General features: G+C 37.2%; 1 protein-coding gene across 1 annotated transcript; it reads right to left on the bottom strand.

Moving 5' to 3' along the window:
- Positions 1 to 25,253: 25,253 nt before the first annotated feature.
- On the bottom strand, positions 25,254 to 59,866 carry angpt2b (angiopoietin 2b). The gene is made up of 10 exons (XM_028461372.1): positions 59,578 to 59,866; positions 58,916 to 59,450; positions 50,856 to 51,011; positions 48,132 to 48,253; positions 41,646 to 41,878; positions 39,781 to 39,905; positions 34,229 to 34,330; positions 32,029 to 32,195; positions 26,878 to 27,008; positions 25,254 to 25,753 (listed from the first exon to the last, which is right to left on the bottom strand). The coding sequence occupies exons 2-10, from the start codon at positions 59,225 to 59,227 to the stop codon at positions 25,593 to 25,595; spliced, it is 1,509 nt and encodes a 502-aa protein (XP_028317173.1). The 5' UTR covers positions 59,228 to 59,450; positions 59,578 to 59,866; the 3' UTR covers positions 25,254 to 25,592.
- Positions 59,867 to 72,089: the final 12,223 nt, after the last annotated feature.

Here is a 72,089-nt window from a genome sequence, read left to right as displayed (position 1 = left end):
TTAAAACATAAACTGAACTCATTTTAACTGACCTAAATAATGACACAGGGTAAGGGTTTATATACAGTATGTACCAGCCAGCATATGAATAATAAAAGGGGGAAAAAGAAACAAAATAATTTCTTAACTCACAGCTAAACTAATGAAACTAGTTATTTAGATGAAAACACATAACTATTCAAACATTTAAATATAAGGTGAACAACAATTTCTAATCTATTCCAAAGAATCTACTAAACTATAAAGAACAGGCTGCAGCTTAGTCTCCCCCAGTGGCTCCATGAGGTGGTTGATCCCACTTTAGGCCCGCTATAAAGGGGCCATCTTGGGCGGTGCCACTTTCTGTAGGAGCAGGGGAGAGATTCTTACCAAAACATCATGGTAAGTTTCAACTTAAACAAAGCAAATATCATCAAACCGCTAATACAATAGTGTTCACTAAACTTAATTAACTCTCAATACGTGTTTGTAAAGCAAAAATATGTTTATAATCTTCATAAAAAATGAATAAACTAAACTCTAGCCAGACACGGCTCCAGGATTTTTTCTCACCTGGTGCTAAGGGGGTTGCGAGATTGATATGTGGGGATGCTGATAATTAAAAAAAAAAAAATATATATATATATATATATATATATATATTACTTTTATAAGGAGTTTCTCATTTTTTCTTCAATAAAAGAAATTGTGAAACACAGAATGTTAGATATAAATGTAGTTTTAACTGAATTTGGTCAAAGAATATTTAGCAAATTAGTGACCACAAGACAATGGCAACAAAAAAATAATGAGCAAAAGTGACCAATTCAACACCAGACAGCCACTCTTTCGCCTGCCAATAATCAGACAGTAAATCTGAAATGCAAAACGTCAGGGAAGAACTTACTCACCCTAGTTGTTTTATAGGAGAACGATGTGTTTGTTGTTGTTTCTGCGTGTTTGGACAGGAGGGCAAGATTGCTGAGTCTAGGGTTTGCCTTTCGGTTTTTCAGGTATGTTTTAACGCACAGCAAGCAGGAAAAACTGCGCTCACATGAAGCGGTGGTGACAGGTAGCGTGACAGAAATCCGTAAAAGTTTCTAGAGGCTCCCTTCTACTGGAACTCTTTTTTTCTTAATAATCCATTGCATTTGACTGAACGCTAAAATGTGTGAAAATGACTCTCCCGCCCCTCCCATCCCCTATCTCACACACACACACACACATTGTAGTATATGTTAATCAATGGGCCCCATTGAATGGGGTAAAAGCAGGGATTTGATTGGAACTGAAGGGCTACTCTGGAACTTTTTAATGTTTTTGAACTCAATAAATTAATAATACAAATATTTCAAAATATTAAATACGAGGCTCAAGGAGCTTAACTGCGGCAACACAAATTCCGGACGGGGCTTTAGCGCCCCCGAGCCCCGGTAGCGCCGTCCCTGCTCAAGAGCACTATCGATAAATTAGTAACGCCATCACTAACGCGAGGTGATTTTTACCCAATACCCAATAAAAAGTAATTATCATCAAAATATATCAAAATATGGCAATACATGACAAATTGCTGGGTGAAAATCTCCCAAACGTGTGGCTGTAGGGAAAAAGTGGGCTTTGAGGTTTTAGAAGGTGTGGATGTTCACCTACTTCAGAGAAGATGCTGAAACTACTCCAGAACCCAAGACACTCTGACAAACACAACTTCATGAAAATAATGTCAATGCGTTTACTCGTGTGAAAATCACCCCGCCGATAGTATTCTAGGGTTAAGTGAAGCAATGAAGTGGTCCACCACAGGGTTGCATTTATTTGAACCCTAATCATGAGTATATTTTATAATTGAATAAAGTAGATTGCAAGACCCTAGAAATAACCTCAATAAATCCAGTTCATGGATTGAGGTGCTGGACCGGGGTTTGAAATGGACTGCCTGTGTTCAAGATTGCAGATGCCAAACGATATAATAAATTTTATTGTATTAATTTTCTTTGCTGATATCAAACCAATATCTGATATCAATTTTGGGAGACACTCAATAGTTGGCATTGAGGTCCTCATTCCTTAAAGGCCTGTTATAGATGTAGCGTAGTATTTACGACTTTGCAAAACCCTGAAAAGCTTTGAAGAAAACGTTTTCTTTGACATAAAACCTTCCACAACAACTGGCCTTTGGCTTACATTCACTGTCTTTGACAAACGTTGGACCTTTCTTGGAGTCTCTGCTGGCTCCGGGGACAGATGTCCTTACTCGTCACTCACAACAGCTCAAGCATGGGTTCAAAAAGCTTGAGGAAAAGCAAGTGAAGGGTGTAAAGCTGTCCCTCTGGGGGGATCACCTGTTCCTCACGGAATAGCAGGGACCTAATAAGAAAGGAAGTGAAATGAAGAGTGAGGAGCATGAAATGAAGCAAAGGAGGAGTTTTTTGGTGAACATGTGTCATGCACAGCTGCTGTTGTTGGTAGCTGGTGGCCCAGCTTTCGCCTGTAGGCTTTAACTGTGGATGCAAAGGCAAGAAAGGGGGAGCGGGAGACATGCATAGTAAGCATGTGAATCTCTGTCACTGACTATTCAATAAGCATCTGGGTACACTACCAGCGATACGATACATGGAGTCCCCTGGCGATACGATTTACCCCTGTGTCCGATTCGATACGGTTTGATATTGACCGGATACAATGCGATTTATTGCGATACGATGCAATTTAAAATGATGCAAATAAATTATACCAAAAATTTAAATGGTAAATAAGTAGCTGCAATTCAGTATTTATTATTATTACATTTTCTGTTTATTGTGTTCCTTATAAGCAGCAAATTTAACAAAAAAGTGCTTTTACTTGTAATCTCTATTAGAAATATGCATCACTTTATGCAACTTCTTTTTGGTCTCTTAAAAAGCACAACCAAAGACACAGGCTTTTTCACCAGTCGCGTTGGGATTTGAAACCAGATTTAACATTAAGGACCAGGAATGGGTTCCTCACATTTGGAACCTGTTTTATCACACTGTCACAACTTTAACAGTAAGACAACATCACTCTCAATGAGTCACTTAAAGTGACACTTTCAATAGTACAAAGTCCATATTCTTGTCTGCCACACATACTAATATGAACTCTTCAGCAGTTATTAGGCTAATACAGTAGCTTTGACATTTATAATATAAATAATACAAATAAAAAACCTTTCACTATTAGTTTTTTTCACAACTGCTTCTGCAAAGAAAAATGCAAATTATTATTAGTCATCATTGACAGCTGCTCGAAACAGACCCTAACTGAGTCATACTCAATGTCAATAAGACAAATTAAAAAATAAAATGAAATAAAATTTACACTTTAAAAAAAAAAAAAAGAGGTCTGGCGATTTCACCCATAAATTGTAGTGATGAACACTGAACGAATTGATACACTAGCATCGTGCACATTTGTATCACCACCTTACGTTTGTTCAGCAGCGATCGTGTCCGTATTTTGACTCTGTCTGGACTCAACGTTATTGCTCCAAAGGTTGATGGTGCACGGGAGCGAAGGGAGCTCTGTTTCAGTCGGCTTCCAGTAAAAAGTGACCATAAAAAGCTGTAAATGGACTGATATGCAGACACAAGGCAGTGAGGAGACTTAATGTGGAGTGATAGCAGTGTTCCTACCTGTCTGTTCTGAGGGGTGGATTCACTAAAGGTTTAGTGGTATTAAAACGTGTGTAAACGTCACTCAATGCGATAAGCCGTACACGTGCAAACCCTACGGAGTCGAGTGCGCTGCTGCTGCATGTCGCAATGCGCCCTCAATCCATTTAGCATGTTTCCCTCTGAATATGTATAATAGCTGGAGCAAAAATCTGGGAGGAGGACATGCAAATACATTAATGCAATGGGCACAATCCAGATGGGGTGATTGTTTTATGCGCTGAAAATAGTACGACTGACAAGCAGGCGTAGACACACAAGCAGAGATCATAGCTGTAGTAAATGTTGACACAAAACACAGGGAAGATAAAAAAAAAAAAAACGCTCCAATTAACCTTTCTAGTATAATGAAATAATTCATATAAAACAATAGTCAATATTAACAGCTACTGAATGAGAAAATAAAGAGTGAGTAAAGTGTGTGTGTGTAGGAGGGAGAGAAAAAGCTTCACACCTGCGATGGTGCGTTTGGAGTCTGGTGACACTGCGGTGGGGAGAGGATGCTGCTGTGCACGGAGCTCTGTCGCTATGAACGCACCGCTCCAATGATGTTTTGACCGTCAAACTCTCGTGGTGCGTTGATGGAAGGAGCATCAGGCCAGAATCAGCTGATCAGATGCGTAATTTGCGCAGTGATGGCATATGAGATTGTGGTGACACAGCGCTACTCAGGAGGTCAAACCTGCTGGATGAGGGTCAATAGATCATCTTAAAATGGTGCTTAATATTAGTTTATTTAGTTTTTCAACATTACTAAATGTTTGTGCAGCAGACAGAGAAACCATCTGCCTCTATTTTAACTTCCTCAAATGTCTGCGCACACTGACGTCTCCACATTGAACGAATGGGGCGGTCTGCACCACTTCTGCACGAACGCTAGTCATTGCTGCAATCTTAGTGAATTCCTCGCAGCAGGTGAGGAATCTGCGTCACCAAAGGATTTAGGGAAGCAACTGGTTTACCACCCTTCATTTCAAATCTTAGTGAATCCGCCCCTGAGTCATTTGTAGAGCACCCTCATCAGCCAATAGGGTGTGGCCTACGTCACGGAGCGGCCTTTACGTGGGTTTTTCTTGGAAAATTGCTAAATTATTGGAATGCGGTCAATACAGCAAAATAGTCCGGAAAATACAGTAGATACCGATTCGTATGAATTAATCTGCACATATACATTGAGTGTTAAAGGAAAGTAAAGAAAATTGTTGCTTAAGTGGCTTGAAATACATCATAGACCCTAAATGTAACAGCCTTTGCACCCAAACAGTCAGTAGCACTTTCTTTAATCATGCGTATCTTCAATTCTTTCCAGCAGACTATTAGTCTATAATAACTTTTACTCTTTTATGTCTGTCAGCAGTATAGGACCATGGGGACCGAGCCAGCAAATTTATGAGGCCAGGTTAGTGAGAGGTAAAGGAGATGACTCAGGGAATGAATGGAAGACTGTTTGGGTGAAGCTTCAGTTGCCCTCCCTGAGGTCCTCTTGATCATAACAGTTGCTCCCAGGAGACCATGACTCAGTTCAGTGCTCTCCAGCCCGTGTCACATGCTCATCATCTCACCAAGAGCAACGCGGGCGTGAGGAATACACACTCATTGACGCACTCACACACACATGCACAGCCATCCTGGTTGAATGGGATTTTCCTTGACATCTGGATCTGTTCTCATCACTCTCGCGTTCGTGTCGTGTTAGTATATGGCTTCAATGTTTGTGTGTGGGCCTCGTGCACGTGTGAGTAGTTAAGTGTTTATGTGCCATGTGTCTTACAATGTTGGTAAATGTCGCCAGCAAATCCCTAGGGTCTGATTTCACCACGACAGAAAAACGACCATCATGACCGTGAGGGTAAACCAATAGTCCCTCACAGATGGATGTGTGCACTTATGGTGATGGAAGGGCTTCATGACCTACATTACAAGTGAAACTCTGGGGTTGAGGAGTCAGCACTGCATGATGGAGGTTTTTGTCCCTGTAACACATCAGTGACACCTGCATTACACATGCACCTTCAACTCACACACACAGAGTCTTGGCTTGTATGCACTTTAGATTTTGGTTTAAGCACAAATTCCTTTGAAGTAGTTATTGTCAAGCAGTCCTACTAGGGTTGAAGCCAACCATTTTTATTTCTTATAAAGCCATTAAACTTTGATTGGCAACATTTGATAGATCATCACATTTCTGTACAATATGGATACCCTTTTATATAAAAAATATATCATTATTTCACTTGTTCAGCTTATTAAGATAAGCACCGCAAAATGTGCCTAAACAATAATGGTGATGAACCTAAAAATAAAAATCTGTTTACATATATACTTTTTTTTTTATTATTCATTTTTTTTTTTTTTTTCAATTATTTTGAACTTATAAGCATTTGGCACTCATGGCCATTGTTGCACCGTATCAGTCATTATAATCAGTCATTTGCTTATCATTCAGTTTATCTTACAGCCACTTTGTGTAGTCTTGCCCCTTGTTTTCTGTATGTGTGTGTAATTATTGTAAGTGCTTATATATATATATATATATATATATATATATGTATGTATGTGTATATGTGTATGTGTATATATGTATATATATATCTATATATATATATATATGTGTTGCTCTTTGCCTTTCTAATTGCCCCTCAGGGATACAGTTCTTTAATATTTATTTATTCTTTGAACATTTCAACTTAAACATTTAAGATCTTAATAGTAAAAATAAACTTAAAGTGTACCTGTGCTACTCTTGTATGTAACAAAAATGTGCTCAGCTTTAATGTATTAACAAATAGGAAAAAAATGAAAAGAAAATTTAAGTGTTTTTTGCACTACTTTATATCCATGAAGACATGTAAAGTATGTTTATTTAATTGGTGCGTTAGTCCCCATACTGTATGGAGTTATATACTTTGGTAATTATATTTCACCATGGACTTTCAATATATACTGTATATATATATATATATATGTGTTTTCCAAACGTTTTTGCCCCATGTACCCCCTTAGCCTATATTTCTTATTGTAAGTACCCCTTAGCTCATGTTATACATTATTTATTTGTTTCTGCAGGCTCGTCTAATTTCCTGAGTCTCGTCTGTTTTCTCTACACATTTTGGTGTATTGTAAAGAGTTGTGCCACAAATTATTGATTGATGAGAAAAAGTCTGTGTGAATTTTAAAAGAAAATCTAATGTAAAAATAAATAAACTGACTAATGTATCTGTGTACTCCCTGAGAGGTGTTCAAGTACCCCAGTTTGGAAACTTCTGATTTACAGTAAATATCAAAAACACACCATTAGACCTATCATCTAAAGTGTATTAATGTGATGGGTTTTGTATCTTTAAATTAAGTTCCGTAACTGTCAGAAAAGCCTAATGACAGAGACGTGTGCATGTATCTGTGTAGATGATTCCAAAGTTTGGTATCAGAGGTTTTACTGTTTTCGAAAAACATCTCGAATTTTGCTTCCCGACTCATTTTCGAGTGCCCTCTGAGAATAGCACACACACACACACACACACACACACCCTCATCAAGTCCTTGATCCCAGCACACAGTAATATAGCACTCAGCAGTTTGGACGATGACTGGTAGTGTCTTTGCTTCGTGGACCCACTTTTTAAACCATGAGTGAGTTGGAAAGAAGTTTCTCTGCTCTACCTCGTCTCACTCTGTACCTTGGCACCGGAGGGATCTCAGCAGTGTCTATGGCAACGCTGCTTTCATGAGTAAGAAGATTGCTTCCCTTTTTCATTTTCTCTCTTTTTTTTGTTTGTTCTATTCAAGACAATACTATACAAATTCTATCTATATAAATGTCTGTTAGAAATAGTATCTGGCGATTTATTTACGAGCTCTGCACTGGAATTATAGGCAACAATTAGCTTCTGAATTAATCCCATAATGGATCATATCAATAAAGACTGTACAAGTACTGTTACCTGATTAAAATTGTACTCAAGTACAAATACAAGTAAATCATAGATGAAATGCTTAAGTACAAGTACAAAATACCTCATTTAAATAGTACTCAAAGTAAAACTTACTAGTTACTTTCACCCCCCTGTATTTACTCTGGGTAATAAATCTTGCCAAGGTTCCCTTGCATATAGTTAACATCTCATGTAAAAACATAGAAATGAAGAAACCAAATCTTGCACAAAGACATCTGTATGAAATAAAGAGTTTGTCAAATGTACTGTTTTTTTTTTTTTTTTTTTTTTAAATTAAAAGAACACCAAATAATTTATTTCAAAATAAAACGATTCTAAGGCTCTTAGTATAGAAACATTTATGAACTCTAAAACTGAGAAAATATCCTCCTTTTAATGCTGTTTTGGTAACGTGCATTACGTTTAATCTGGTTGGTCATCTATGATGTGATGCATTTGATTGTTGTCTGGTGATTTAATTACTTTTAAAATGTACTTAAGTACAAGTAAAATTTCTGATTTAGAAATATACTCAAATAAGTACAAGTACCCATTAAAACAACTCAATTACAGTAACATGAGTACTTATAATGCATTACTTTCACCTCTGCTGGCACCTTATATTCACATTCAAGGCTTAAGTGGAGTACTTTTTTGTCAGGATCTCTTGTTTGGTTATTTACTCTCATCTTCTTCTTCTTTACCTGCTCCTGATTCCTGGATAACACCTGATTTCTTCACTGATGTCCATCCCTTCACCTCCTGTGTGCGCCTGCCTGCCGTCTCATCTGGCACACTCACACCACCCCTGCCAAGTATTTTGAAGCCAAGGACTCCTGGCAAAGACAGGAGGGCTTTTGGGACCCACTGCCGTATGAATTTTTCATTCACTTCCTCGGCCGCCTCTCTTCCCCTCCTCTTCCTTTTCGGTCTTTTTTATCTCCCACTCTCACTGGTCCTCTCCCCGTCTCACTGACAAGCATTGTGTCTTTGCTTGGTCTGCAATAGTACACCTTGTTAATGTACAAGCAGAAGGAGCCGACACTAGAGCAAGCACTTCCAGACACACATGCATGTCAACACACTCAGGACATCCACACGTTTCAAAACAGCGTCCATAGCATACGGACAGAGTGAACAACTGCTTGTTATTCTTCTGGATTTTTGTCTTTCTTTAACCTTTCCTTTCAGCCCAAAATGTAAAAAAGTGAAAGTAGAGGACTCATAACATTAGAAAAAAAAGTAAGAAAAATATGAGCAACCTCAGAGATGCAGTGAGTACACTTACTGTTCAGTGTTAATTTCAACAGCAAATGTCAGGTATAGTCTAGTTTTAGTTTAAAGACTTTTATTTTGTAAAGGCTCAATTATATGGTGCACATTTTAGTTCATCCTCAGAGTGAGGTATCAGCAAAACCTCTGTCATTTGTCAGACCAAATGGACTAATTTGTCAAAACAAACCACGTCACTAGTCAAACCTAAAGCTGTCATATGACACAGCCTCAGGCTTCAAAATAAGTCATCAGAATGTATTTAGAAGAAACGGGAAATACACATGACTTCATCAATATGTGCTGCTGTGCATAGGAGAGTCAGTCGAAGGTATTTTTTCCATTTATTGTTCATAGTTAAGATATATCAACGTTTCATTTCACTATGTGATTATGAATCAAACAATATGTTGTTCTATCTTAACTTTGTTTTAAAAAAAGGAACTGCCTTTCAAGTTGTCATGTGTACTTGCGGTTCCTTAAAAATGAAACGCCATGTTGTGTTTTATGGGCTGAGACCGTTGAGTCTGATTGCTTTTATTTTGAAGCCTGAGGCCGTGTCGGAGTTAGGTTTGACAAGTGACGCCATGTCATTTGACAGCATCTGGTTTGAAAAGTGACATCTTTGCATCTGACGGAGGTTTTGCTGAGACATAAGTGAGTTTGGTCTGATAAATGACAAAGGTTTTCCTTATACCTGATACATCACTCTGATACCTTACAATGTTCTCAAATGTACACCGTATAATAAGCATTTATCAACCCGATGTGGGATGGTGTTAATGTTTGTAAATACAATACATGTGATCATAGGAGTTCTCATTTGACCAAATTCATTTTTATTTGTTAACAAAAACATCAATATATTTTGACATAAATATCATCCATGTTTTTTATTTTCATTTTTTTCATTAGTCATAGCTTAGTTGTAATCGCTTCAAAAATGAAGTCTGGAAAAAAAAAAAAAAGAAAAATTAGTTGTCAAACTATGGCATAATTCTTTTGTCAACAATATTAATAGGTAGGCAAGGTAGGCAGTCCCTAGGTAGGCAGTTCCTACCCAAGGGTGAATTGATATTTTGATTATTTGTTTTAATTATAATATAATTATAAATTATTTATTTTTTAATTTCCGACAGCCTACAGTGCCCATAAGTTTGAAAGTGTCAGCATTTTGTACTTTTCATAACCCAAATGACTAAACATCGCTATTTCCAAGTACGGCAGAGTCTCACTCCACTGTAAGGCTGGAGGAGGCCACACCCTCTCCTAAAATGACATTGCTGCTCTGCCTCTGTTTCCATAGCGTGGTCGCTTCCGCTACGTTCTCTAGCGAGTGGGTAGGATAACACTACAGGTAGGATGACAGCGCTAGAGACGATAAAGAAACTTTCTTTTGAGGAAAAATGACAGCTTTTAAAAGATGGGAGACCAACACCTGAGCTACCAGACTTTCAGCAAAGGTCATAAAATTGTTCAAATTTTACAGAGTGAATGGTACAAAAGGAAGGATTGGCTTTGTTGGTGCGCCTCACTGAACCGGCTGTTCAGAGTTGTTGTTGTTGGCATTTTCTCCATGTTTCTGTGTTTCCAACACAAACAACGAATACGCTGCTGTGTCATGAGATATATCTTGTTGGGAGAGTATGGAGGCTGCTATTGATTAATTGTTTGTTTCTTTAATGGTGTTTTACGACGTTGATTTTTGTTAGATTAACACTTGCCAGCAGGAACATATGAAACTGTCATTGGTGTCAACATTGGTGGTCTCGATTTGCAACACCCTGCCTCCCCAGCCCTAGTGCTGACGGCACGTCACTGACTTGACATATACTAAAGAAAAACAAAAAGAACAAGACAGAGAATCTGCATCAGTTGAAATCCATCCACGCTAACTCATGCAGATAAGATGACAGATATGTGAGTAAACAAGAAGTCAACCATTCACAAGGATTTCTCCTCTCTGTCATCCACATCACAGATGGCTTACCCATCCGTAGGCACCCAGCAGACAAAATAATAACTGTGCAAGACAACTTGACATGTCCTCCTCATTGGTAGAAAGTTTAGCATTCAAGTGGCTGTTGTAAGAGCGAGGCTATTTGGGAAAGCAGTTAGCAGCACAGCTAAGCCTTTTCCTATACAGGTTCTCTGAGGCTAGCACATTAGCATAACTTGCTACATGAGCTCAAAGTCCTGGTAGTTGACAAAGTTTTTGATATCACCAGAAGCATTGTGATGCTTTGTTTAAAACGCATTGTGCCCACAGGGAATGCTTTGCCTGACCAGGTTGCTCTTTTGGGATATATCTTAGGAGGAAATATAACACAAGTAAAAAAACAGTCGCCACCACATTCTCCTTACACTCTTTGAACAGTGAGAAGACTCCCTTGATCAATTATTGATCAAAGCGATTACAAAGCATCAGAAAGTCACAAGTGTGTAGTGCGATTGCCTGCTTGTGTTATCGAGAAAAGGAACGGTGGAAACTGAGGAGCATACCAATGGGATGACAAACAGGATCAAGGAACAAAGGTATAAATAAAAAAAGAAGGAAGGGCATATCTCACTTGGTTTTTCCTTTTTTTTTTCAAAGGGAAACAGGATCACATAGGTTCTTTGGGAATAATGCAATGAATTTGTTGGAGACTCTGGTGTAAAGCTATATTTTAGAAGGATGCATTAAAAATAGTCTCATGTCTGTATCCCAGTAAATCACAGAGGATGCTGTTGTAATGTAATACAAGATTTGTTCTATTATTAAGTGACTGGGGAATAGCTCCAGCACTTTTAAATCACTAGGTGCAGAGAAGAGCTGAAATAATCCACTTTTTTTTTTAAAAGTACAAGTAACAAAATATGTCATCTCTTGTAAATATAGCATAAGCAGCACATAATTTGTACTTAGCAAGAAAACAACCAAATCCACTGTGCTGCATAGTAGTCTGGGCTCTGTTTATTTGTTAGGAACACTGCCTTGAATAGTGGCTTCACAGTGACATGTGACAAACTGGTTCCTTTGCCTAAACTAGTGGGTATGTTTAGAAGTAACAGGAAAAAATCCCAATGCACAAAAATCCCAGCCCATTATTAGAAAAAGTGATGGAATTGCAGTCTCATGTATACAGATTAGTGGTGGGACTCGATTAAAACAATTAATAAAATTAATTTCAGACTTTGAAAGTAATGAATCTCGATTAATCTAGATTAATCGCATAACAATATTTGACACGAGAAGCAATGTTTTTCCAGTTTAAATGGATTTTGGTATATGACTGAATCAATGAAAACAATAAATAGCTTAAACAACAACAATGTGTTTATTATTTGTATCACTGAGTGCTAAAATATAATTATAATGGAATATTATGATTGCATTGCTTACAAAGCACACACTTAAATTTATGCAAGCTCCAGTGTTTTCATTCTTTTCTGGATTTTTATGTATTAAAATAATAAGCAGCACTTAGTTCAGAATATTCCAGAGAAGTCGAAACTGAACAGTGCACAATAGTTAAAATATCTTTGGCATGAAATAAGCAGACCAACTGATTAAGCTGATGAATTTTGTTAATGAGAGAGGTTCCGCACTGTTTGGAGTGTAAGCGATTAACTGTTATTTTTTTGTTGTGTGTTATATTTCTGTGATTAATTCTTCGCAATCAATGCGTTAAAGTCCCAGCCCTAATACACATTCATTAATAAAACATTTGAACATATGTAGTTTCTGCTAGTTTTAGACTTTAGGCCCCCAAATGGCTCATTGGGTTGCTATGCATTTGCATAGTCCACACATACCCAGAAATGGCTTTGGTGGTTAAGATTATGGTCAGGCATTTCATAAAGTGTGATTTACTTTTTTATTTTTTTAATGGATCTATGTTTAGTCCTACTTAAGGAGACACAAATTTAGTTAAAAGTTCCTTGACAACACCATGTGCTTTGACAAGATTTGGAGTTTGCTTAAAGGCACACTGTGTAACTTTTGGCCAATAGGGGCGCAAGACCTGAAACTTTCCTGTCAAGTGCCCCCTAGTGGCCACAAGCGCCGCAGCACTGTCGCAAAGATCAACAGTCAGTCAGTCAGGCCCGCTCTAAGGGCTGGGTCAGTCGAGCTGGGGTGCGAAGCGGGGCTGGGTCTCAGAGGTGTTATTTTAGCCTCCTCAGAAGCAGTTTTAAACGTTTTGCTTGCCTCTGCCATGACCACGAGTTGAACAGGTGGAAAAATAGTAGCAAAAGCCTTAGCCCAATGAGTACATCGGAGCCTGTGGTCACGTGACCGCCGTAAAGTGATACGTTCTCCAGGCATTCTCCAGGTCACATGACCTGGCCAAAGACGGTCCCTCTCTCCAAACTTACATAGTCGGTATTTCAAGAGGGAAGCCCCACTCAAAGCATTGATACTGTCAAGCGCTGTATATTGGTCTGAGGAATCGTTTAAAATAACAAATATGGGCCAATTCTTTAGGTCACAAAGTCCGTGGTGTGCCTTTAATATAGTATGAACATGCTCCTATTTGCAAAAACGCACCAGGGTTTGGACATTAAAACTAAACTGGCGCCTGAACCAGAACCATTGGATTGAAAGCACCGTGTGTTGGGTTCACAATTTATTAGTTTACGAGTAATCCTTTTAATGACATAGTAAAAATAGTCAAACAACGGTAAAACTGGCGGATGGTGTGATGGATAAGGATCAGGTTAAAGAGTTGTTCAATAAAATAGCCATCAATTTTCCCTTTGCTCTGTGCAGTAGGCTACACAGCTTTTATTTGATCACAGGCCTCCAAAGGATCTACAGGAGCCTCTGTGCAAATTATCAAGCTAACTTGCAATATCGGTGATGCATGTGTGTAAATGCTGTGTCTGATCAACACCATTGGTTAATTATGAAATGCCTGCAATAGATCTGATTGGCGCTGACCTGTCGATCATGGCTGACTCTTTAAATACTGGTGAATTGCACTTACTGTTTTGTAAGTCTATGCTGTGCATGCGATAAACTAGTTATAAGCTACTTTTGTCACAGAGGGGGCCACAAAAATGTGATTGGGCCATATTGTTACCATTCATTTAGAATAATGGCCATAATACCCGTCCGTCTGTAATACCGGTCCGTCGGAAACACTTCCGTTGTGGCCGGTTTGCATTCGTGTTGTGACCTGTTTGCAGTTGTGTTCATTTCTGTAAATGCATTCACCTGACACTTCCCAGCCACCGTACCAATTAGATTATTGTTACAGGAAAAAACAAAAAAAACAAAAATAAACAAATGACATCTGTTTTTGAGTCATGTTGTTGTATTTGTTTGTACTTTTCTCATATTTTGTTTTTTTAAGTCATTTTGTGCATTTTTTGGGAAAACCTCACAAAGTTGGCTCTCGGGCCACAAGTTGCCCTTGTCTGCTATAAACTAACATTATCTAATCCTATGATTTCTATTTATTTATGTTTATTACGGATTTCACAGTGCACATGCAATTGAGGTCTGCTCAGGGGACCTTTAATCAAATTAGCATCTGAATTTGTCATCTAGAACCTTATGGAGGGAAAATGAGTTCATCTGACAGGGTTGTTTTCCAGCCCTATTGTTGATTGGTTTAGTGAAATGATTGGCTAAACTTCCATTTAAACTGTTATTGCTATTTTAGAAGATAATAAAACACATTCATGGAAAATAATGTTTTTCTATGGTTTTGTCAGGGATCCAGTCAGAGAGAAAGAAATGTAGTCTAAGAATAATTGGTTAAATCTTCCAGTGACAATAAGAATTGTTTATTATAAAGAATGGTAAGAGGCTCATAATAAAAACTGGCAATGAATATGAATGAAATCGGTGACAGAGATGCTAGTGATAAAATGCTTAAAAAAAAAGTGCATTAGTTAAATATAGCCAATTTTGCCAATCAGGGCTCTGTAATGATTGCTGCAAATGGCTCAGGTAAGAAATTGTTCCTGGCTGACCAGAAGAAAACTAAAAAGAAAAAGGATTTTATTTGTTTTTGTGGAATCATTTGTGCTTCAGCAAACTTTTTTTTAAATAACGAAAAAAAAAATAGAACATTATAATTTCTTGTCTGCAAAGTCATTGCCAGAGGAAAGCTTTATTTTCCGTCTATTTTCCTGAAATACTTATTGTCTTGTTGTGTTCCTGGTGGCTGAAGAAAGTAACATCCTACCTTTTGTCCCTTACATAGAAGCCAGGAACACAATGTACAGAGAAAATGAGGCGCCCATTGATGTGTGTTTGTAGAAAATGGTTCAGATGATGCTGTCAATTTGCTTCCGAGTGCTTTGTTTACACCTCAGTCTTGTTCTTTTTGATATTCATATATCATGTTTTATAAGTCTTTGTAAATAAATCAAAAGTGCAAAGTTTCATGATGACCCATTTAAGTGAATCGTGGGCCACATACTGAGTTGGTGTCGAGGAAAACACACTGTGACTAATGCATACTTAGCCTGAAGATCGCTAACCTGACAATTAATTATTAATGGCCAGGCAGACAGACTGAACAGTAAATAAAACGATTCAGTTTGGTGCAATGTTTTCAAATTAAAAAAAAAAAAGTACCTTAAAGAATAAATATTTTGTAGGTGTTTCTTAGTTTGCTTCCAGTAATACTATTAACGTTCTTGTAAACTGACTAAATGACATTGAGAGTCACAATCTGAGGATAGGTGTGTTTTGTACCCATTTTTCAAGTGTAGTTTTAGTTGATTCTTTAATAAACCATAAGAAGTTCCAATGCTCTAGTTCTCAAACATTTTTTAATCTTATTTCTTATTCCTTTTGTCCGACTACAACATTTTGCGAAGAATACTATGAAAAAACAACTATAGAGTGATAAAACGTGTTCAAAAATCTTATTTTGTAAATGAGTAAAGTGAAACTGTATTTAGTACCACCTGAATAGATATATTTCTATAGTTTTTATAATTTCCAGTCATCTACCACCTGGTATACAAGGCTGACCCTTGTATTTTACATTAGATTAGATTATATCTTATTTTATCCCACTGTTAGGAAATTTACATGTTACAACAGCCAAAGACACAAAGCTAGCAAGAAAACAAATTCTAAGTTATTGTTTAAGATAATTTCGCTCATCATTATGATTATCATTTTTAATTAACATTACACATTATAAAACCCCATGTTTTTAATGCTTTCATTTTGGAAATTATTTAGTCTTTCTCTCAAGTACCCCCTGTAGTGCCATTGCGTACCCCTAGGGGTGCACATACCCCCATTTGAGAATCACTGCTCTAAATCAAAGGGTGTCAAACTCATTTTAGTTAAAGGGCCAAAAATGGTCCAGTTTGATCTTAATTTGGCCGCAGATTATACACATGGAAATGAATCATTGAAATAATATGAAAGTATGTAAGGCACCGACAATATTCAAGCAATAAGTAATAGATCTTGGCCCCTGTCAGATCTTCACCTAAATTTCCTTAATTTTGTCGCCAACTTTTATTTAATTTTGTGGGAAAGTTCTGGAATAATTTGAGGATTGATCGAGCAGGATTTGGGAAAAATGCAGTTCTTTCAACTAGTTGCGATTAAAACCAACTGCTATCATATGATACAGTATAGGCATCGAAAAAGTGTGAGCTCTGCAAATATTGTAGAGTTTCATTGAATTTTGACTGACTGGGATATCTACAACTGAATTAGTTGGTAATTTACATAATGATTAATGTTTTCTGTTATTTTCACCTTCTCCCGTGGGCCACATTGGATGCTCTAAATCAGGGGTCCCCAATCCTGGTCCTCAAGGGCCACTATCCAGCATGTTTTAGATGTTTCCCTCTTCCAACACACCTGATTCAAATGATTAACTCATCATCAAGCTCTGCAGAAGCCTGATAACAATCCTGTTCATTTCAATCAGGTGTGTTGGAAGAGGGAAACATCTAAAACATGCTGGATAGTGGCCCTTGAGGACCAGGATTGGGGACCCCTGCTCTAAATCTAATGGTTGAGAGTCAAACCCTGGTGGGGGCTTCTTAAGTTAGTCTTGTATTGTTGTGTCAGTTGATATGACATTTAAATTGATTTTGCCATATATCCCTATACACAAAAAACTGTGACACACATTAGCCCTCATTTATCAACCTTGCATAAAAACGGGTGCAAATCCAAGAGTACAATTGGTCGTACGACAGGACCAATGTGTGATTTATGAAACATTTGTATCTGACCAATCCCAGCATACAATAAATGGGGTGTTGATAAATGCGGTAGCTGAATTTGATCGTCATTAACTTATTCAGTGCCAGCCATTTTCAGATTTTCTAGCCCCCTCAGTGCCAGCCATTTTTGAGCATTTTGACTGATTTTTAAAGACCCCACAGAATATTTTTTACTATGACAATCTGGAATCTGAAAGATTAAAGTCTCTCCTTTCATCAGAAATGTTTCCTTTGTTTCTAGCTTGTTTCGTTCTTCTGTAATCAGCAGTTGAATAGAGATAAGTTTTATACAAATCGCCAATTTGTGACAAAAAGCTGAGAAACGGCTTTTTCTGAAAAAATCTATGAGTGACTTTAAAGCATTACTTTTTTTTTTTTTTTTGCTTTATTGACACCTCAACCTTAGTTTCCTTCTATCAAACAACACTGAGACCGAGCTTTTGATGGAAAAATTATAATTTTGTTATCTGGGTCAGAGTTGAATGGATTTCTTACTGTATTTAGGCCATTCTCCGAGTCTCTCCCCGTCAATCACACACAAGTAAGCAGAGATTACCCGTTTGGCCCGGTTAGTTGATGGTTTTATCTCACAATCACAACATTATCAATAATCCACTCAGGTCCACACATGTTCTGTGTTAGTATGTGGTGCTGTGAGCTGCTGGATACACAATGTCACTCCATAGCGCAATAATCTCACTCGTCCCTGCTTCTTCCACCTAAACTTATGGTAGCATCAGTGGCTAATCTATCATTCAAAGGTGTGCAGTTGGTCACTACATCACACTACAGCTTAGATATTGATGAGGGACCTTCGCCAGGGTGTATTCTAGTAATCTCAGTGAAAAAACGTAAATGATGTAATATTACGTCAATGGCACTGAATGAGTTAACTTGTTACACCCTCCTGTTTCAGAGGCACTGCCCACTGTGGGTCAAACAAGAAAAGAAACATTTGCAAGATGAAAATCGGCATCTTCACATCTGAGGTGGAGCAAAACATAGATGTGAAAATTGCACTTAGGAGCTCATTTAAACGCTCTGTGGAAGAGAATCAGCCGCAGAGCAGATGAAGTCCGCCACCTGTGTGCGCTGCGTACAACTTCACAGCGGAGATCCTGGAGAGACACACGGAAATATTCTGTTTATATCAGCCTCCATTGTCCACACGCGTTTGGCAATATGTCACAGTAAAACAAATTAATGATCAAAACCCCTTTTTAAAAAAAAGCCTTAAAAATGACTAAATGTTGTCCCTTGAGTTATTATGGCTTCAGTCAATTTCACCTATACTTCATCATAGTACTGGTTAAATACTGCAGCGCATTTGCAGATGTTTAAGGTATACTATACATTTGAATAATAGGCTCTTGCTCGGATGGTTGCGGTATATGGTATTTTGTGGAAGGAAAACCAAAAAAGTGGTATCGGTGACGCTTGGAAAGGCTTTGAAATTCAATGTATATTGGTTTCTGTATTGAAATATTGCTCTGAAAATTATGCCACCAAATAAATCCAAACTAGCTCATTATTAGTACACCTACTTCCTCTAGCCATTTTAACATTTTCTATTGACCTTTAGATCTGATGTGACACGGTTATTCTGCATTTATTAAATCATCCTTCACAATTTCCCTGTCACACAAAACGACTCGACATTTGTGCCTTGTCAGCTGACATAAGCCTATCTTCACGTTTTTGTCTATTTTTGCATATTTTTTCCACAGGAATAGCCTATGCTGTCAGTGTTTGTTGCATGCTGCCCTAAAAAAACAAAAAACAAACATTGATGCGTGGAAAGGCTGTTGTGATGGCTAATTGTCAGATACTGGAACTGGCGTGTGTGTAAAAATCTGACCATCTTCAAATCTCTCTTCCTTCTCATTCTGACATTCAGCTGAACAGCAGCTGAACCTCTGAACCCTGTCTGCCTTCCTTTTGTCTTGTTGGCACATCACGCAGTATGAGATGACAAGTTGTTTAAAAAAAAAAAAAATTCAATGCTATGTTATGAATGTAAAGATGACAACATTGTTTTCAGAGAAAGAAAGAAAATTACGGTAGCAAAAGAAGTAATTTAGCATCTTATTCCATCATGGCTATGACCAGGGTTGGGGTCAATTACATTTTTCAGTTACAATTGTTTTTAATTACCTATTTTCAATTCCAATTACAGTGACCAGCATTTTTTCAATTACAATTCCATTTCAAATTTTTTTCATCCTCAGGTAGTCAATTACAATTATGTTTTCAGTTACTAAAGTTCAATTAATCACATTTGAGCCTGAAATAAAAGTTAAACTTCCTCTTGTGTTTAGCTTTCTGTTAGCATTTCTTATAATAACAGGTCTTAAATCAGCTGTAAAATACACACACACACCAAAAACATATATAATTTCTTTCCTATAATTACATACTTTGTTTGGCTTTATAATCAATGAAAATATAGGTTTTAATATTTTTGGTGTGGGTATCTGAGCCTTTTTTGTCAGTGGGAAAGCTTGATATGAAACACATTTTAATAATTAACTACATATGTCTAAAACTGTACATAGAACTGCAACATGGTTCTCCCACTTTTGTGTTAAAGGTAATATATCATGCAAATCAACTTTTTTGAGCCTTTAACCTTGTTACAATGTTAATTCCTTATCAAAAACACCCCAAAAGACTCATTTACATGCCTATAATTTGCAGCCAAATTAAGATTTGCATGAATATGCAGAAGCAGGCAGCAAATCAGAGGCAAAAACTCTGGAAAACAGGCAAGTTTGGGAAAATAAACCTCCAATACTATGTTTTTGGGGTTCTTAAAACAAATGGAGTTGGTTAAAAATAGCATGATATGGAACCTTTAAATTATCATTGTCAATTTTTATAGAATTTTCATGGCAATTACAATTACAAAGTCAATGATTTAAACTCAGTTACAATTTAATTACGATTACGACAGCAACAGATTTTTAAAACTACAATTATAAGTATGCCATAATTGTAATTAATTATCAATTACACAATCACAACTATAATTGACCCCAACTCTGGCTATGACTTTGATAAGCACGTGTAACAAAGTAGCATTACACTGTTCAAAGTCACCAGTTGATTAAATTAGTTTTGTTTGTTTTGTTTTTCTTCCGAGACCTTTTAATGTGATTTTCCTTTCCGTAGCATATCCACCTTTCCTTCTTTTCTCCTCTTTCCTTAATGCCCTGTGTAGCCTTCAGTTAACCATCTGCTGGGGAGGGAGCACATGGCAGAAGATGTGTTAATGGATGCATAGTTATATAATCCAGACCTGTGGCGAATGGAAAAAAAAAATAACAGAAACAACCACATCCCAACATCAGTTGAATCTAAGCAGTTTAAAAAAAAAAAAGTCTAAAAATGTATCCTTTGTGATTCTAGTGCCCCCAAGTGGTCAACGCTGGTAGATACTTTATATATGCATTTAACGCTCATGATAGCTGCTTATTTGTCTTTTCCCCCCTCTTCATAAAAAGCAAACCAACAGAGACTACTGAGTGATGTATCACACATGAAAATTTGATATACCGATGCTATTGCTTTTTTTGATGACCACTGTTATCCAGACTACATGCTGACACAGTAAAGCAGACGGCAAGGACGGATACAAATTAGCCTGGTCCTGTCAAAATGCCATGTTCAGCCCTGGCCAACTATCATATATCCCACTATGAATCAAAAGTAGTGAGAAAGAGTGACTTACGAGCACACGGCCTTGCCTCTCCTTATCCCTTTTTTTTTTACTCTGAACGTTTTTTTTTCCCTTCCTTCCTTTTCTGCATCGAGCTGTCGAGCTGGGTTAGGAGATAAATCCTCTGCTGAGTTTTAATGCTTCAGTGGAGCACAAACTGCCAGGGTTATGCTCACTTCACATAGGTTAATATACACAATAGGTCAACAGAGACCACCGTATACATGCCTACCCAGCTTGTTCCTCGGCGCTTTCACCCACACACACATACGTTTTTTTCTCAACCAATTTGAAATACTACTTTTGCACAGGGGCTAACCACAATGAATGCTTGTTAGCAATAGCATACAAAATAAGCATAGTATTAGTTATTATTGGTATTCTGGTCCTTTATTTATTTCAACCGTTTCAACCTTATTGCTAATATATCAGTGGTTAGGTAATGCTTATTTTTGGTCATGTTGTTCATGTAATGTGTTTGTGGATGATTTTAAATGATTTTACTGATGATTTTAAATGTTTTATTTTTTTTTGCCGACTTTATTGTCCTTATAGATTTTAAGATGTTGAATGTTTTCTGTTGCACTTTTTGATCATGTTATTGAGTTGCCTTGTGTATGAAATCCGCTATACAAATAAATGTGCCGTGTCTTTCCTTAGGTAATGCTATTGCTAATGCTACAGAAGGGTTGGGGGTTCGAATCCCGCTCTAGCCAAGTCATGGTTGTTGTGTCCTTGGGCAAGGCACTTTACCCTCATTGCCTCGTATGAATATGGTGAATGTGTGAGTGAGTGTTGGTGGTGGTCGGAGGGACCGATGGCACCCTCGCCTCTGTCAGTTTGCCCCAGGGCAGCTGTGGCTACAATAGTAGCTTCCCAACACCATGTTTGAAGTGAAAGAATAATGCACATCAATGTTAAGCGCTTTGAGTGTGTATGATAAAGTGCTATATGAAATCTATTGCATTATTATTGTGTTTGGCTATTGAAAATTGCCAAATACGTTGTTCTCGTTGGAGTTCTTATTATTTTTGTTCCGCAACTCCTTTGTCGTGGAAATCCTCCTAGGCTATCAATGCAGCACTAATTACACGTACTGTATGTCATCTCATAGAGGCAATGTCAAGGATGTGCAGTCAACCTTTTTTAGAGCCAAAATGTCAAGGTCACGTCAAGTGTCAAAAACTAACATTTCCCATATCGCTACAAATATTTATCGTACAAGTTTGCAAATTAACCTGTTTATGAACTGCTTATTGTTGCAAATGCAACTAATTGCCTTTCAATTATTTCTTAATAATACAGAAAACGACAACTTTCCAAGAAAAAGATCATTTCTATCACATTTTTAAGGTTTTCACAGCAGAGAACATTAAACATTTTGTAGTTGTCGACAGCTTTTAAGAATCTAATGAGGTATTCTGAAGTTAAAGTAATGTTAATCAATTTAACCATTTAACTTTTGTTTTATTTATTAATAACTTGAAGTAAAGTTTAAAGAAGACTAGGACCAACTGTTAAAGAACGCTCTCCTCAAAACGAAAAAAAAAGTCCAACACTTTAATTAAAGCTTTAACTTCTGAGTTCCGAAATGCAAGAGAGATGCAAATAGATGTGAAATATGCCAGAGGCTAAGCAGAGTGTTTTGCCCTACAAATGCACTTAATTAAAAAGGAAAAGCAAAGAAACAGAAATAAGTGTAATCAGCAACAGGTTTTTTGGGCTTCCATGTGACTAAACTTATAAATGTCTGTATTGTACGAGATGCTTAAAACTCAAGTATGCACTCGAGGTCAAATTAAGCTCTATTTGACAAATGCTGTTCAACTGGACGCCATTTTATTGTCTTTTCCTAATGTTTAAAAAAACTGCACTGCATACCAAACATCTTTTGAGGAGTTTTGGCTTCGTAAACTGAGAATGATTTAAACATTCAGAAAAAAATTATAATTATAGAAAGTTTTCTTGTCCGAATTCTATAAGGCACAGCACTTTTTTTAGTATTTATCTCCATTCCTTAGGTAATTCAATTCAATATTCAGATTCAAAGAACTTTATTTTTTCATTAGGAACTTCAGTTTCAGTTGCATCCCGACCAAGAAACATGAAAGACAATAACATATCACATGATGGACAAGTACGGGAGTACTGGGGAGCAACCACAAGAGCAGCGCTCCGTTTCATATCGATGGAAAATATGAAACAATGGGTTAGAAGAAGAGAACTGGGCCCCTTGTAGAGAGGGGGTAGTCAATAATCATTATTTTTATGTAATACAGCAGCGTCGCTTCTTATTTTGGGGATTTTATTTTTACTGTGCCTGCAAATAACTTGTTATATCCTGAGAGGACAGCGACATGCGTCAGTGCGTCCCAGTTTGGTTTGCTCCGCTGAACCTGAACACAAGCATTTCATCTGTTGAGCCAGCAAAGCCAAAATCAAGCAGTCTTTATTAAACTCACATTGATAGATTCACCTCTGTCCTCCCTCCCTCTGTGATCTATCACCTGTCGAGCCCCTGGAGTCGTAATAAACCTGTTTAGCTATCGGGTCAGTACTTTCCAGGTGTGTGTGTGTGTGGTGTCACACTCATTGTTATGTGGCTCAGGTCTAACAACACATGCGGTTCATACACATACAGTCGTATATTCGTAGATGCCAGCTGGAGACCCACTTGTAATGATATTTGTAGTTTTTTCAAATGGATTATAGCATGGTGGCATCATATTTATACTCTCACGCTTTTTAAGATATAGTCGGGCACAGTAGCAGGGGCTGTTATCCCTTTCTCTAATAGAGTAGTAAATCAAAGTTAGAGTCCCTTTCAGCTTCAGTGAACCCAAGCACACAAAAGGTAGTTGTTTCCAGAGGTGAAAGTAATGGATTACAAGTACTCACGTTACTGTAATTGAGTTGGTTTTATGGGTACTTGTACTTTTATTTCTGAATCAGTAATTTTACTTGTACTTAAGTACGTTTTTCACCCAACCGTTACCGAGTAAAATATTTTTTGTTTTAAAATGATGAAGGGACATTGTGAAACTACAAAACAAAAAATGACTCGACGACAAAATGCATCACATCATAGCCGACCAATCAGATTAAACGTAATGCACGGCATCTAAACGGCATTAAATGGAGGTTATTTTCTCAGCTTTAGAGTTCATACTTGTAGCTATACTTGGAGCATTAGAATTATTTTATTTTGAATCTAATTATTTGGTGTTATTTTATTTAATAAAAATAATTGTACATTTTGACAAACATTTTATTTTATACAGATGCCTTTGTGCATAGGCGGAGTTTGAGATTCTCACCAGGAGGGACAAAAGAAAAAAAAAAATAGAACACATGCAACCACAATGCATGTAACATATACAATAATACAAAAATAATTAGTAACATAATTGATAATGTTGACTGCAAAAATGTGCATCGACGCGTCATTTAATGTTGTGCATTCATGATAAAATCAGGACGGTGGCCGCTTTCTGTTTCATTTTTGCTGCAGTACCATACATAACCTGCTGGGTGCAGTGTTGCTTCATCCATTTTTATTGTGAAGAAGAATAACACTATAGAAGAAGAACCAACCTAAAGTCTGAAAAGTTTGAGACCATTTCACTGAAAACACAGTATTTTTAAAAGAACAACAAATGAATTCATATATATTTTGTACAATGTGTGCACTTAAGGTATTAGCATATCATATACAATATATTAAGAATTTAATTATATAATATTGTGCAAGATCTCATCTCTTCCTTTTTAAGTTTATACATGAGAAGTTTATGCACGGGAACCGTGGCAAGACTTATTTCCAAAAATAAATGTCGGTGATGATAGTAACTATTAACTTTTACTTTGAAAACCATTGAACTGGGCTACTTTTTAACTTGTACTTGACTGTTTTATGTATGACTTCTACTTGTACTTGAGTTCAATTTTTAGTCAAGTAACAGTACTTCTACTTGAGTAGGATATATCAGTACCCTTTACGCCTCTGGCTGTTTCTAACACAAACTCACGCACGTTCACAAAATAACCAAATCAAAATTACAATTTCTGCTGACATATTTAATTTGCAAGTCTTAGAAATTTATGGCACCAAATATTTGTTCTTTAGCAGATGAAGCAAACGTGTGTGTGTCTTTCCCAGGCCTACACCAGTGCCTTCTGCTCAGTGTTAGTCAAGGTAAAACCCATTTGTTTTTCTAATGGGTGCCGCAGGGGTCTGCTATTGGATGATTCATTGAATCAATGGTGCAAGACAGCCCTTTCTCTGACTTCAATGTATGCAGCTCATTGATGAAAATGTGGATACCAGTGCTTAGCTTGTGGAGGTATACTTACAGAAGTCTTACATACACGTATTTAAAGTGTTTTAACAAAGTCAATAATGCAGTTCGGGGCACAAAACTAAACGTCCATGAAACAACTGAGTTAAAGAGAGATGGCTGTTATTTACTTTAAGCAGCACATTGAAAAACACAAAAGGAAAGTACTTGAACTGTTTTTTTTTTTGTTTTGTTTTTTACATGGGTTTGTTGAATAAACATGGCTTTAACTAAGATACAGTACATACACTGAGTATTAAATAACAAATATTTAAAAAAAAGCCCGGATATCTCATCACATAATATTGATAAAACTTGTTTTGTCAATTTCTTAATCAGAGAATCAGAAAAACTCTTAATGTCTTTGGTCGAGAATCCTCATATTATCGCTGGCGATTACTGAAGAATCTCTTCGGGATATCCCAAACACTAAAAACTTCAAAATTCTTTAAGGTTCTTTCCATCAGAAGTCAGTGGGGCGCACCATCATGGCTGTCAGGGACGCTTGCAGATTTGGACCTTTCCAGTAGTACCACTTGATCCCGTTGTAGCGAACCACACTGGATGAGGCAGGGTAGTACATGCCGTTCAGATTAGAGGGACCACAGGCATCAAACCACCACCCTGTCGAAGAAGTGTGCCAGAGAGATCAAGGGATATGAGTTAATCGTGGTCAAAGTGGTTATGGTCAAGTCAAACCTGTTCTCCTTCATAGCAACACTGGGTTGAGTGCAATAGTAGAGGGATGTGTGCAATAATGGAGGGTTAAGTGTGATTGTAGAGGGATATGTGCAATAGTGAGTAGACTGTAATGGTGAGTAGTATCTGATTCGTGATTTTTTTTTTTTTTTTTGTATATATATATATATATATATATATATGAGATGAATTAATATTGTGTGTGGCATTATGAACATTTGATATTTGTGTATGGTTTACGATCTTATTTTGTATATAGCCCCAAGTAACCCCATTTGGGACAACAGATGGAAATTAGCCACTGGCTACAATCTGGTGTGTTTACATTCCTGTGTTTACAGACCCTTTCCAAAAAAATAGAATATCATGGAAAAGTTGTTTAGTTTCCATAATTCCATTCAAAAAGTTAAACTTTCATAGATTATAGATTCAGGGCCCACAATTTAAACTATTTCAAGTATTTATTTGTTTATTTTTACAGATTTTGGGCTTCCAGCTCATAAAACCCACGAAAACAGGATTTCAAAAAATTAGAATGCTGTGAAAAAAATCACCTTTCAGTTTTTGCAGAAAAACAAGAGAAGGACTGGACTGTTGGCTAGTGGTCCAAGGTCCTCTTTTCTGATGAAAGTAAAGTGTCTTTCATTCGGGAATCAAGGTCCAAGGGTTTGGAGGAAGACGGGTGAGGAACAGAACATTTCACCCCAAATCATGACTGACTGGACTATTTCACACTGGACCTCAAGCAGCTTGGGTTCTGTTCCTCACCCAAATCCATAATCAATGAAAGTTTAACTTTTTGAATGGAATTATTGAAATTAAACAACTTTTCCGTGATATTCTAATTTTTTGGAAAGGGTCTGTATGTCCATTAACATGCACTGTCCCAATCAAATAAATAAGTAAATAAAGTCAGCACAAATAAATCGCAGTTTGGCGCGAATTAGAAGAGGATGGAAAGACGTATCGAACAAGATGGGATTCAAGGAGAGGAAGATTGATCGTGTGTGTGTAGAATGAGTAGCACCGGGATCCTTTACTTTCTTTACCTCCAGATGCGAGCTGGGCGCACTTGCAGGTGCAGCGGTCATTGTCCCTGTCCTTGGTACTGAACTGACTGCCCGTGACTGAGAGGCTGCTTGTCCGTCCAGCTGTGCCACTGAAGCCCTCAGCATGAAGGCTGGAAAAGATTGTTTGAAAAAAGGATCATCATTTAATAAGTTGCAAAAAGTTCTCAGTCAAAACTGCCTCAATGAAACTTCATGAAGTATTTATTTTTTCTAAAATGTAACTAAGGTAACTTATGTTTTGTCAAACAAGGTAAATGGTTAAACAGAGTACAATGGAATATTAATGTCAAGAGTAGAGGTGAAAGTAATGGATTACAAGTACTCACGTTACTTTTATAAGTACTTTATAAGTTCTAATTTTAAGTATTTCTAAATCAGTAATTTTACTTGTACATTGTACACTGAGTACATTTTAAAAGAAGTAAAGTCATTTGTTACATTTCTACACCCAACGGTTACTGGGTGTAGAAATGTTTTTGTTTTTGTTTTAAAATGATCAACGGACATTGTGAAACTACAAAAAAATGAAATGACTAGACAACAATCAAATGAATCACATCATAACCGACCAACCACATTAAACGCAAGATTGTTTAAAAAAGAATTGTACATTTTGACAAAAAAACTTGGTCCTCTTCTGATCAAGAGGTTGGGGGTTCGATCCCAGTCTATACCAGTCTATGCGTCTAAGTGTCCATGGGCAAGACGCTGAACCCAAAGTTGCTCCCAGTGGTTGACCAGCACCTTGCATGGCAGCTCAGTCCCATCGGTGTGTGTATGAGCTGATATTGTGAAGCACTTTGAGACTACTTCAGTGTATGGATAAAGAGTTATATAAATAAAGTCAATTTACCATTTTATCATTTATTACTAATCTGGGCCTGGTGTCAGGATGCCAGTGGTTCATTTTGCAATTTGTGTAGCTTATGGTTGTTTTGCTGCACTCTTGTTGGTGGCGATTTGCAAAAACCTATTTATCTATAATTCATATGTGGTTATTTGATACAGTTATGATTTTGCACATTTACACGAGTCTTTGGCAACTTTGTAGTTTGGGCTGGTTTTTATTGGAATGGGCGGGTTCTAAGATGTGATTGGGCTGGAAACTGTCAATCTGATCTGGCAACAATGATTAAGAGGTCGTCAAAATCCCAACCAACAATTCTAAGTTGTTGGGGAAAAAAATGCAGCAGAATGCAGGACCACCCCAATATTCAAACAAGCGTTACGCCGCTGCAGTAGATACAATGTATACTATTTTTAAGAGGAGCATAGCTATATTCCTCAGGTTACTTGTTTAAATCCTCTTCAGGTTTAGTTGACTGGAATCTTTTTACGAATTGAGTAGACTGAAACAAAATAAAACCAATTTTCACGATAGATGAAGACTTTATATATTGTAAAAACTCTAGAAACAAACAATTATACATTTTTTTTTTTTTTTTTTTTTTTTTACATTTTTAATTATCTTCATTATTTATGTATTTGAAATTTACCAGATTTGGCTAAATGTGGTCAATTTGGAAAACAATCGTTACATATTAGCAGACAAACATGAATGAACACTTTGCACAAGCTTGGAAATCCTTTTGGATAACTGGAATGTTGTTCATGCAATAAGTTCAAGTCCTGTTGACTTAACCTCCCCTTTGACCTGTGTTCAATTAGTTAGCGCCACACGTTTCCCTGAGTTATGTGACCCCACCACCCCCGAACACCGCCCTCCCCATCTCTCCTGCAGCCCACGGCAGGCTGAATGTAATCACTAAATAGTATCTATTAAAGTACATGTGAATAAAAGTGGTGGTTAGAAATGACAGAGCCAGGGACGACAAGATGATGGAATACCAAAATGAAAAGATTCTGCCCTTAAGTTTGTATGTTAAACTATTGACTATGTAATTCAAAGTTATCTAATTAGACAGAACAGAAACCGCAAGCTATTCTACATTATATTGGAATGATCAACTCTCTTCCAAAAAATGTAATCGGCTAAAATGTTCTGTTTTGTTACTCCAGTTGTTTACTTAACACTATGGGACCCCAAGCTTACTATTTTGTACTTGACGAGCATCAAGCATCAATGATAAATTAACTTTCTTGGCCTTTAAAGAGAACAGGGTCTGTCAATGCTATGATTAATGGCTTTAAGTGAAGCCCCTGATGATACTCCTCTGTTGCTGACTGGATGCAACAGAGGAAGAGAACTGTTCTAGCTGACAAGCTGTCCAACATCGTTGATCCAGAATAGACATCACAATCAAATAGTGTTGTGCTCAAGACCACATTATTCGAGACCAAGACTTGCCCGAGAACAGAATTCACCGAAACCAAGACAAGACCGGTACTTTTTGGAGTAGAGACCAAGTCGAGACCAATACTGAGACAACCCAAGGCCGAGGCCATGAAGATCTAAAAAACCATGACAAGGTTGAACAATTAAAGAACATTCTTCCTTTTTTTTAGTTTCTTTAAAATACATGACAGACAAAAAAAAAGGTAAAGCATGAATCGAAGATATTTATTGTTTCACCAAGTTCTTCTTTCTTACATAGGAGCTTTAATTCCTCTAATTCAGAAAAAAAGTAAATTCCTCCTAAACTGACCTTACAAACGCTTAATTCCAGAGGTGTGGACTTGAGTCACATGACTTGTACTCGAGTCAGCCTTCAGTCATGAATTTAATGACTTTAGACTCGAGTTGACAAAATGTAAAGAGACTTGCGACTCAACTAGGACTTAAACATCAGTGACTTGTGATTTCACTTGGACTTGGAAGGACTTGTTACTTTCCCCCAAAGCCCAAACACGTTGCTATAAACCGTTCTGTGTGTGTTTGTGTCTCCGTATGAGGAGTGGGTATGTACTGTGTATGTGGTGGGTGGTGTGTGATTGATGTCCAATCAAATAAGGCACACATGGTTTTTATGACAGCATTCAACCACTCAAATTGCAGGTAAAGAAGAACCATCAGTCAAAGCGTTGGCAAAATGATACCTAAAATAATTTAGTTTGAGTCCAAAAATGATGAGATAATCAATAAAAATCTAGTTGTTCTATACAAAACATGCACTTCAAGGATAATGAATGGAAGAGCAACAACTTCTATCTTTGTCATTTAAAGCTGCACAAAGAACGGTAAGTTCTGTATGTAAGCTAAAAATATAAACAAAACTTTTCAAATCAGTTTTATAGGTAATCAAAATATTAAGAATGTGTGCACCATTTTAGCTTGTTATTAGATTAGCTTTCCTGGCCACGGACACATTATATTGCGTTCTCTTCAGCACGCCAGATTCAATTTACAAAAACTGCAACTTTACTTTGCAGCATACAGCAGTTGTTCTGTTTAATTATGCCTTGTTTGGGTCGTTTTTGTAATTTTATTTATTCACAACTAAGCTGAGCAAACACAGAAGACACTAAATCACGAAAAGAAACATCATTATTGAAGCAGCAGTTGAGTATTAATTTCTGTGCGGTGTGAGGTAAAATGCTGTTTTATCAAGGGACTCTGGTGTTCCCCCGAACTGCATGCACAGACTATAATATCCAATATACCAAGTTTATCATTGTACCAGTTGTTAGAGCTACTATCTTTACCAGGGAGCAAATATTTCATCATGGTTGTTGTTTTTCTGGGTTTTATTTACCGGTTTTTAGTTCCTATCTCCTTCAACAGTTCTCATGTGGTCTTGTATTTTGTCGTCCACAATAAAAGGCTCGTTGTGTGTTTTTCCCGAAAGTCGTGAATACATCTCGTTCTCCCCGTCTAATCAGAATCCTTCCCCAATCCCCAGACCTAAAGTGCAATTGAAGAAGGCCAAATAAACCTGTTTTCCATGTAAACATGAAGCAGAACACTTTAATTCTTAATAATTATTCCGAATTAAAAAAAAAACATTATGTAACCGTGACCATTATCACACAGTAAAGTTGAATAATAGCAAAAATTAGTGCTGGTTTTGACCGTTCTTGACAAAAAACATCCCGAGTTCGGGCACTTCGAGACCGAGACAAGACCAAGACATTTAAAATCTGGTTTCAAGACCAGTACTACAACACTACAATAGAAACTCTCAAACTCCTTCAGTGTAAATTCCAGTAACTTGTTAAAAGCACCATGATCCCAGATGTAGCAAACTACAGAGGTGACTCCATTCACTCAGGTGCTTCACCTCACAGAGTATAGCCTGCAGCCATAGTGTGAAACAGTTTTATTGTGCTATTTATGAGAAACAAACTCAGGCGAATACAATTTTGCTGCACTATTAGGGATCTTGGAAGAATACGCCCACACGTGACTATGATTTGCCATCTAAAGAAGCCGCAGACTTCATAAAGTTTCCCGAAGCAGCGCCGCGTTTGTGTGAATTTATGTGAAATCGAACCTGAAGTATTTTGGTTCCTGTCTTATTCATGGCTGTTTGAGGGCAAGCGCAGCTTCATCGCACCCACACGTAATCTTATTAGTGATTGCAAGGATTCTGGCGGGGGGGGGGGGGGGTTATGCCTGGCAGGAGCAGGTATTGGAGAGCGTTTCTGTAATACTTCAGTGAACGTGGCTCCCTTAGTGAAAAATCAGGGGGCAGCAGTTGCGGCAGTGAGGGGGAAAAAAGAAAAAATGAGGCAGACCAAAGTGGCTACTTGTCCTCCACTTAACTCATCATTTTGAATGACATTTCTTAAAAACCATCCAAGTGGTGCCCTCACTTCAGCGCCTGAGGATAAGAAAGGTTTTGAAGACTGGAGAATGGAAAGGCATTTAAACTGTTGGTAATGGTTTCCAATCTGTGAGTATTCCACCTAGAAGGAAGTCATTGATAAAAGTGGTGGTGCTGCTATGCAATTACACCTTCTATCAATAGCCGGCGCTTCGTAAAACACTTAGACTGAGAAATGAAATAAAGCACTCATTATCCTATTCATGTCACATTTTTGACTGAAATGGGGGGGAAAAAAAAAAAAAAAGTATTAAAGGCTACACTTTTGTGCATAATGAGTGTTTTACTGAGTGTGCCGTCATCTGCTCTCATTATCCACTTACTCAGCACTTGATCAATTACAATATGAAAAGCAGGATTCAGTTCTGGAAATTGCTACACTCTCAGTATGGGGAACTTTGAATACCTGTAGTTGCGATCCTCTCCGTCGATGTAAAAACGATCATAATGCGAGAATGCTTCATTCCCCGCTCCGTCTTTAAGCTGGATATGAAGACTGTATTCCTGAGAGTTGGTCAACTTATGGATGATATCATTCCCCAGCCAATGTTCCCCAGCTGGCTCTCCAAAGCCCTGGATTAGACAGGAAGAGCCAAAACATTTGACCACAGAACATTTCTAACAAGGGGGAATCATTTTACCACAGACCTGCCAAATACTTTCAGAGGTAATATGAAAATGGACCTTAATTTAAGAAGTTACATTTATCATATTGATGGGCTAAGGCAGTTTGTTGAGACACTTTAATTTACTGCCATACCATTGCTCCATCTGGGGCTGCAACACAAAGATAAAAACTGACTTTAAAGTAGATCAAAAACTGACTTTAAAAGTAGACAGAGATATTAGCTCTCTGTTCAACCCAGGCAATAAAAACAGCAGTCCTTGGTAAAGTTTAGGCTACAGAAATCCATATTCAAAATAAAGATTTGCAGAAAAATAATCATGTATATCAGCGGAAGCTGTTTTAGGCATTAGAAACCTTTCGGTAAAATCCATGGAAAATGATTTACAGCTAATGGAGAAAATCATATGTTTACACAAGTACAGATGCAATGCAGTTTTTGCTGATAGTTTGATATTATCTAATCCAGGAAACATGGAGATACTTCTTAATAGCTGGTATATTCTGACATGTGTGCACAGTGGACTGTAAAACGTATACTTGGCAGTTATAGTCAAAAATTATTTACACATCACTTATATTTAAGGTAATATATTCTTAAACTTCATATTTTAAGTTTAAAGTTTAAAAACTATAGGTTTCTAAAATGTGTGCATTATGTTGTGTTACATTGTGCTGGTAAGATGACCATTTTAGCTTTTTTTTAATGAAATTTGAAGTGAAAATCTTCCTAAAGCAGGCGACATATTCGAGTTTAGCCATAGTAGGTAGCTTTTCAAACAAAATTATGTTTCATTTGATGAAAATATAGAATAAATTATCTATATCAACTTGAAAAATATCTCTTTCATCACTTTAAGCATTGACAACCATACAAAATGATCATTTTTTTGATGTTATAATTTCTTTATGGAAAAAATAACTACTTCATACACACACGGCATTTATATAATATTCCATTGTGTGTTATTTCCTGTTATCTATTGTAAAAATATAATCTATTAAACTTTGTCTTTTCATTGTGCCATCATGAATAATATTTATGTACTTGGATCAGCACCTTACTTTGAAAAGTTAAGTCAATTTGACTTGAATCTTGCAGTTACAAACATGCAATAATATTTACTGTTATTATGACTTTTCATGAAAAGTCTTAGTCAGTGGTCAAAGACATATTTTAGTTTGAAAGTTATCTGCCATATTCAGGCCTATGAGCTCTCACATCTCAACTGCTGCTGAATGTTAATCATGTCAATACAATATTATTTCTTTTCATTTTTACATCTTGCTCTTTTTGTCTCGCAGTCACATGGCACGCAACACATTTTATTTACAAACTGCATCATTGCAATTGTTTTGCTGGCTAGGGAAGAGACACATTGGTATATTGTTCTATCACAAACCTGGAAATGCTCCACTTGATTATTCTTTGAGGAATTTAGGAGTCAAATGATTTTGCAGGAGGATTATTTGTGTGTCTTGCACAAACAAAAGCTTTGTTTTTTTTATCCTGAAAAACTGCCTTGAAATATTTATACCTGCATGCTCCCGCAAAAACATCCTTCATTGCTTATTTTTATTACACCCAGTTTGTTTTTCCGAAGCCGTGCATTCAAAAATGTTGCTTTCATAAACTATAACAGGAAATCTATCACATCCTCTGGAGGGGTTCAATCAGTCGCGTTACGAGATCCATTCAGATACATGAACCCTGCCTTCATCCAATAATGTGTGTGTGTGGTTGTGTGGGAGTGTGACAGGGAGCAGGAGCAGGTGCAATAACATGGGAGGTGGTAGAAAACTCCAGGGCAGCCAAGTACAACAACCTCTGGTCACCTGAGATCACAGGCTAGCTGCTCTCCCACGCCTCCCAGGCCAAACCATCCGTGGACGGTTATAGAAACCTCCTGTCCATTGAAGGCATACAGATCCATGACATCTAATCGTGGTCCCCTCCAATGTCGGTATTCATAGAACCTACCGTTTTGTAGTCCCTCCACCCACGCTGAAAGTCCACTGAGCCGTTCCTTCGATGTTGCAGCAGCGTCCAGCCGCCACCTCTGGTCCTCATATCACAGAACACCTGTTAGCAGAAGACAAGTGGGACAAACTTTAACTCCTCCAAATGCATATTAAGTATTTTGTTAGTGAGAGTGTGCCGTATATGGACAAATTGATGTCAAAGTTAAAGGATGTATAATGCATTGTAAAACTGGAGCACTCAGAAAGTACAAACCTCCACCAAGCAGAAAATCTCTTCTTTGGTAGTTATCTAGATCAGGGTTTCTCAAATGGGGGCACGTAATAGCACTACAGGGGGTACTTGAGAGCAAGAGAGTGGAAAATTAACAAATAAAGTGTTAAACTTGGTCCCACCCCAGGTGTGATATGACCAGAAATAATAGGACTAAATCTATTCAGGAGCCACTAAATTGGGACCCCATTTGGGGTTGCCTGAAATTTCTGAAAAATGAAAAAATATTTTTAAAAATTTAAAAATTATAATTATTTTTTAAATCAAAACACACAATCTTAAGCAACTGTGTTTCTATACTAGACTAACTACAATGCAGAAAAAATGCAGTAAAAAAAAAAAAAATCAATATCTGAGCTCAAACAAGATGAACGAATTCTAAAAAAAATGGCCTTGGGCTCGCCAGACATTCTGCACTAAATACTGTTTCTTTCCACTTATTTACAAAATTACATTATTCAAAATGTGTGTGTTATCACTCGTTCATTCCATCATTTTTCTTTATAATTGTTTTAAAATGATTTTCTAAGCTAACTATTTTAGTCAAAGGGGGTACACTGATCTAAATTATGGTACCATAATCATTCACACTTTAGCGGCTTGGAAGAAATGTCTAATCTGCATTAAACTTGGTATAGTCATTTATGAAGCACTAAGTCAATTTTCGACTCACGCCCTGTCCAGGGTGTACTCCTACCTAGTGCCCAACAAGAGCTGGTGATAGGCACCAACAGACCCCTGCGACCCAAGAAAAAGCAGCAAGCGGGTCAGAAAATGGATGGATATGTAAAATATCATAAAGATCAATCAATTACATGCCTGTCATTGGCCGATCTCATTGGATCTTGGAAGCTAAGCAAGGTCTGGTGTGGTTAGTAGTTGGATGGTAGACCACTGAGAATTCCAGGTGCCACAATTTTAGCTGATCCAGATCTCATTAATGGAATCTTCGATGGTCTATCTTTGGTTAAAATTTTGTCCATCAATTAAGGACTTTTGACATAATCCTGCTAACAGACAAACGCTAAACGCTGTTGAAAATCTTACCTCTTTGGCGGAGTTGTTCTGTTACACTCAATGGAGTCTTTACCAAGAATTTTTTTTTTTTGCAATTCTGTGATCATGAGAAGCCAACAGTAGCCGTACCATTACAGAAACTTACAAAACTTTTAGCCGAGAGTTCATGAAGTCAACATGAATAACTTTTCTTGGGCAAGGCACCAATGACACAAGTTAGCAACTTGCCTTGCAACTTCGTCACTGTGTTCATATATAAATGTAACACTGTACAGAACTTTTGATGGTCAAAGACTTCATGTTTATTCCAAGGCCATTTCAATATGAGAAGTTCATATTCCAGGGGTTTTTGCCACAAAGTTTGGATTGAAGTTAACCAGTCTGTGGTTCACAAGAAGCATGTCGTATTCCGTATTCCAGGGTTAGTCGGCCCAGTTCTATCAGTTTCATGGTAAACGTTACCAGCTATATAATGCAGGGCTGTGCAAGCATGCTTACGGTATATGGATATTCTACTTTTCTTCTACACTCTATAATAAGTCACTGCTGTCCTTCGAAGGAAACCATTACAGCAACAACATTAATCACTTAATGGCTTGTATTTTCATCCAAATCCTTTCTTTTTATACAAGGGAAGCAGGTTATTGGTTTAGAGTAATAAACATTTCGAATAAAGATTTGTCCTGAAATTGCCTCCTACTGCTGGGAAAGCTGTTGGTTTTTGAGCCGCTTCAAGCATTCACGACTGTTGTTGGTATACAGCACAAAGGGACTGGACTGGAGGGTTGTTCACTGCAGTCAAACAGCGATAAACCTCAGAAATCATTATGATTTCGCTTGTTTTAAATCACTGAACAAGGTCAAAATGCTCCCTTAAGGATAATCACTGCAACTCTGGGTTTTCTGCGTCCAAGTAATTACAAAACATTGATCAAAAATGTTTCAAAAGCTTTGAAAACAAAACCAAAAACAACATCATTGTTGGTCATAACACAGGAATTTAGGGGAAATTTGCTTTTACGTCAAGATTAGTATGTAAGTGAAGAAAAAATAGGGATTGGCTTGAAACCATCAATAATTCACACTATCTGGGTGATTCACTGGAAAATAGTTAAGACTGACGTCTCCCAATATGTCATGAAGAAATAAAACACACTGTTTTTTTAAGGATGCCTTGGATGCCTGGGGAATATGGGGGAACCCTACATTTCAGGGTGTTACACCATGACGTGACCCAGGTGGGAAGGAAAAACTAACATCTCAGCATGTTCTCTTATCCCTGGAATCCCAGGATGAGGAGAAAGCTGCTGCGTTTTTGGTTACACAGTGTTTCCTTTCTGACTTGGCTGCATATTTTGCCATTTGAGGACATGTTTGGAAGAACTCGTATGATTGAATCAATGCTTGCTCATCTGGTGACAGATTTGGAAATTTGGACGTGTCATGGACCAAGTTTTATATTGTTTAAGGAGTTTGACTGGATTGGTGCTTGACAGGATTTAGAGATTACATGATTAATTATGTTTATTCTATGAGTAATTACAATTCAAGGAAGCTTTCACGGTAATCCTGTCAAACTATGCATTTTACAAAGCTGTCAGTGTCACTTTAGTTAGGTGTCATGTTTGATTTTTGGATTTTTTTTTTCAGCTGTGCTTACTTTAGTTACTTTAAATTTTCTCTGAAAAATAGTAGGATCAACACAATACAATCCATGTTGATGAAACAAAATGTTCCTTGCTTGCTGTTGGCACCCTGCCCTTAAAAAAATACTCCCCTGTCAATATTTCCAATGCATTGATGGAACTTTATACAGTAGTCCCTCGCTATAACACGGCCTCTGTGTTTCGCAGATTTTTTTTTACAGTGCAATTTTGGATGCATTTTTTTTTTTTACAGCGTATGAATGCGCATTGTGTTCTGCGTCCTGATTGGATAATGCTGCATTCACCCACCAGTGACACATCCAACTCGGGTTTCACTGCCTTTTCTCCTTTGATAAACATAAACCACCAGTGAAAAATGCCGGTGTGATTAGCGGCTAATGCTAACCTAGCTCAGTGCTACAGAGAGAACTTTTACCTGCTACTACCTTCTCACTGAATAAAGGCCGTGTCATACAGCTCCAGGTGGTCACACACAGCTTCTACTCCATGGTTGAATGGGTGAACAGACCGGTGCCCGTGTTGACGGCTTGACGTCCTCGTCAGCAAAGACTCTGAATGCGTTCGGAATCGCTAGCAGTGTGACTCTGAAGTGCTGTATGTTTGAAAACAGCTTTATGTTTTAAAAACCACGAAGGTTTGAACTTTGAGAGTGTTTCAACAAGAGAGAAATGTTGTTTCCTGTCTGAGAAAAGTGTATAAAGTGTGTGGTGAGGGGTTTTAAAGCCTTAAAACATGTATAATAATTGTAAAAAATAAAGCTGACTACATCGCGGATGTCGCCTATTGCGGGTTATTTTTAGAACGTAACCACCGCGATAAATGAAGGACTACTGTACAACAAAATATGTCCTTTTGGGCTGGACGATATATAGAGATTTAAGATGTATTGAGTTTTGTATTTTGGCGATATAGGAAATTACAATATCTCCTATAATGATCTATATACCTGCGTGTGCGTGCGTGTACACAATATATATATATATATATATATATATATATATATATATATATATATATATATATATATATATATATATATATATATATATATATATATAATATATATATATATAATTTATTATTTTATAGCCTATTCTGTATTAGAATACTCGTTTGATGAGTAGCCGCTTTCACTACTTCCCAGAACAGCATGAAAAGCACAGTTAGATAATCATTGAATGTGTCCTAACCCAGACCATCCCCTAAATGAGCCACACTACAGAACCCACTCACACGTGCTGCCCCTTACCGGAGAAAAAGCCAAAAAGTGGTACTTACGTTACAGAGTCGACTAATCAAAATACTTGATAGATTAGTCGACTACAAAAATAATTGTTAGATTAGTCGACTACAAAAATAATTGTTAGATTAGTCGACTACAAAAATAATTGTCAGTTGCAGCTTTATTGTATATCGCCATTTTGCGAAAAAAAAAAAAAAAAAAAAATTATGAATTTCGGTTCATATTGCCCAGCTCTATCCTATTACAGTTTTCCAACAAGCAGTTCCACATTTGGATTGTGGTGTCAGTATCTACCAGTAACTGATATTAGACCAAAGTTCTTGCCTCAGAAATACACAAACATATACATTTTAGTATTTCAAAGAGAAATAATCCTAAAATTAAACAAAACAATGTTTTGTCAAAAACACAGCTTCGAGTGTTTGTAAAATGTTTGTTTTGCTTTCGTTTATGCCGTCATCATACATAAACTGTCATTTTTAGCTAAACAATCACACACTATTGACGGATGTTGCCAATTCCTGCCTTATATACAATCACAAATCCACTTTCCAGTTTTGCTCTTTCACAAAAACAAAGAATTTTGTATCAGCTTGGTTTCCCTCCAGCCACCCAGCCTGCCAGCCACAATGGCATTAGATGGCAGAGATTGAAAGCCACAGTGATCGAGGGAGTTTTAACGTACGTGTGCTGGCCCCAGTTGGAAGGAAACACATGGCAGCAGTGCCCAACACCTGGCAGCCTTACCCACAGGAAATGAAGAGGAAGAGCGAGAGAAAACACTGGCAGCAGGCAACACTGCCAACAGCAAACAAGACTGAAAGTAATGAATAACAGAGACCTGTTTTTGCTGTTATTCAAGAGGAACAATCCAAGAAGTGAGACCTGGCACAAGCCTTATATGAGTTAGCATGGCTTAGCTGCCTTTTTTTTTTTTTTTTTTTTTTTTTTTTAGACGAAAGCACTTCCTTAACTGCTCCTTTTCAATTTAGATTTAGTAGCACACACCTTCTCACATGGGGTTTTTGGGGCCGACTAATCCGACAGCTTGTTATTTTAGATTTCTGTAACACGTCAGGGCATCGCCACAGACGTCTGCACCAAAGCTCCAGAACATTATTGTGATATCAGGCCAGATTGTTCCCTCAATGCTTCTAGCATCAGTAAAAAACAATGATAAGTCTGTAAGACTGACAATCCAGACTGGTAAAACCCTTTTAAGCAAATACAAGTGGAACCAATCCTATTGTAGCTCAGGAAAGAAAACAAGACGGATTCACACAGGAAGAAGAAGAAAAAAAGGTTCGGGTGACAAACATAAAGGCCAGAAAAACCCTTTGAATTTGTCTCACCTTGACGATTTGGGTAGAGTTGGCGAGACGTATGCTATACACCCCACTCTCTTTGAATCCAGCTCGCAGGATCTCCGAACAGTCCCTGAAGCTGAGAGACTTTTCCTTTTGCACACTGGAAACTTCTGCCAAAACATACAAGCATAAATATGTAGTACGGTGTACATTTTAGGACATTGTCAGTTCTCAGTGAGGTACTGTATCTCTCAGGTCATCTATCAGATGAAACAGACTCATGTCTCAGCAAAACGATGTCTCAAACAAACAAACTGAAAACAAGCGCCGTCAAATGGCACGACCTCAGGCTTCAAAATAAGTCCTTCGACTGAACGACCTCAGGCCTTAAAATAACGACATTTTATTTTGAAGGAACCGAAAGTACATGTGAGGAAGTAAGTTCAAATCCCGTTCTTTCCTTTTATTTTTTTTTTAAAGCTATATCCACTTATTGTTTGATTATTAAATCTATAGTTAACTGAAATGTTGATATAGCTTAACCTTTAAAAATAAAATAACTTTCAACTTACTTTCGTATCCAAAGCAGCACATATTGATGACGTCATCTGTATTTCCATATGTGTATTTTGAAAACTGTTATTTTATTTAGCAAAGTTTTGTGTAACAGTGCATTTATTAATAAATACAATATGTGGATATATCTTAACTAATAAAAACAATAAAAGGAATGACTGGCTTTCGAACTAACTTCATGTGTACTTTTGGTTCCTTCAAAATAAAACGCCATGTCGTGTTTTAAAGCAGAGCTAAGTAACTTGTGCTTTGCGCTCCCCCTAAAGGTCACTTTTGGTTATGTCACTGTCGTAAACACTCTGCACACCCTGCCACCGGCCCCTCCCCACAGCTACATGTGCACCTTTGCTCTCCCAAGACGGTAGCAACCCATCACTGAAAAATATTAATACAACAGTGACACTAAGCGTGCTTTCACACATATAGTCCCATGTGACCATGTGAACAGTATGAGGAAGAGAGACAAGTAAAATTAATGAATGATGAGGGAGTAATATGGAAAGGAGTGTGGAAATGTGTGTGTTGTGTTTGTGCTGACAAAACAGCTCTGAAAATGGATGGATGGATGGACAGATAGATACAGTAGATAGATAGATAGATAGATAGATATATGGATATTTGTGTGTGTGCTGCCTGACGGAACGGTGGGTTGCGAGTGTGTGTGCTTCCTGTTGCCGCAACGACAGTGTGTTTGTATTGGGCTGCTGTAAAGCAGTACGTTTTGGCACCGGGTTGGAGGGAGGAAAGCTGCTTGTGCGGTTTTTCTGTCCAGAAACAGCAGGGGGAGATGAAAGACTCCCCAATCACCCCATAAACACTTGTATTACCCTCACATGGACTATGAGAAGGATTTATTAAGGTGAAAAAGTTACTTAGTTCTGCTTTAAGGCCTGAGTCTGTTGAGTCTGACTTTTATTTTGAAGCCTGAGGCCATTTGATGGCGCATGGTTTGATAAGTGAGGCCGTTAGATTTGACTGAGGTTTTGCTGAAACATGTCTGTTTGGTCTGATAAATGACAGAGGTTTTCCTGATACCTGATACCTCACTCTGAGACCTGAGGATGTTCTAAAACGTACACCGTAGTGTACAGATGGCTATCGTAAAGGCTTTGCAAGGAAACACAAATCCAATGAGAGTTGCGTTGCTTTGCTATATGCTCTTTTATTTTGAGGTATCGGTAAGAAATCAGTCTGTTTTTAAATCTTCCCCTTTAACAAAATGAAACACCCTGGCCTTTTTAATACTATATCTTACTGTTTATTCTACACATGTCTTTTGTTTAAGAATCATAACAAACTATTTAGGCTTGTTTTCCAGTGAACAGTAAACGCACCATTGCAGTGATTGACCATAGCCAGCAGCTGCTGCACAGTGTCAGTGAGCACGGCCTGCTGTCTCTGGAGGGTTGTGCTGTTGAGTGTAGAGCTGCCCAGTTCACCTTGAAGCTGACTGACTAGTTTGCTCTGCTTTTCCAGAAGCTCTTGAAGTTGCTGCTTTTCACTCTGCAGACCGTGCAACTCTTTCCCATAGCGAGCCTCCAGCGCTAACAGTCTTTCTTCCAGAAAACTGTCAAAAGCAAAGCGGAGAAAAAAAAAAAAAAAAACACTATACATGTATATAGTAATAAGATTTCAGAGAATGATGTTAGGTATGTTATAATAAAGTGCTCAACTTAACTTATGACATCATCTTTCACCTCTTGTCGGCAAGGCCTTACCACCCTGTGCTTAATTCATTCAACAGGACAATCCTAATGTGTTCCAAATTGCATACTAGCGTACTTCTCATACTGAGTCTGACATCAAAATGAGTATTGAGTATGTATGAGAAAGTATGAAAAGATTGAGTACGCGAGAAATACCCGGATGTATACGACATCGGGACATTTTTGAAGTATGCACGGTAGGCATACTAGTCAGTCATACTCTACCACCCAATGATGCATTGCGAGCAGGACATAAAATCGTCCTGGGACTGGCTTGAAGCTAAAATGAAACAATCCCTTTTCAAAACAAAAGCATTTCTTCTTTCATTAGTTTTTAACGCTTTTGGAATTAGAGCTCTTGTTTTGAAGTTAACTCAAAGTTTAGTCAGTAGCATAATGGCGAGACTATGAAAATCTACAAAATGTCGGCATTACATGTGTTTTCTGCAAGTTTAATGGATCAAATGACCACATGTTGATATTCTACTTTGTCACCTTTTCACTTAAAATGTTTCCATGACTTTAAAAGCTGGCAAATCAACGGAGATTATTACTCTCAATGTGGTTCAAAATGGTTCGAAATGCATCTTGGGAAACTAAACTAAAGTATACTTCAGTGGGAATGTTAGACAAAAATGTGCTCCAGTGACACAGTCAAACTCGGAAAATCAAGATATATTTGTGCCTTTTTCTCGTGAAAACAATGGATTTTACTAGTTCTAATTAGGCATTATTTTTTACTGTCGTAATTACAGCAGATAATAAAAAAAAATTAAATGCTTTTGGAAGGAATAAAAAAATAAGCAATTAATTTTAAATGGGTATCAGGATACAGTATTAATTTGCATTTATTCACAGTTATAGAGAATAAGTGGCAATAGTAGACAGTTCACTATTATAATCAAGCCTTTTGCAACACAGGTTCTTTCAGGGGGTTTCATCCAGAGATTTTACAGTTTAATCTAAACATGCACACATGTATTCAGAGACTGCCATATAAAGTAATGCATTACACGGTTTAAGTACATCAGGAGTACCCAAGTGCAGTCCCCAAGTTCCCCCAATCCTACATGGTTTAGATATTTCCCAGCTCGAACACACCTGAATCTAATGATTGTGTAATCAGAACAAGCTAACCTTTACACTAGCGTAGCATCTAAAGTATGCAGGAAAGGGGTTTTCCAGGATCAGAACTGCAGGATACCTCTGGTATAAATCATTTTGAAGAGCTTTTATGGAAAAGCAGATGTCTCAGTTTTTATTAATTTTCGGAATTTTTTTTTTTTTTTTTTTATGGTTTAGTTCAGGTTAAACAAGTCATATCAAAGTTGAATGGCTTTGACCAAGTAGAGGATATCACCTCTCAAAAGCCACCCAACTTTAAATTTATTTTGTATAATATGCGCTAAATTATGGAAAACATGTTTACTGAAAACTGCTTTTTCAAATGACTTTGAAATTAAATTGCTTTAAATTAAAACTGAAAACTGATATTTTCAGTCAGAGTAAGTTTCCAAAAGCTTTTCTGCTCTTGACCATGACAAAGACTTGGTTACTCCCCAGCACACAATCATTGCATTTCTACATTGTATTAACTCTGAGCAATGAATTTAACATTTTTTTTTTTAATATATCAACTTCTATTGCTATATTTATGCATTATATCTTTGGTATCAAAGCCAAACATTGTTCCAGTGGTAGTCCATCACTCACTTCAGGTCTGGATTCATATGATGCAAAATACTTGGGTAAAGGTTTCAAAACCTGTAGTTACGGTAAATTAGGGCTAAACAATTTTGGAAAATCAAATTGTGATTTTTTTTTTTTCCCTCTATAGAGGGTTTTCGCCGACGTCACTTTCTGGGCAGTAACCCAGATGCGCGGCCATGCTGGTGGTAAGCGGCTGTTGACACTACATGTTGGAGGCTCACAGAGGAGTACTCTGCGATAGATAAATCATATAAAAGCTTCTCAAAATACATTATAGATGCAAAGGCATACAGGAAGGACTTGGTCCGCAGGAAAGGAAACGATATTTGGAAAAAAATATGGTTAATTGGTGGTGCAGATCCATATGAGTCAGCTTCCTCGTCTTGGATCAATGACGACCTAGATTTCACCAAGCCCATACACAGCAGAAGACCTTATAGAAGTTTGGAGGTTGGCTGTGGCTGCAGAGGCTCGCGTTAGCAACGGATATACTGTATATCAACAAACAACTCAGCATGCTGAGTTATCTGTTAATATACAGTCTATCCAAAACTGTTAGAACTGCACAGTTCTAATAATTTCACAGTGAACCTGCAGCGTAGTTACTCTAAAAATGTATACGACCGCCAGGCAATCTAAGATTCAGGCAAATCAAACCGTTATACGTCGGCTACATCCAGCAGTCTAGGAAGCAGCGGAGCCTCGCACCAGCAATGTCCGCCAGCGGAGGAGACGTAAGAGGTGTGGTCGGAAGCAGGAGCGGGGCTAGCAACCAAGCTAAAAGCAAATCCTCAGAGAACGGCACTTCCTTCCATCCAGCATTCTAATGTCCGCTCCCTGGAGAACAAACTGGACTACCTTAAACTGAATTTAAATGCAAGACGAGATGAGGGGGCAGTGTTTGCATATACATCAATAACAACTGGTGCAACAACGGTGAGCTAGTCTCATGTCACGGCTCTCCTGATGTAGAACTACTGACTATACAATGCAGACATTGTTATCCTTGATCTGATATAACTTTTGTTCTTGTCACGATCTGACAAATTTGTACAGCCAAAAACACGGGAATATTTCACCATTTCCTCTCAAAAATCAGGATTTGCCCGTTTGCGGGCTGTGCTGTTTGTAAACCGGCTGCTTATCTCCAAAATGGCTACTTCCGGGTTGATGACGCGCCATGGAAACACTCTATGTTGCCATTGCGATTTAATATGCAATTATTTTTTCCAAGGGCCTCTTGTCATATATTTTTCAATGACCACAAGCAATCTGTTTCATAATAAACAAATAAACTTATTTAAACTTTAAATGAATATCACGACAATAAAGCAAACAAATTTGTGGCTTTACCTCTTCAACATATCTAACTAATTTCACGTTTCATGAAACATGTAAACATGTGGACTGCACTTTTTAAACACTCTGAACTTAACAGGACAGTACAAGACGGGACAAGAAAAACAATTTTAAAAAAATCATTAAAATGCAGCCTTTGCGATTAGAAAATTGCGTTTTATATCGCGATAATATGCAATTAATCGTTCAGTCCTACTGTAAATGCAGAATCTGTTCATCCAGAATTCACAGCACGAACTCTGTATTATCAGGAGGTTGATTCATAAACAGGAGCGCGCTAACATCTTAACACCTGTATTCCTTCTGTACGCGCAGAAGGCCATTTATTCTGAGCCGCTCTATCATACGCGTGGGGCAATAATCTGTGTGTGAAGCACGTGGCACACCCACACCTCTAAATGAAGATCATAAATCCCGGCAGCTTAAGTCTTTATAGCTTTGACTAATGATTTTGCAGCACTTATTTATTGAAACAATTCAGCCACCCAGTTATAACTAACTACGTCTGAGCTCTGTGGGCACACAGGCACTAAACTAAAGACACATCCTTAATCTAACTACTTGAGCCAATGGCTTTGTAAGAGGGAGAAAAGATGGATCCATTCAAATCATTTTTACGTCCATTTCAAATTCAGTTTATGAGGAAACACTCAAAGCTCAATGACCAAGGGTCTTCAATTGGATTTTACTTTGAATAGTCAAATATTAAAACATGATATTAAACCAGAAGAGCCATTTTCAGACAAGGGTCGATGAGTGAACAAATAAAGCCTGATACAGTACGTTACATTACACCCAGGCTTAATTACAATTAAGGCATCATTTGAATTGTAATTGTAATTTTAAAAAATATGTTGCTGTTGTATTTGTAATGAAACTGTAATCAAGTTCAGATAATTGAATTTTCATGACAATTACAATTATAATTTAACACAAAACTGGGGAACCATGTTACAGTTCTATGTACAGTTCTACACATGTGTAGTTAACATTTATTATTATTATTATTATTATTATTATTATTATTATTATTATTATTATTATTATTTCCCACATTTTAACATTTTAAATAATTGAAATCTAGGGGTATACTGACACACAAAAAACCCCAGACGCCCACACCAAAAATATCAATACTAATATTTGCATTGATTAGAAAGCCTAACAAGGTGATCAATAGATAGGAAATAAATTAGGTGATTTGTTTTTAATGTATTTCAGAGCTGATTTAGCACCCCTTTTCACAAGAGATGCTGAATTATTAGGTTGTTTATTTCAGGCTCAGTAATTGTGATTAATTGTAATTCAGATCATAATTGTAATTGTAATTCTAAGAATAAAAAAAAAAAAATTGTAATTTAATTGTAATTGGAAAAAAAAAAAAATGCTAGTCACTGTAATCATAATTTAATTGTAATTGAACATGGGTAATCAAAGACAGAATTGTAATTCAAAAATGTAATTGACCCCAACCATGATTACACCCAATGTTATCTTTTGTGTAGCCTTTATTTAACTATGGGTGTGTCAGTGAAATAAAGAATTTCTCCTTTAAGAGAGCCCTAGAAGCAGTTAGATTTAAGGGACTTGCTCAAGGTCCAACATTGATGGCCAACAGTAGATTCAAACCAGCAACTCTTTGGTTACAAGCCCACTTCCTTTAGCGTTAGGCCTCCACTGCCCAAATCATTTTTAAGCAGCACAAAAAAAAAGAAAAAGATTAATCTTATTAATCACAAATAAGATTAAAAAGAGCGCAAACTTCCGCCAAGTGTTAAATATCCTCTGAGCGCCAGTCCATCACAGGGCTTATTTACAAACAGAGATATAATTTTTTTTAATTATTTTGCTAATAATGAGCAATTAAGTTTTTGATGCAGTCTGATAAAATCAGATATTCGTTTTCTGGCTGATATCGAACCGATATCAATATCGGATCGAGACACCTCTAATAGTAATGTATGTATGTGCATTCATATATAATTATATATTTAGTAATATACTTGGTAATATATGTTCATATATATGCACGCATAAATAATAGTCTATTACAAAATGTAAGACATATTATTATATATATGAGTAAAAATATTGCAATATATTTTTCAATATATAGAAAGCAGCAATTAATGTAATGTATTTTTCAATATATTGTAATATGTTATTGTGTGTGTATATATATATATATATATATATATATACACGAATATATTTTTATGTACACTTTCAGTCAGTAATATATTGATAATCAATATATAGAAACATTTTTGCATAAGGGATGCCCCTATAAAAGGCCATAACACAAGCCACGTGTTGCCACATGTGCGACAGTTGTTTTTGTTTTTCTTCTGGGACGCTGGTTTTCTTTGGAGCTACTCCATCCAGACAGATGGAAATGACAAACAGATGCAGTGTGAGAAAATACCTATTCACAGCACCCACAGCCCGCTCCCCTTTTTCCCGTTACTGACCTTTATTTGACCTTGTGATGTTTGGGATACGAATGGGAAACCCCTCCTCCTCAATTCACTCACAAACACACATTTAACACAATACACATTATTTTGACGTTGCGCGCCTCGTTGTTTGGTCTCGATTAGGTCATTTCATATATTCTTTCACGTTTTGTTCGTCAGATAACTTTCATGCAAGTTCTGTATAAGTCCAGATTCTATTTCCTGCCGCCCAGCGAAAGCAAATTTAATTGGTGCAAACGAGTTGATGCAGAGCAACTTTCCCACGCCAGCTCATTTAATTAAAAAAGAAAAGGAAACAAAGGATCACACGGACACGAGCACATTTAATCAGTAATTGAAGCAACATTTTGGAGGGCACGGTTCTGGATCTTTCCGCAATTACACAGAAACAAAAGACAGAAAACAATCACTGTAATAACCACGATGCAATGGACCTTAAAAATGGCCCCCCCGATTGTGGCCTGTTATCGTTATGAAAATGAATAATTAATTTTGCAAGTGTTTAACTCACCCTTGACTGTCTAGTTATGTTTTTTTTAGTGTGTCTGTGTCATACTGTGATGGCCACCTGTTCTTATCGCTGAGACGGGAGATCTCCTGGGTCTGCAGGAGAATATGTTTCTCCAGCTGGTTAGTGAAGAGTGAGTACTCCAACAGCTGAATCTCAAGGCGGCTTGTCTGGTTTAACACCTACATGTCAATTAAAAGACAGAAAAGTCACTATGCAAGCAAGAAAATGCAGAAGGATGCACAAACATGTATATCAACTTTTAAATACTTTTGCAATGAGGACAAATACATGTTGAATATCATGATAGAAATACAATAATAATGATAATGGTAACACTTTGTAATAATTGTGCACTCCTTTAACTTTACATACACTTGGACACGTCTCATAAAAGTGCAAAACAAATGTACTCCATACATTTTTTCTTTCTTCCACCGTATCCAATCTTTTCAATGACTACAGACTTATCGATATATACAGTATAAAATGAATCATAATTTTCAAAGCCTTTTTATGTTTGTCTGAACTTCTTTATATCATGATAACCTCTTTTTTTCAGCAGGAAAAACACTAAAATTGCAGTATTTCCAAAAATAAAGGCAAAACTGAATTTTTTTAATGAAAAATTAAAAAAGCAAGCCTTGGTCTTGCTGTTAATTGATGGCAGAATTAATTTTTAATGCATAAATATTTTTGGCACAATGACAGTTTTAAAGAAAAAAATTACACCTGTACACCCTGTATATTTTGCTAGATGAGAAATCCAGGCCCTCACTAAAATTTCCCTAAAACTTTATGCAGTGGTCTCTGGTTGGTAGGGGGGTTATTACACCTAAAACATATTTTTCCTTTATTTTGAAGGTAGATATTTTGATCTATGAGGTATTGTTGGAAAATCATTACGATAAGTCATGATTATAGTATTTAAAAATGTGATTACAATAGGAGTCAATGGGGCTAATTTGGTCACGAGATTACTAAGTGTCAGTATGATTCATATCTCCTTTTCTATACACAGGAATATGGAGTTAAGCAAATACAAATAAAAAATAAATAGTGGCAAAATGTCATACAACGAGCTTTCAAAATAACCAGAATATTGAGAGGGAAAAAAATAAAAACACACAAAGTGTCACTTTTGGCCACAAAGATGCTCTGAGGGTTAACTGTATGTTAACTCATTCACTGCCAGCCATTTTCAGAATAGCTATGCCCCTCACTGCCAGTCATTTTAGAGCATTTTTGACACATTTTTAAAGACCTACAGAATATTTTGTATGAATAGGAATAGACACTACTTTCACTAAAAAAAAAAAAAAAAAAAGGTATCAAGCTTGTTTTGTTCTTCCATAATCAGCAGTTGAATATAGGTAATTTCACACAAAACACCAGATTCTGAGCAAAAAGCTGAGAAAACAGCCTTTTTCTGAAAAATCCAACAGTGATTTTGACACTTTTTTTTTTTTTTTTTTTTTTTGCTTTAGTGACACCTCAACATTGGTTTTTTTCTATAAAACTACAGAAACAATACTGAGACTGGGCTTTTGATAGCACAATTATTGTTATTGTTATCTGGGTCAGAATTGAATGGTTTTCTTAATGTATTTTGGTCTTCCTCCAAGTCTCTCCCCTCGTCAGTTCCCACACACACAACTTCCTCCTTTTCCCGGACATGCCGAGTCTCACCGCTTGGCCCGGTTTGTTGATCATTTTCTCTCACCATCGCAACAATCTCAATAGTCCACTTAGGTCCACACGTGCTCTGCTGAAGAGTGAGCTGCTGGATACTTCCCTCGTAGCGACATTTTCTGTCTCGTCCTTGGCTTCTCCCTCCCCAGCGAAAGTGATAATCACGGATAATCCCTCATCAAAAGGTGCGCTGCTGCCACCTACATGGCACCAGTTGGTCACTACATCATAGTACAAGGCCCATATTCATGGAAGAGCTAGGTCACACTGTCTCCTAGCAACCCCCGCTGAAAAACTCAATTGACGTGCATATACTTCATTGGCAGCGAGCGTTTTGATTTGAAACGATGTATATTAACGTCAATGGCAGTGAATAAGTTAATGATTTATAACTAATAATAATAATAATGGCTTGGATTTATATAGCGCTTTCTTCGAGGAGACTCAAAGCACATTACAGAAACCATTATTTATTCACACCAGTCACTCACACGGTCATACCGGTGGTGGTAAGCTACAATGTAGCCACAGCTGCCCTAGGGCAGACTGACAGACTAAGCCTTTCTAAATTACTGTATGTTTTACTTTCATTTGAAGAAAAAACCTGGGAATGTAATCTAAATAAAAAGATTAAGACAAAAAATTCAGAGGGAAAATATTAGGAGTAAAAACTAATAAAATCAAGGAAAACGAGCGCTATAAATGTAGAACTATAAACAAACACATTAAATCACAAGAACATTTGATTCTGTGTTTGGAATTTGAGGAAAACCTGGTTAAACATTTGGAAACGACAAATGAAACAAAATCTACTATTTGCACAGGTTGTGCTTTTATCATCCCCCCATAAGCTTGACAAATAAACTGTTGCAATAGTTGATTAACAGTTCTAAGACATGACTAGAAACAGGTCTTCATTGTGCTGTGGAGCTTTGTTTCATTTGGCTGCTTCTCATTTTACATCATTCACTCGGTATCATCATTTACCACATTTTTTTTTTTTCTAGCATTTCCAACCAGTTATTACCAATTCAAAAACAACAGTTGCAATGGTTTCACCCACTGGTGGATATTTGAGTCTTGGTAACTCACCTGGGTTTCAACGTCTGTTAGTTTTCGGGTTTGCTCGGCTGACTGGCTGAGGAGATTGGTTCCCATTTCCAGCATCGCGGCTGTTTGGGTGTGCACCGCAGTTCTTTTGATTTCCTCCATACCTGAGCGAACATTCTCCTGGATGAAGTTCTCTAGCTGGAAAGGGAGAAGATGGACTCTCAGGGCCGGGTTTAATACAATGCTAAATAAAGAGCGTTAATTTGGTAGTGCATACAAATAAATTGCATGCTTTTTTTGTCCACCTGTTAAAATTTTATACTAAAATTGTGCAAACAAAAAAAAAATGGTGGAGACGGCACTATTTTTCACAATAGAGAATGTGGGAGAATAAAGTTATAAACATATAAATTATAATTGAAAAAAATATGAATTACAGAGAAACAAGTCAATTCTGTGGAGAAAGCTATTCAATTCAACTTTCTCTCAATCTATACCGTATATACAGTATATATTCTATATATACATAGTACAAATCACAACAATAGTCATCTCATAGTGCTAAAACAATAAACAATTAAGTCTAGTAGCGATGGAGATATGAGGAAGAAAAAAATAGCAAAAAGGATTCAAAAGAAGTTTTTCAATTATTTTGGAATTTATTAATTCCCAGAAACGACTCTAAATAAAAAAAGATCCATTCTCTCGTCACCTTCTGACTTGTAACATCTGTGCATAAAGCTGTGAAAATTGAGACCAACCTCCCAAACATGCTAAATAAATTAACTGAAACAGCCACTACTTAGAAGATAGATTTTAGGCCCGAGCCCAACTTGAAATTTGAGCCGGGTCGGGCCGAGATGTCACCCATTAGTCTGTTTTTAATAAACACAAAAACACTTCTATATAGTTGTGGTATCATTTCTAAAGTGATTTCTGTTAGTAGTGGGACGGGATACTGACGGCGTTGTGTTGCGTTTTGTTGTTCACATTCACTGAATATTATTTGCTGATTTTGCTCATTCCTCACTTGCTGCTGGAGGGCAGGGAACAAATATGATTGTGTGCTTCAGTCAGGTCTGCACTCCACGCACGAGCCGCCCGGTCTGGTCTGCAATGCTGTAACGGACTGGGTTCTATATTCTGGTTCTGTTCCACTTGTGTGTATTCAGTGGTTAACTGATGCTGTCATTTCCCATGGCTGAGAAGGCGTCATGGTTACGTGCAGCTTTCTCTGTCAGTGTGTGTCTGTTTACATGTGTTCTGAGTGTTGATTGGCTGGGAGGCTGAGGAAAGGGCGGGCGTAAGCGAGGAAAAGAGTGAACATTTCTCTGTGAGTGTATGACGGTGTAAGATGGTAAATTTGTATGTTTGATTGTTTATTTTTGACGTGTTACTACGACCTCCATTAAAGCTTGTAAAACTGTGATAATGGCTTGAGTCATGTCATTATAATACCTTTTGGGCAGAGCTGCGGTGCATGTGCGCGCGTCCCCCCTCTCTCCGGTGGGAATGCGCTACCGGCAGCAATACGTTCAATAAAATAATAATTTACGTTGGGTTTGCTTTGGGCTCAGGCCGACAATTTAAGTTAATGGGTCGGACTCAGTTTGGTACGGGCTGGATTTTTTGGGCCCGATCTAATCTCTACCACTACTATCAGTCCCAGGTTTGGTAAACATGTGCTGAGTTTTTGTGCGTGTTATGTTATGTTACATCATTAGAGGTCATCTCGATAAATAGATTTCCAGTGCTATTTTGCGGATTCATCAGATCCTCTGTGCACATGGTTAGTAGATCATACGCAACACATGTTCACACGTGCTGTCAAGTTTTGGCAAGTTTTCACTCATGCAAACCTTTAGTTCATCATGCCCAGTGATCTATCTCTGGTTGAGTTGATTACATTTTAGCAGCGCTGGCAGACTAATGCAGTGGTAAAGAGGCAAACTTTGACAGATGTTTTTCACAACTCAATCTCCTATTTGACACCGTGATGGAGTCGCTAAGCTTAGTAACCTCAGGACAATCGAAATGATCTACCGCCCACCTCTTTATCCATCAACAGGTCTACCTTAGGCAAAAAACTGCCTGTTACATAATGAAAGAAAGCAATTTGCAGGGTTTTTGGATACTTTAAACAAGAAAACAGTGAAAAGTGTACATCAGGAGTTTGACATCAATATATTCATGAGCAGGTCCTCGAGGGTAGTCACACACACACACTCTATAATCAATCATGGGCCCAGTGAAATGAGCACTCGCAAAACCTCATCATAAGTTATACCCAGAGTAAAAATAGGTTGGCATCCATCTTGCTCCAATAAATAGATTTTCCTATTAATGCGGTCTGTCTTTGCAAATAAAATTGGGAAGTCAAAGTCCATTTTTCCCTGGCTAGTGGTAGTAGAGTGCAGGTACACATTCAATGGCCAGTAGCCTACGCTTTTTAGTAAGTAGAGAGATATCGAAGAAGAGAGCATTAATATTTATGACTCTTGGAGGGTGGGAACAAAATCAAACTTTACTCATTAAAGCACACGACTGGAAAATGAAGTCTCTGTGGAGCAAAGCACTCAGAATGATCCAACTAATGAGCAGTTGTTTGGTGAAAAATTGAAGTGAATACAGTATATGCTACACTTGCTTGAACTTACTCTTTTTAATTGAGAAACTTTTTTTAATATAGTACAATGCATTGGATTTTTGATTATGCATGTGCATAGTGGTTAATTGCTCCTATTTTTCGTAAAGTTTGAGAAATACTGTATTCGCAGGACTAATAGAGATGTATGCCCAATTATATGATTAACTTACTAATAATCACTCTCTGTACAGCTTTTGTTATCTGTTTAGGTTTTTTCCATAAGTCCCTTTCTTAATGAGTTCCTGAATGTAAATATATGATGATCCTTTGGGACCAGCGCGACAGAGGGGGACAATCAAATCCCCAAAGACTGAAAGTTATGGAGAGATAGTTCCCTTTTAATTATTTTTGCATTAAATAGCAACTCCATTGAAAGAAGCAGATTTTGCTGCATCATAATCAGCCTTGTACAACTGAGTCCAAATCTTTCCTATTCCAGCATTTGAGCAGGAACCGCATCAAGAGTTTTTCTCTATCCAATAGTTGTAGCCTGGCCACCTGTCAGGAAATGACATTCTTGCTGTGCCTGATATTCTAATTATTGAGCCAAAACAAGATAGATCTTCTTGCAAATAATAAATACTTAATCAGATCAGATTATAATGAAATAAGAGAGAACATCTAGTTTTGACTTAATGCGCGAATACAGCAATTCAATAAGTGTAACTTTACTACACGCCTGCAGACTTGAACATTCTTGGCCTTCAAAAGGTTGAAGTGAACACTCAATATTTTCTCACTCATGTTTACCCCATGTATGTGTATAATAGTATTTGATGAAGATGGACTTGTACTGATGAGTAACATTTCTGAGATATTGATGTGTTTCTTTTGCTGCCAAATAATTTCCAAATACATCTTTTTTTAGGTTGCCATGGGCTAAAGGATTTCCAAGCTCTATTCCACCTCTGAGAATGTGTTGGTGGCTTATTTTGAATTGGCAGGACATTGTAAATTGATACCGGATCAGTTAGATGGCTCCTTTAAATCAAACCTTTGGGTAAATAGTCACATATCCAGAAGAGTAGTTATCCACATGGTCAAGGCTTGAATAAGAATGTAATCTTAAATAACTTGAGCCAAACTTTTGCAAGCATAAAAAACATTATACGATGTCCCATTAAAAGCCTTGTTAGCTAACTAACAAACATTTATTACGATGAATTAGCTAGATTTGGCTTGACTATTGCTTTTGTTGTCAAACTTTTGTATCTTAGTCAAAAAGGTTCTGATTTTTTTGCCATATATTTAATCAATTCTTTTGAGAGTATTGCTTTATTTGATGCTCTTAAATTAAAAGTAAGAAGAGCACTCAGAAAGCATAAAACTGAACTAAGTGCCAAATCTTCTTTTTGCCAGATATTGGCAGTTATCTGGATCAGTGACCCTGATCATGTACCATCATCATTCACACTGTAAAAGCTTGTAAGACAAATCAACAATCCCCATTAATAATGAAGCAGTAGGTAGAAGTATTTGGAACCTCCCCCACCCCTATTTTTTTTTTTTTTTTTTTAATATGACATGAAATGCAAAATCCAGAATTCAATCCGGATTACACTTGTTGGGATAATTGAGCAACTAACCTTGACATAACAGAGTCAAATATATATATATATATATATATATATATATATATATATATATATATATAAAAAGGTCAATTATAAACCGAGATATTTTTAGGCAATGATGAGAGAGGGTATTTTAGAAATTTGAAACTGATCAAGAATCCGTACCTTGATCCGGATCTCCTTTAAAATGTAATTGAATCTTTAATTTGATTGAATCGTGGCCTATCGTCGGTCAAAATCTGTCTATTTGTATGGTTGCCGTACGGACAACCCCCTGTGCTATTGGTGAGTACGTTGCGTCTTAGGGTTAGGTTATAAACCAATATTGCAAGAATTTTTAGGATTACTTTTAAGACAAGGTTTAGTCTTAGTCACGTGGCCTAAACTGGCCAAATAGCGTAAAGACAGAATGTCGGTGTATTGATACGACAACCGTACGGATAGCCACTGCCTTCAATAAACACCAGTGAAAATATGACTACCTTAGCGGAGGTAGAAATCACTAGCATTATAACCAACTTGGATTGATGTGTTTAACCAGAACAAAGCAAATGTTGTGCACTTCAAACTGAAGATGTTTCTGTTCAGCATCCCCTGTTCAAAATAACTGGAAAAATGTATGCATTGTTGCTGTATTAGCATACTAATACATGCTGTTTCTTCTTTAAGGCTCCAACATTAGCACACTCACATTTCTTCTGCCAAGCCCTCAGGAAAGCAGGGAGAGAAATGGCTGGATGATGAAGGAAAGGTTATGATGGGGGGTTCGTCTAAAAGACAACAACCAGAGTTTTTACTTGGAAACACTACAGAAGAGAATCTGGAGCATTATTGCACTTTGATTGAGATTCCATTGTGGTACATCTTGTGAGTGCTGTTGATACCGGAGGCCTGGTTGTGTTTCCCTTCAGACGGTTTTAGGTGAAAGTCTCACAGACAGGGTGATATCCCAGAAGAGCTTTGAGTGGGATTGTGCAAGTTTTCATTTAAAACAACAAAAACACTCATATGCCTGAAGCTCTAGATATGTTAGGACTCTAAAGTATGCAGATTGGTGTAATTTGTTTCACAAGGTGTTGAATTTTTTTTTCCATCTCAGGTCAAAAGTCATTGTATGTAGGTGAACGAGGCTCTTAAGAACCAAATTATTGTTATTGTGGGAATCCCACCAACAGTGTGATCATGTATGCATCACTTTAGCTTGGTGGGGGTTAGTTGTTGAAAAGTTGGATCTTTGTGTTCATTCCAGGCGTTATGTGGAGGAAGTTGGCAGAAGAACAAGATGTGTGTCAGCGCTGCTTTTTTTCTGTAAACTGTGTCTCCTGCATGGCCGAGAGGGAGGTTAGAGAGGATCCATCGTGAATACTCAGGAAACCTGCATGATGTGTGATGATTTGTATTCTAAAGTTTAGCTTGTGCTTTTAAAACTTCATGCATGAGAAATGTTCTTTATACATGAGGAATAGGCACGCTGTCTCCATCTCTTTCCATCACTCACTCACACATACTGACACAGCACAGACTTATAGGATTGTTTTAAAGAACAATGCAGGCCAGGTGCACACAGGGAATATAAGAGTACCAGTACATTATTATACAGTATGTCTCTGTCTCCCAGTTGGATGAACTGGATTGGCAAATGATGCATAAAGATTTAGCATCGTAAATATGACAGCATGATAAGCAGCAGACTGCATGAAGGAAAGAACGAGAAAAGTATTTATTTTTTCTATTTTTCCTTTAAATTCTGCTGTGGATGAAAAGTGACTTGAGGACAGGAAAGGCTTTTTGAATTCGTATTACCCTATTTTCAGTCCTCCAATATAATCACCATATTCGCTCTGCGGCCAATCCAAACACTCCACAGAATTGCCTGTGATCAACCCAAGGATTAGTGGATTCCATAAATATTCTGCATACAAAAATGGCAAGCCTGCTGGAGATGGGCGTTGTGTCAATCTGTCAGTCACTGCTAGACAATGGCCTTTCACGAATGCTGTGCCCAGATGACCTTAGCAATGGAAACACCATTGTGCAGCCACTTTTAATCTTATCATTTCATTTGAGTCGGTCATAATCCCAGCTAAATAAAACCGGAAAGACCAACTGTATAGAGAGGAGAGCCGTTAACGTGTGTCTGTCACTGATAAACTTTTAGTAACAGAATTTAATTTCAATGGCATTTGAACTCATACTAAGCTTGTTTCACAGTGTTGCATAACAAGTGTTTAAAACAGTGAAGAGGGTTGTTTCAATTTACTTGTATTTTGTCTTGTTGTCTTTTCATGTAAATCCCAAACAAATGTAATGTTGCAATAAGAACTTTGTTGGAGTCATAACATTCCTTCCATGACTTCTCGTCCTCCGTTTTGCTTTGAATATATTTAAACGTTACGGGTTACACGCTTGAGGTTTCTTTCCAGTAATAAATAAGTACAAGGCCAGTCATACTTCCCCCTGTTGATTTTGAAATGATGCATAATCTACTAAAACTATAACCTAATTTGCAGCAACGCAGCCCCAAACTAGCAAAGAAGCTCAACTGTGCTTCACAGCTTTAATCAATTTATTATTATAGTACCGTTAAGCCTTTGAGGGAATACATCCATGACCATTTAGTCTACAGCCCTCAACCCCGTTCAGTTGTGTTTTCTACTTCTGTTCAGCCTGAATAGCAAATCATAAAACCCAATGCTCCTTAACAATTCTTGTCTAGACTTTGACACTTTTCTCATGCAGTATACTTTCTTGTTAGTTGTGTTATTATGCATAGTCTTGTAATGAGGCCACTTTGGTGTTTGTATATTACTCACTTAGTTTTAACCCTTCTAAACACACTGCCAGTTAAAACTATGTTGGTTAGGACAACTTTGGGGAAAGCGTTCTTGCATCTGACATCAAGGGTTAGGGCTGGGTGATCCGAGTAACTCCCATTAACTACGGTAAAACTTTGCAAGGTGTATGAATAATAAACACAAATTGTTGTTTTAACTTGATGATTAGAATACCTTTTTCTTTAAGAACCACTGATAAGATTATTTTTGTATATTTTACTGCAGTGTTGTGTTAAAAAAACAACTTATATTCAGCCACAATCCACCTCATATCTGCCATTAGTCTAGCTTGATACATTACTGCTCAGGCATCTCTTAAAACAGTTTAAAACAAGAAAAACAAAAGCCCTCATGGAGCACACACCTCCACCAAGCACTAAACATCCTCTTTGCCAGATATTGCAGTTATCTGGATCAGTGAGGAAATGTGTATCCTTATTTATAATGATTAAACTATAATAATACAAGACAATAACAATCCTAATCTGATCCAGATGAAACCCGGTGAGGTACTGTAACTTGGGAACTAACCTGACATAATTGATTCAAATTTCATAAAGATCTATTATAACACAAATCGAAATATACATTTTTTTTTGGAAATTTCAGCGGTAATAAGAGGTGACGATTTTTTCAATTTTTTAAACTGATCCAGAATCAGTATATTGATCTTAATCCTCTACAAACTTTAATGGAATCTTCCATCGCCAAAAGGTCCGTCTTTGTTTAAAATTTTCTACAAATCCCTTCAGTACTTTTAACTTTATCTTGATAACAAAATAACAAACAAACACTGGTGAAAATATTACCAGCTTGGCAAAGGTAAATAACCTTTATTAGATGAATGTTAGACAAAAAGGTCACAACTTTATGCAAGTACATGTACATGTACATGTATTCCAACCTGTGTTCTGTATACAGGATCTTGCATCTCTGTATTCTGAATTTAATAACATCAAGAGAAGTTTGCCCTGATTATTGGACATTCAAGCTCTGTTTGCAGATATTTCCACATGTTTCTGCTTCATAAAAGAAGGAATAGTTTACCTTCTGTAGCCACTGTGTGTTGTTTTCCATGGCACTCTCTAGGTTCTCCAGCTTCGTCTCTTGCCAGGAAGGCCTTTGGTTGTGCTTTTCTCTGGCTTGGCTTGTATCCGGTTCTGCTTCAGGTGGGGAATCACTCTGGAGGGTGTTGCTGACCTGCAGGTCTTTTAAGGGATGGCAGTGCTCCAGCTCAGGCAGGATGAAGGTGTAGCTGCAGAGGCCGTGCTGCACGTGGTGCTGCCGGCGCTCTGAGCAAATGGCAGTGGCCAACAGGTAGGCCAGGTAGGCTAAGGTCAGGGCCAGCAGACGGCCCATGTCAGGGTTACCACAAAACGGATATGTGGAGGAGTGGGTTAAACCTCCTGATACAGTGGTTTGATAGAGTTTCTTCTTTTGTGCTCCGCAGTGCTCTGCTCGTCTCCAGCACCTGCTGTGAATCTCTCTGTTTTTATCACTTCCACTGGGTCTCTTGTAGCTGGCGGTTGCATCCAAAAAGCCTTTTGCACTTCAGCCTGCCCTCCTGCTGTTATTTCGTAACCTTAAAAAGTAAAAAGCAAAGAAAAAACTCATTATATACAGGAAAGAGTGTATTGTTTTCTACCTCCAACACCCAGCCACCTCACGCAGCTCAGCCCAGGAAGCTGCACCACAAACTTTCCTCCCACCTTTTTATCCGGCTTCTGAAAAGTGACCTTCTTCTCCACTGCCGCTGCCGTCTTTTCAAGCTCCTGGAGTCCAGGTGTTGCTCTGTAGAAGCTGTGAGCAGAGAGTGGCCTGCTTCAGGATGTTAGTTGAAGCGGTAAACTCTTGAAGTACAGAGAGGCAGACACACACACACACGCACGCACGCACTCACACATACACACACACACACACACACACACACACACACATACACAGCTCCTTAGCACATAATCACTCAACCACCCTTCCCTCTTTGACGTCCTCCCTCCCTCTCAGGGTACTTCTGTTTGCAGGGGTTAGGAAAGGAAACTACAAAAACACTCTCTGCTCACCATCAGAACAATAAAAAAAAAAAAATACTGGGAACTTTCTATTCCAACTTCAAACCCCCTCCCCTTCCCTCCGCGCGCACACACACACACACACAAACACACACACACACACACACACACACACACACACACACACACACACACACACACACACACACACACACACACACTTTCCCTGCTTGTCTCATATCAGATTGTGATGTGTTTTATTGACATGAATCAATGTACTCCAACCAGGCTAGAGTGTTAGAATCTCTTTTTTGTTTTGTGTTCGTACCAGGCTTGGGGTCAATTGCATTTTTCAGTTACAATTACGTTTTCAATTACCCAGTTCCGTTACAATTCAAATACAGTGACCAGCATTATTTGCATTTACAATTGAATTAGAATTGTTTTGTATCCTCAGAAAGTCAGTTACAATTACTGAAGTTCAATTACAATTGATCACAAATACTGAGCCTGAATTAAATAACCTAATAAAAGTTAACTTTCCTTATGTGTTAGCTTTTTGTTAGCATCTCTTATGATAACGGGTCGTAAATCAGCTGTGAAATACACACAAAAAAAAAAAAAACATCTTTTATCTAATTTCTTTAATATCTATTGGTTACAATGTTAGGCTTCCTAATCAATGAAAATATTGATTTTAATATTTTTGGTGTGGACGTCTGAGCCTTTTTTGTGTCAGTATACCCCTTGATTTATGCTTTTTAAATGGTACAATTTGGGAACGCTTGATATGAAACATATTTTTTATTTGTAAACACGTCTGTGTAGAACTGTACATGGTTCCCCAGTATAGAATTTTCATGTCAATTACAAAGTAATTTATCTACTCTCAATTACAATTCAATTACGATTACCACAGCTACATATTTTTATTACAATTTACCCATGCCGTATGATTGAGAGGGAGAATTTTGGTCATGCTATTGTTGACATATTGTCTGTTGCCAATTTTAAACGTTTTTATAATTATTAAAAAATTTTTCACTGATTTTAAATATTTTTACTGATGATTTTAATGTTCTTGTTGATTTTTAGGCTGTTGAATGTTTTTTGTTGCTCTTTTTGATCATGTAAAGCACATTGGATTGTCCTTTGTATGAAATGCGCTATCCAAATAAATTTGCCTTGTCTTGCCTAAATAAAGTGTTTAACAGGTAAATAGCCTGAAATAAATTAGGTGTTTAATATTTAATAGGCTATTACATCGTTCTAATGACTTTTCTTTATGCTGTACTTTGAGGATATTTGGTTGAATACATTACATAGGGGACACTTTTAATCTAGTGTTTATTGTTCATATTTATTTTTGTTATCTTAAAATATATATATACATTTTTTTTTTTTTTTAATTTTTTTTTTTGATCACATTGCAGATTAGGTGGCTGTGTAGTGTATATCAATAATTTTCACTGTCAGGTTAGCATAGTACAGAAGTGAAACTAGAGCTTGTGAACCTAGGCGTAAATCGACATAACAATGTAGTCTAGCTGTGGTAAGCTAACCTAAACATGTTAGACTCATTGCTGGTATCAAGTTCCTCCACACTCTTTAAAGAAACACAACATATCTGTGTTACATGTCATAGAAATATTCAGAAAGAAGTCTTAAAATCCACTGGTTTTTATGAATAGTAAATATTCTGAGTGTTTAGAAATCCAACTTTGACAGGAATAGGAAACACGCTGCGCTAAAGTGTTGATGATGTGTTGTTGCCATAGTAATCAATTACTACCTTCCATAATGGGGGCACTTGTCATTAACAAATGCACTTACATAGAAATACTGTAAACAAATACAAAAAAATAATATTAAATACATTTTGTAATTGATTGTATTATATCCACTTTTTTATTTGTTGCTAACAATAGTATTTGCTCAAATATGTCTTGGATATATTTTCAAAGTCCAAATTGGGGCAATATTTGTCATTTTTTATCATTTGATTATCAACATAGAAGTTCAAAAGGACTGCGATATTGATTTAATATTAAAGTATTTTTCCAACAACCGGACAACCACAGTCATTTTCAAACTTCTCGCTCCTAAATAACAAGCAAACATCAATTCATTTTAATATTACGCTAAAAGGCATATATTGAGATAAAAAGTTGTGTAATAAACTATATTCAAGCGTAAGCAAGCTGCGTAAATCATGTGTTTTTTTTAACTGTGTATTGTGCACATGTTAATGCATGACTTAAACTGTACAGTATGTTGTGTGATGAATGCCTGAGTATCAACGTAGATATATCATCAGCTTTTTATTCTATCATCTGTTTTCATTCATGGGCCCTATGGGAAGTTGTGTCTGCCTTTGTTCGCTTTTATCTTCATATCTTTAATTCAAGCAAAAACCACCTTCTTACCCTCCCTCTACATTCTTTTTTAAAAAAAGGGCTGTTTGGAGAATGTGTTCTGCTGCAGGAGTACATTAACTAAAAACCGAACATAAGACAGAAAAAAAATGCATCTTTAGATTTACTATGGGCTTAAAGATGAGTTGGAGAACTCTGTAAACTAAGGGTCTACGCTAGTCAGCCATAACATTAACTTCTTTAGGTATTTGAGCTTCGGTAGCTCATCCATTTGGATAATACTGTTCAGGCCAGCTTTTACCCTTTAAAAGCATCCCTAAGCTTTATGCCTTCCATACCCTACTATGGTTCATTTCATTTCTTAGCGGTCATAGTAATATATCTATTCATTGTCAACATGTAATTGGAGTTTGAGAACTCAGTTTGTCCCTACAGTCATCAATAACACTTACGGAAACAGGTGGTGGGTTTAGCCATTTGTTACCCCTTGGTTATCAGCAGGTTAAACACATGCAGATAGTGATGGTTAATGTACTATCTGATAGTGGAGATGAAATCCAGGTCGAGAACAGACGATATTTGTGTCTTTGAAAAGCGTGATGCATATCCATTGATTCTATAAAGCAGACAAACAATAATAATACCAAGAATAAGTAAATAATCTTTATTTATAAAGGGCTTTTCACAGGTAGAAACCACAAAGTGCTTTACAAATATGTCAGTATCATCCCATCTAAAGAGAACATGGAAGAACAGTCAAATATAACATGGGAGACGAGAGAGAGAATAACAACTTCCTCTTCTAGCCTTTCACAACAAACCTAACCACATGTAGGTTGGTGTGGGCTTGACTGCAACTCATGTTTCTGTTAAAATATTGTACAAATATAAGCTAAACAAAATATGTCTGACATAAGTTCCATTACTATTGATTAGCCAGTTGTGAAGTACAACTTATGCTATCAGGAAGATGTCCCTATGATAATCTATACAATAGTATCTTCTAAATGTTGACAAAGTATAATTGTGCTTTAAACGTGATTCCATTGAGGGTTGATTTGGGCAGGAGCCTCGTAACTCCAGTGAAATCTCATCCCACGAGACTTCGCTGCAGAAAGACGGAAACTCAAATCCTCCTCATAAAACTCAGTATTCTTTTGTTGTTTTACGTCTAGTGTGGCCGTAATAATTTAAAGTATAATGCTAAGAAATCTTCCGGTCTCCTCCTCTGTTTACAAGTACCGCGCCATGTTTTCTTGGAAAGAAGTGGTCATGTGACCACGTTCTGTGACGAGTATTTGCGGGAAAAGTGTTTCCATGGTGCTTTTGCGACACGTTTCACTATCAAAACGTCTGAAAATCCTCCTCATGAAAGCGTCAAAACTTTTAAATGATATGTGAGTGTTCGAAATTCACGGATTTCCATTACCAATTTTATTTCGATTTTGCGCATTTCCAAGGGTAATGGAAACACAGCTATTGACTAAACTACTGCCACATCCTAATATTCTGCGTAACAACAAATTTTGTTTTAAACTAATTGTTTCTTATCAGTCTTGTTGACATTACTTCCGGGACAACAGTCAAATGTGGACATTTTGTGGAAAGGACACAAGTTAACAGTATAACAATGAATCGATCTTAAAGTGAGTTGATTTCTTTTTAAAAACTGCTTGATGTGTAATGCAGAATATCAACAAATTATCGTTTTCCTTTGCCCATTTTTTTCTTAATGGTTTTACTCATATCACTGCTATTTTCTAAAGCATCAAAATGTTCCCTCCTGGTCTTTACTTTAGCTGCATTACACTACGGCACATACTGTATCCTCCACTCTGTTAAAGCCTGATAGGATGAGTTCACTGCAGGGATCCAAACTCATCCTGTCTTTCCAAAGCTTTCTTGTGATTGTGATAAAAAAACTGCTGAATCAAACCAGCCAAAACGAAACACTAACAGAAATAAAAAGGAGGAATATGTATTTACCTCATGTGATTAATACTCCCAAGAGCAACAATGCCCTATTAGACTTATTCTTTTCTATTCCTCGAACTGTTGGAAAAAAAAAAAAAAACGAGCGGAACAGAGTGAAATACTTTGCATGCAGACTGTCAACTATTTCATGCATGATTAGCCTTCCCACACTTCCATTAGTATTGTGTAGACTCCCAATAGCCAAGCAGCTTTAATGCCCAGTGTGGGTCCATATCATTCACAATACCAGCAAAAAACAAAGTTTCCTTCCCATAATATTTACTCTGTATATACAAAAACACCAACAACAACTGGAATTCAGGATATATTAATATCAAGAGCAAGTCACAAAACTTTATGTTCTTGCACTGGATGTAAAACATGAGATGACCTCATTTAAATAAACGCTGACATGGCAGTCGGTGGCCAAATCCTCATAAATCAGTCACACTCCTTAATTAATGGCACATTTTAGTGTTTCTGTGTTCAGCAATGGTGCGGTCTAACCAAACTTAAACCTAATTAGAGGGTTGGATTTGTGCTACATTTATATGCATGGCCGTCAATGTGGAACATTCCTTCTTAATAGTACAAAAATAAAGAGTGTTACATTTTAATCAAGAACTCCCATTTGTGCCTAAATTGCACACCATGCTGTGGTTAATTAGATGGACTTAAAATCAACTTTGATAATTAAATTAGGCTTTAGAAAAAAATCTGAATTAATATTTTATAGGGATTCTGGAGAAACAGAAAAGTGTGTTTCAAAATTAGCCACAAAATATGCACAACTTATTACTAAAAGTTTTGGATCACTCATCCAACTAATTGAGTTTAGGTGAGATAGAGAGTATTAATTTGTAATAGTAACTGAAGCACATCCTGTAGGCCATCTAAAATCACAGACGGGGATCACCAGATGCAGTTTTGCCAAATTTCTACAAAAGCTACCGACTTCCAAACTCTGTGTGGCTTTAGATGAGGACCAGTGGGAAATACGATTCATGTAATGGGTTTTTATGGCCAAGTTGCTAGATCTAGTAAAGCCCACTGCCACTGGACATTACAACTTAAGCAGTCAGATGTGATAGTGGGAGTGAGTGGATTGAAGATTTAGAGTACATTTTAACGCATTGTCACTTCAGTTGTGACTTCTGGTTCCAAATTGCATGTCCATGAGGTCTTAACCTGTACAAATTTTAATCTACAAAAAGTTAAAGATTTGTGAAATAGGTTCCTAAACCTTGTGGAATGTCTTAGTGGAATAGTTAAATCTGCTACAGCTGCCAATGGTCGGTGAAGTCCCTCCTTGGCGGTATCAAACCCTACGGATTAGGAATGAAATGTCATTAAAATCCCTGTGCGTGTAAACACAGATATCCCAATACTTCTGGCAATATAGTTCGTCTTCCCCCTGAGAGGATTCATACACCTAGATATGCTGTTGTATGTTTTTATATGTACAGTAGACCTTTTTTGTAAAAATGAGTTTTTTTTTGATGAGGTGAACTAAAGGAAGGACTTGACATATGCATTGGGTAACAAGGCTCAGTAGACTAATAATTATGTGCAAGCTCATAGACAACTGCGGGATTCAAAGAAAGCACTTTCAACACTGATCCCGCTGTTGCCTCTCTCAAGAGTATAAAAAAGACCAAAGAGGAACATGAGTTTAGCTTTTTTGGCAAAAGAAATAAACTGAGCCCCGCTGTAAGCTAGACCCATTTGAGAGCTCTCAATCATTGTGATTGTTTAGGATGAAGATGGCTGGAACAATCAAAGGGCTTCGTTCTTCCAGTCTGCTGTATATTCTGTGATACCCCATGCATCATTAAGTTGTTGCTAGTTTTACATCACAGCACCAGAGTAAATATTTAGCTGAGTCTACCTTCAGTCGTGTAAATAGGTACGACTGATAAAAAGCATTTTTGTTGGGTGTGTTGAAAGGGGTTTAACTTCTGTCCAAGATTCTTTGATACCGCTTCATCAAATGTACTTTGATGTGTCTCGTAACATGGATTACAGCAAAAGAAACAGAATTATCCCTATGGAAATGTATGTTTCAAAGAGCAGCATGCTGCCATGTATACATGGCGTAACGCTGTTAGGCACATTCCCAGGGGAATGCCTGTTGTTTAGTTTAGTGTTTCCTCTCAGTGGAGGTATTGCCCGTCATTCCCTTGAATCAATCAGCCTGCTGGATTTAAAGATGACATTCGGGACCCCCTCCCCCCTTTTTTGGCCAGGAGACTGTGTTTTTTTTTCCTCCTACGCATTGCTTGCCACCTAGCATATTAACACAGGGACAAAGGCATCGATTGTCAAGTCTGCAAAAATAGTTAATATCTGGAAGAAAAATACACGTCCTAACATATCGGGAGTTGCTATATATTTCTTTTCCATTCCATTTCAAAGTTGTTGAATTGTCTTTCTGTGCTTGAAACAAAATATAATAATTGTGTTATTCTTGTGGAGTGGTGGGGTGTATCTGTCTTGTGGTCCAGCCAAGGGAACTCATCACTCCACACTGTAATGTAAACCTTCCTCCTGGGCTGGGTGAGACCTGAGAGGGAGTACAGGAATGCCCCAGATTATTCATGATAGTTTTTTTTTTTTTTTTTTCCATTCAAAAGCCAGTCTGAAACCACTAACACTCTTATCCACTCTGAGTTCCATTGGCTTCTTCTTGCTAACGCAGATCTGTTTAAGATCACTTGGATCAGACTGGCAAATGGGAGTATTATAAGATGTCTGCGTTGATTTAATAACTAGTGTGAACAAAACAAGGATGATAGCATAGCTTTGCTACATCCAATCCCACTGTGTTTGGAAGAACAAGGCAGCTAAGCAACGGCAAACCCAGGAGAGCAGTTCTGAAGTAAAAACAAAGATTAGTTCTTTGATTATGAGCTAAAAGCAATGTGAACTGAGGCGAACCCCGTTTGACCCAACAGTGGGGAAAATGTCTGCTTGATGTTAATTTTGGATTATCAAAGCAGCTAAATCCCAATGTATTCACACACTTGTGGGTTAAAACCCTGGTGTAAAAGGTGTGTTGATGACATAATCACAAACTGTCGCATCTTGATGAAACAAAAGCCCGCATTGAAAGGCTGCTGACAGTATTGAAACTCAGATGTCACAGAGAGTTATTGCCCCATAGATCATTTTAATTGTCTCCACGAGGAAATGTATTCATTTCCATGGAGGACCGTATAAACAGAGCTTTTAGTATCCTTTGTTCCATCAGGAGGCCTTTACCTCTGCTGAGGCTTCTATCAAGGTCAAAGTACTGCCCAAAAACAAGTACTCATCCTGAATACAGTACAGGAAGAGTGATGCAAATTTACAGCTTGTAATTAATTGAGTGGTACGGATGAAAAAAAAAATGGACAAAATAAATTACATGACAAACAACCTTTTAAGGAATAAAGGCTTTGTCCTTTGAAATACTGAAAGCAGGCCAGTAAAATAGTTCCTAGCTGTCAGCATGTGTTCAAACCTGCCAACAGTTCTGCACTGAGGGACGGATTCACTAAAGGTTTAGGGGTATTAACGCGTGTGCAACCGTCACTCCTCGTGCTAATAGCCATACAAACTCAGGCACGTTCAGCAGTGCACGGCTGCTGCGCGTCGCAATGCGCCCTCAATCCATTTAGTGCGTTTCCTTTTAATGAATATGTATAGTAGGTGGAGCTCACAAGGGGAGCAAAAAAATGGGAGGAGGATATGCAAATAAATGAATGCAGTGGGCGCAATGCATTTGATAAAATCTGGAACTGTTTGCTGTGATTGTTTTAGCACAGGAAAATAGTACAAACAGGTGCAAACACACACGCAGTGATCCTCTGCAGTAAATGTTGACACAAAACACAGCGGAGATGGAAAAAAGGCTCCAGTTAACCTTTCTAGTATAAGAAAATAACACATAATACAATAAAAATAAGACAATAGCCAATATTAACATTTACTGAATGAGAAAATAAAGTGTGAGTAAAAAGTGTGTGTATACGTGAAGCCCATGTGGAGTCCGGTACGTGTGTGTCCGCTGCGGTGCAAAGCCAGAGGGTCACTGTGAGCGGACCTCCATGGATGTGAACTTATGTGTCTTCTCTTTATGTTTTGACAATCAAACTCTCGTCACGGTGATGTCAGGCCAGATCAGCTGATCAGATACATAATTTACGCAGTGATGGTGCAATGTTCACTTATGAAAGTGTGTGACACAGCGCTGCTCAGACCTGCTGGATGATGGTCAGATCATCTTCAAATGGTGCTGACTGATTGACATTGCGTTGCTGCATTAACTCAGATCAATGGCAGATTAATCGGACGGTTTCTGTCCAAATCGGCCTTTTCATGGACTGATCAGAGCAAAGTTACAGGACCTGACGGAAAAGCCACATTAAATTAGGGGGAAAAATATCATTAGGTTTTAAAGTTGTTTAAAAAGAAAAAAAGTTTTCTACATTATTAAATGTTTGTGCAATCTGCCTCCAATGTAACTTCCTCAAATGTCATTGTGTGCTTCTGTGCCCTCACCTTTCCACATTGATTGAGCAAAACACTAATTTAAATAGGGCGATCTCCACCACTTCTGCACACGTGCTAATCATTGCTGCAATCTTAGTGAAGTCATCGCAGCAGGTGAGGAAACTGCGTCACCAAAGGATTAAGGGATGCTCCTGGTTTACCAGCCTTTATTTCAGATCTTAGTGAATCCGTCCCTAAGACTTTAATTGCCATTATTAAACAGGAACATTAAGCAAAATAGGTCCAGATCCACAACTGTCTCTCATCAAACCATTGCATTCATTCTTCATCAGATCCTACTTTTTTTAATAAAAAAGTAACTTTCATTATTTCAGTGGTTTGTTTATATTGGTGTAGTAGACCAGAAAGCAGACCTTTTAATCATCATCTCTTCAGTGTATTGTTTGTGGAATAAAATGAATGAATATACTTGTTTGGTATATTTCACAAATTGAAATGAAAAACTATTAGCCTTATTCTTCTTTGTAATTCTACTGCCAATATGAGAATTGAGATATCCTAACTTCTGGTGTGATTTCAGTTTGCACTTACAAGGGCAACCAACAATGTTAGTGGACAATGCAAAGGATTTTAAATTTTTTATTTTAATTCTAATCGCATTCATTTTTTCTTAAATCTAAACTCAATTTATTTTACATACAAATAGAGTAAAATCACTTTTTTCCAAGATAATATTATATCTATGAGGGAAGCTGTCAAATATTCGCATTAGTTTAATTTTCAGTACCGCTGGAATAATATTGTTTCCCCTAATCTGTTGTGTTTTTCTTTTTGTGAATAACTTAGATGCATTATAAAATAAAGTATACGAAAAGCCAAAGCAATTACTAAAATAGTTGTTTTTTTTTTTTTTTGCTACTGATGTTGTTATCCACTTTGTAGACTGACAGCATCATCTGTTGTATTTCTAGTTTTAGATTTCTTTTTTTTAATAGCCATTGTTAATTACCATTGTTTTCAAAATGCAAAATAAATTATTTTTTTCTCACTGCAACCAAAAAAAAAAAAAACCTAATAACACTAAACGTTAGCATTAGCTAATAGCAAAAATAATGTGCTCTCCATTTTTGTCAAACTCCTGCTCCTTCCTCCAATTTAAAGGTATGTAATTTGCTTCATATGTGATTTCCAACATGCAGTTAAAGTGTTGCGTGTGCTCGATTAGGAGGCTCCCATCAAGTTCTGCAGTGAAATTAGGTAACCCCAAACATTTTATGTATGGACCACATATTAGAAGCAGCTGTTTTCCCCAGCTGTTTTCACATTGCATTTGCTTTGAGTTGAGTATCTGAAAGTCCTCCTCTGGTATTTAATAGCATGACTGCTGCCACCTTACAAACCAATGAAATAAAATACACTTTAGAGCATGTCGGCATTAAATGTTTTTTTTTTTCTCGGTTTACTGCAGTGTAATGAGACTTTGCAAAACAATTTGGCAATAATATAATAATATCCAGACATGCCCCTACTTGGTAAAATCTCTGTTTTAGATTTATCTTGAGAAACATTGTCAACCTTTTAAAAATGTTGGGTGAAGCTTTGCATGAATCTACCTCCATAGCTTTTCCTCGAAACACATGTGATATGACATCTAACCTCACTGCCTCTGGTAGTCCATTTCATTTTGTTGACAACGGCACCTGGGTGCAGTTTTCTAGATATTCACCCTCAGGGAAACCTGTTTTGTGCCTCTGTGTGTGTGTGTGTGTGCAGATGTACTATGTTTGTTTGAGTATATTTGATTTGGGCCCCCCAGTGTCTGATTTTGGAGGTGGTAACATGGCCCCGTGAAGTAAAAGCGCAAAATGAGCTAAAAAAAACACAACGACAACAACAAAAACAAAACAAAATGAGAGAAAAATGATTAAAAATAATTACAAAACAACAGAAACACAGACAACTAATTGACAAAAAATGTCTCCAAAATCACAAAATGACAACAAAAATACACAAATTGGCTCATAACACACAAAACAACAAAAAACAAGGAAAATATGCTAAATGACTTCAAAATCATACAGAAAATGACAATAAAAACACACAACAAAAAGTGCAAAACGAGAAGAAAAAATTACAAAAAAAATAAATAAACAAAGCAATAAATTATACCAAAAACACATGAAATGATGACACAAACTTTTATGTTCTTCCCTGTATTAACTCTCAGATTGGTGATTATTCTTAATGCTGTCATGAATGTTGATGATGTGGCTCTCAGATCAGTTACACACTGCCTACCTCTGCTGTAGAGCTCCTGCATAGATACTCATAAAAGGGTTCAGTGCTGGTCTTACTTGCTTTAAACGTTGTAAAAAAATTATAAAAATCTTAAACAATTGTAAAAATGTTAATTAATAAAGGAGTCATGCAATGTATTACAAAAAACATTAAAGACAATTAGATTTGGCAATAAAGCATTTGCTGATTCCCTAAAGTTTAACTAAACACTGAGGTTTTGGCTAACGTGTCCAGGCTGAATATATATTTAAAAAAAAATGCCTTGATTATGGGCGGGGCTTCTGCAGCAGTAATGAGTCACTTACTCACAGCAGCCCCATCAGTCAGTCGACAGTTGCTGGTTTTTATAGGAGGGGCAGTTAGCCAGGTTTCAACAATTGAGGGCAGGTCACTAACATTTTTACAACAATACGTCAAATTGAAATACTTTGCCAAATATTTCTAGAGTTAGACCAAAAATCAATCAACACCGTTACTTAAAGAACCTATATACATGCTAGATTAACGTTTTTGAGCTTTTAACCTTGTTACAATGTGAATTCCTTATCAAAAACACCCCCAAAGTATTATTAATATTATCGTATTAGCACTGAACACTCCGGTGATTGAAGCAGCTGAATGAGTCTGCTGCTGCTGTGATAAACACACAGCCAGAAGCGCTGAGACGGACTCACAATCACAATAGCCGCTTAAATAGTCATGAGTTTTACCGTAATGTGCAGTTTTTGGCTGAAAACAATGTGTGGATAATAAAAAGAAAATTGCCCGTTGTTGGAACTGCTCAGAAAGTCACTTTTCCGAGGCCTAAAGCTCTGGAAAACAGGTGAGTTTGGGAAAATGAACGTCAAATACTATGTTGTTGGGGTTCTTAGAACAAGTGGAGATGGGTGAAAAATAGCATGATATAGTACCTTATATAATGTTTTTGTTTTGTTTTTTTGTTTACTTAAACTTTATGTTTTATTCGGTATCAAGTATTACCCTTCAGGTATTGATTTATAGTGGACACTAATTTGTTGATTCCTGAATAAATGACAGTGGCCACAGTTACATGATGTTTTTTTTTTTAAT

This window comes from Gouania willdenowi, chromosome 11 (genome assembly GCF_900634775.1).
Source record: "Gouania willdenowi chromosome 11, fGouWil2.1, whole genome shotgun sequence".
NCBI classification, from domain to species: Eukaryota; Metazoa; Chordata; class Actinopteri; order Blenniiformes; family Gobiesocidae; genus Gouania; species Gouania willdenowi.
This window is presented reverse-complemented; position numbering and strand designations above follow the sequence as displayed.

Coding starts and splice junctions, on each gene's coding strand:
- angpt2b (XM_028461372.1), bottom strand. CDS start 59,227: ATGGGCCGTCTGCTGGCCCTGACCTTAGCCTACCTGGCCTACCTGTTG. Junction 27,009..32,028: donor GGAGAGGATCGCAACTACAG/GTATTCAAAGTT, acceptor AATCTTTTCCAG/CCTTCATGCTGAGGGCTTCA. Junction 25,754..26,877: donor CGCCCAGCTCGCATCTGGAG/GTAAAGAAAGTA, acceptor CTTCTTCGACAG/GGTGGTGGTTTGATGCCTGT.